This window comes from Pelobates fuscus, chromosome 3 (assembly GCF_036172605.1).
Source record: "Pelobates fuscus isolate aPelFus1 chromosome 3, aPelFus1.pri, whole genome shotgun sequence".
NCBI lineage: Eukaryota > Metazoa > Chordata > Amphibia > Anura > Pelobatidae > Pelobates > Pelobates fuscus.
In genome coordinates this window covers 259482470-259549344 of record NC_086319.1, presented here as the reverse complement: position 1 = coordinate 259549344, position 66875 = coordinate 259482470, and the positions used below count along the sequence as shown (strand labels likewise).

At 41.0% G+C, this 66875-nt stretch overlaps 2 protein-coding genes across 2 annotated transcripts; one reads left to right on the top strand and one right to left on the bottom strand.

The window, feature by feature from the left end:
* Positions 1 to 6688: 6688 nt before the first annotated feature.
* On the bottom strand, positions 6689 to 22769 carry LSM1 (LSM1 homolog, mRNA degradation associated). Its single transcript, XM_063445495.1, has 4 exons — positions 22521 to 22769; positions 20719 to 20787; positions 15223 to 15338; positions 6689 to 7754 (listed from the first exon to the last, which is right to left on the bottom strand). The coding sequence occupies exons 1-4, from the start codon at positions 22564 to 22566 to the stop codon at positions 7584 to 7586; spliced, it is 402 nt and encodes a 133-aa protein (XP_063301565.1). The 5' UTR covers positions 22567 to 22769; the 3' UTR covers positions 6689 to 7583.
* Positions 22770 to 23087: 318 nt separating this feature from the next.
* On the top strand, positions 23088 to 45670 carry BAG4 (BAG cochaperone 4). Its single transcript, XM_063448403.1, has 5 exons — positions 23088 to 23384; positions 36263 to 36355; positions 38859 to 39107; positions 42838 to 43068; positions 43489 to 45670. The coding sequence occupies exons 1-5, from the start codon at positions 23199 to 23201 to the stop codon at positions 43936 to 43938; spliced, it is 1209 nt and encodes a 402-aa protein (XP_063304473.1). The 5' UTR covers positions 23088 to 23198; the 3' UTR covers positions 43939 to 45670.
* Positions 45671 to 66875: the final 21205 nt, after the last annotated feature.

The following is a 66875-nucleotide window of genomic DNA, read 5'->3' as shown; positions in this document are numbered from 1 at the left end:
TGACTCGAGTATATACGGTAAATGGTGGGATTTGCACTATAGGGTCAGGAACACATGTTAGTGTTCCTGACCCTACAGTGTTCCTTTAAACAATCATGTTGAAAGACACATCCCGTGGTCGTTGAAAAGATGTTAGTCTGTTTGAGAACGGTCAAATCATTGGCATGCACCAAGCAGAGAAAAGATCGAAGGAGATTGCAGAAACTACTAAAATTGGGTTAAGAACTGTCCAAGGCATTATTAAAAACTGGAAGGATAGTGGGGACCCATTGTCTTCGAGGAAGAAATGTGGTCGGAAAAAAATCCTGATTGATCGTGATCGGCGATCACTTAAAGGGACTCTCCAGTGGCTCCCTCTCTCCCAATATCTTGAAAAAGGCCCTATAGGGGTTGAAATGTTGGTTGGAATTATTTGATTTTGCACATGTAATTTGCACAACTAAATAAAAGAAAGATTGGAACAAGACCTAAGACTGCACCTATTACCTTTTTGGATATATATATACATACACACTGAACAAAATGCAACACTTTTGTTTTTGCCCCCCTTTTTCATGAGCTGAACTCAAAGATCTAAGACTTTTTCTATGTACACAAAAGGCCTATTTCTCTCAAATATTGTTCACAAATCTGCCTAAGTCTGTGTTAGTGAGCACTTCTCCTTTGCCGAGATAATCCATCCACCTCACAGGTGTGGCATATCAAGATGCTGGCTAGGCAGCATGATTATTGCACAGGTGTGCCTTAGGCTGGCCACAATAAAAGGCCACTCGTATATGTACAGTTTTATCACACAACACAATGCCACAGATGTCGCAAGTTTTGAGGGAGCGTGCATTTGGCATGCTGACTGCAGGGATGTCCACCAGAGCTGTTGCCCATGAATTGAATGTTCCATAAGCTGTCTCCAAAGGCGTTTCAGAGAATTTGGCAGCATATCCAACCGGCTCAAAACTGAAGATCACATGTAACCACACCCGCCCAGGACCTCCATATCCAGCATCGTCACCTCCAAGATCATCTGAGACCAGTCACTTTCTACAGTTGCTACAACAATCAGTTTGCATAACCAAAGAATTTCTGCACAAACTGTCTCAGGAAAGCTCATCTGCATGTTTGTCGTCCTCATCAGGGTATCGACCTGACTGAAGTTCGTCGTAACCGACTTAAGTGGGCTAATGCTAACATTCAATGGCATCTGGCACTTTGGAGAGGTGTTCTCTTCACAGATGAATCCCGGTTTTCACTGTACAGGTGTCAGGATTATATTGACCCAGCAGGCAGAATAGTATCATACCCTAGAACTAAGGGTAACGTGTTACCGGGCCCTATAATGGCCGGACTTAACGTATCCAAGAATAGTCAGAAAAGTAGCCGAGGTCAGGGACACAGAACGAGACACAGCGATAAGGAAAAGCCAAAAGTCAAGGGTACCAGAAATCAGGGAAGTCAAAACTAAGCCAAAGTAAAAAAAAAAAAAACATAAAAAAACACGATCAGGAACACACTCACGGATAACCATCTAAGGGAAACAACCTGATCAACTCTATGTGAAGGAGATGTGTTGCACTGCGTGAGGCAAATGGTGGTCACAACAGACACTGACTGGTTTTCGGACCCCCCCCCCCAGTCCCCACAATACAATAAAACTGCACATTTTCGAGTGGCTTTTTATTGTGGCCAGCTTTTGGCACACCTGTGCAATAATCACGTCTAATCAGCATCTTGAAATGACAACTGTGAGGTGGATGGATTATCTCGGCAAAGGAGAAGTACTCACTAACACAGATTTAGACAGAATTGTAAACAATATTTGAGAGAAATAGGCCTTTTGTGTACATAGAAAAAGTCTTAGATCTTTGAGTACAAAAGTGTTGCGTTTATAATTTTGTTCAGTGTATATATATATATATATATATATATATATATACACACACACACACACACACACAAACAAACTCTACATATATATTTAACTATTAACTACAGTAATACCCCGTAATTCGCGGGGGATACGTTCCAAGACGTATACGTTCCAAGACGGTAATATTACTGTCCAGGAGAGAAAATAAATTTAATAGGTGGGTGAAATCGTTATCATGGAATTACTAGTAGTGAGTCCATGATAAAGATTTCACCTCCCTCTCTCATTGCATGCACTTACCTGGTCCTGGGAGCTCCTCTCTCTTTTCTCCTGTGCGGCCATCTGCAAAGAGCACTGGGAGGAAGCAATGTCATCAAGTGTGACCTCACTTCCTTGCAGTGGTCACAAAAATATCTACGGATTACATCTGCTGGACCCGAGGAAAAAGATACGCAAACTCGTGAAGCCGCAGATTCAGATGCACAGATTTTCAAGGCATTACTGTACATAATTATTTGATTTTATTAATTATAATTTGTGGGACCTGCCTGACAACTCAGGCAGATAATCCAGAGAATAAATTGGCAAGCCCTATATTTAAAGGGACACTGTAGTCACCTGAACAACTTTAGGTTAATTAAGCAGTTTTGGTGTATAGAACATGCCCCTGCAGCCTCACTGCTCAATCCTCTGCCATTTAGGAGTTAAATCCCTTGGTTTATGAACCCTAGTCACACCTCCCTGCATGTGACTTGCACAGCATTCCATAAACACTTCCTGTAAAGAGAGCCCTATTTAGGCTTTCTTTATTGCAAGTTCTGTTTAATTAGGATTTTCTTATCCCCTGCTATGTTAATAGTTTGCTAGACCCTGCAAGAGCCTCCCGTATGTGATTAAAGTTCAATTTAGAGATTGAGATACAATTATTTAAGGTAAATTACATCTGTTTGAAAGTGAAACCAGTTTTTTTTTCATGCAGGCTCTGTCAATCATAGCCAGAGGAGGTGTGGCTAGGGCTGCATAAACAGAAACAAAGTGATTTAACTCTTAAATGATAGTGAATTGAGCAGTGAAATTGCAGGGGAATGATCTATACACTAAAACTGCTTTATTTAGCTAAAGTAATTTAGGTGACTATAGTGTTCCTTTAACCCCGTAATTTTCAAAACACCAAAAAATCTTTACATGGGGAGTATTGTCATACTCGGGAGACTTCGCTGAACAGAAATAGGAGTGTTTAAAACAGTAAAACCTATCACGACGATTAAATCACCAGTAAAAGTTAAGTTTTTGTTTAAAAAAAAAAAATGCAAAAAACCAAATATGAACTTTGGCAAGCGTTTGTGGCTACTACAAAAGATTGGACATACCCCATTTTGAATATCCTGGGTTGTCTAATATTTCAAATGGTATGTCATGGTGGGGTTAATTTTCATTTCCTGGTTGCCATACGGTATCAAAGGAAACATAGGCCCAGCAAACCAATCTGACACACTTCAATGTGCAAACATGGAAAATGGGAAAGCCCTACATTTGACCCCTGTAAGTTAGCAAAAACCCATAAAACCTGTACATTGGGGGCAATGTTGTACTTAGGAAATGTTGCTGAACACATATTAGGGTTAAAAAAAAAAAACCATGGCAAACCAGGCAACCTATGTAGCAAACTGCAATGCATTGTGTGTTCGGACACTTTTCTATCATGTCCTGCATTGTTATGTAGCAATTTGAACTACTGTACCTCTTCTGTGTGTTTCACTCCCCACATGCATTAGTGAACCTTGGGCACCCAAAGACCCTGACACTGGCGGTCGTTTCTTGCACCACGTTTGGAAGTACTAACCACTGCAAAATGGGAACACTCCACAAGACTTACCGTTGGAGGTGCTCTGTCCCAGTCATTGTTGTGAAGTTACAGTGCTGTGAAAGAGACGTGACAAGTTCAAGTTTTTAAGTGTGAATATACATGGATAGTTTTAATGGGTCCGTATTCTATTTTTAAATATGTAAGCAAGCTGCTTTTTCCAACTACCCCAAAAAAGGCATACTATTTCTTAAAGACGCCCGAGGGTATTTCAAAAGGCAAATTTTGAACCTTAGCGTGGGATAATTTTTCCGTTAGCTTGTATCAAATTGTAGTGGTAATAAGCATTTTTTTTCTGCCTTTTTGACACACAGTGAGTTTGTACTGTATATTTTGCAAACCTTATGTGTGCTACAGCTATATAATACTTCCCATCTTGCTCAGCTATATTGTCTGAGCACAGCAATACCCCCAAAATTACCTTTGCCAGTTATATGCAGACATTGAAGGGGCACATTTGAGACACAGCCATTTAAGTTTTTTCAAACTTTACATTTTTACGCTGTCCATAACCCACTTTGGAGGTTTTTTTTGTAGGTTAATTATTCCAGCTACCCCATAAAGGCATACCATTTCTTAAAGAAGACACCCTAGGGTATTTAAAAATACATGTTTTGAACCTTAGCATGAAATATTTTTTCCGCTAGCTTATACCAAGTGTAGTGGTAATACGCATTTTTTTATGGCTTTTTGACATACTCAATGAGTTTGTAATATATATTTTGCAAACCTTATATGTGCTACAGCAGTATAATACATCATATGTTGCTCCGCTATGTCATCTGAGTAGAGCAATATCCCCGTATGTACTTTTACCAGGTAAATGACAAAGTTGAAGGGGCACATTTGAGACACAGCCATTTAAGTTAGAATTTTTACACTGGGTCCATGCCCCACTTTGGAATTTTTTTCAATAGGTTGTGTATTCCAATTACTTCACAAAGGCATACTATTTCCTAAAGAAGACACCCCAGGGTGTTTCAAAAGGCATATTTGAAACCTTAGCGTGGTATCATTTTTTCGCTAACCTGTACCAAGTGTAGAGGTAATACGCATTTTCCCCCTTTTGTAAATTTTTTTTTACTTTTTTTAAAGTTTTTTTTAAACTTTTAAAAAGTTTAGCTTAACAACTTATTTTAATATTTTAAAACTTTGTGTAAACTTTTCATATTTTTTTAACCCCCTAACTAGCCTAACCGTAAATCCCCCAATTTACCCACTTCTACCCACCCTAGCTAAATAAATATTTTAAAATTAAATACATTTAACCCGAGTATATAAAAAGTTAACCCTCAGGGGTTAAAAAAGAAAATCAGATCCCAGTGAAATACTGTGATCTGTATTTTGATCACTGCAGGCAGTGATCAAAGGGCAGGGAAGGGGTTCAATTTTATTTGAAAGAGGTGAGAGGGGGTGGGATTTTGTAACCCCCCCAAAAATTTTTTACAGCCAGAGACAGATCAGCACCGACCGCTCACACGGAGCTGCAGGGAAACAGATCAGGTTTCACTGCAGCACGTGTGATCGTTCTGACTCCTGGTCGGAGCGATCACATGGGCTGAATCAGTGAAACTGCCCATGGTAGTGTGCTTCCGATATGGAGACACTACAGGAAGATTAACCCCCACGATTGCGGCAATCAGGGGTTCATTTTCATTTTGGACGGAAATTTGCCGTCCAGCGTCCTTAAGGGGAGTGCTGCAATGACGGAAAATTTCCGTCCAACGTCCTTAAGGGGTTAATGTTGTGGTTAACTAGGGTGTACAAACATTGTGTTCCAGTGGGTCTGGCTGCAGTAGGTGCTAGCTGTGGCTGATTGAAATCTCAGGGAGCAATTTTTTTTTTTTTTAACCCCAATTAATCTCACAATTCTATGTCTATGGCAAACTTGCACAAAAACCTCCTTTGTTTAGCTTTGAACTTAGAACCAGTTGAACTCTAATTTCCAACAGATAAAAACAAGTAACTATAGAATTAGAAATGTGATCAACTGGCCTCCGATTGAGGGATTCAGGGATGCTACACTTACAGATAAGTAAGTTGTCACCATACCAAGTTTATACATCAGTATTTCTCAACCCTAGAGACTCTATAGTGGTCGAGGATTTATCAATTATGCAGTTCATTAAGGGACCACGATAGGCACCCAGACCACTTCAGCTTAATGAAGTGGTCTGGGTGCTTGGTCCAGCTAGGAATAACCTTTTTTCTATAAACATAGTTTCAGAATAACTGCTATATTTATATTAATTAGGGTTAATCCACCCTCTAGTGGCAGTCTCATTGACAGCCGCTAGAGGCGCTTGCGTGCTTCTCACTGAAAGTCACAGTGAGAAAACTCCAGCGTCCATAGAAAAGCATTGTAAATGCTTTCCTTTGAGACTGGCTGAATGTGCGCGTGGCTCATGCGCATTCAGCTGAGGAGGAGGAGGAGGAGGAGGAGGAGAGCTCCCTGCCCAGCCCTGGAGAAAGGCAAGTTTAACCCCTTCCTCCCCCTAGAGCCCGGCAGGAGGGGGACCCTGAGGGTGGGGGCACCATCAGGGCACTATGGTGCCAGGAAAAATAGTATTTTCCTGGCACTATAGTGATCCTTTAAGGTTAGAGATCGCAATAGGCCCATTGGGGGTAATTGAAGCCCAATTACATAAATACTAATCACCAATTGTGCTACATGTTTTTCTACAGTAACCTAGTAAAACAGTCAATAACACTGCATGTAAATATGGTACTGGACATAAAATTTCTTTAAAAAAATTAAACCGTTTTAAACACGTGTGCATATGCTGATGTCAACAATATAAAACTATTTTTCAGTAATTGACAACTCTTGAATTCAGTTTCCCCACAAATAAATGTGTGCCTGAGTTTTATTCAAGTTTCTTACTTTATACACGACCCTACAAAGATTTGTAAATCTTACCTTCATATAAAAGATCAACCAACGAAAGACCAAGCCAATCTTACCATGCCATTTCACCATTTATTTTTTATATATTGGATTATCTTTACAATTTAGGTTTTGGCTAGATTTCTCTTCCCTCTTTAGATGTGAATATCTTTAAACTGCAATTAAAAAACTGAATTCTAACACGGATTGTAATTTTAGGCATTTGGGAAACTAAAATTGTTTATAAACATGCAGAGAGTGTCAATTTAGTCAACAGGCAGCTATACCGAGTTGCAAAGTATAGGCCAGATATTAACAAGTTGGAAAATTTCTACTACACAGTATAAACCATCAGATCTGTAATTGTGACTGGTAACAAAAAGTGTAAAAGAAGCCTTTACCCAAAACCCCAATTTAAGTAACAGAAGCCTCAGATACCACAAAACACACGCTGTGAGACCAAATACAAAAGGCAACTAAACAGATTTACGGCTTTTAAGATGAAATGTGGGAGGGAAAAAAAAAATTATGTATAAAATAAAATGTTCACATACATTCATATACTTCCTGAAGTGATAATTAATTCTATAGGAATTGAGCAAATGGTTAACAGATGTATTTACATGTACCAGGACAAAGCCGATTGTCTTCATAATTCTCAACTTGTCCATTTACTTAAGAGTCATTTACAGATTCAAAAAGGTTAAAAAAAAAAAAAAAAAAGGCAGTGGTTTAATAGGCTTTTCCACTCCTCAAAACAGGTTTGTTCTGCAATAGAATTGCTAGTAGGCCGGCATGTTTTCTATAAAAAAAAAAAAATCACTGCATTTTACGAACACAAACTATTTCATAGTAGGTCTGCAAAAAACGGAACGTCCCAAAAAACAAACAAACAAAAAAAACGAATTATCCCACACTGGGACATTTCTATTGTAATTACAGAAATGGTCACAGTGTCCACCAATAGTTTAATATTCATCCAGAGTGTCTGCACGTGGGATGGACAGACCCCGTTCTTTCAGAGCCTGGACTTTGATCTTGTCAGCTTCCTGTTTGCTTTGCTGCTCGACGCGTTGCTTCTCCAATATTTCCTCAATGGACACTTGAATTAAAGGGGTGTCATTCTCCTTCTCCAGGTCCTACAGAGAAAAACAAAGAACTTAGGCCTTGATTTAATATGGTTTGATAAGCTTTCTATTCTAATATTTAGTATTCCCCCCCCCATCTTAAAAAATTTAACCAAAATAATTCTATAGATAATAGTACATCATTTGGAAAGCTTGCCCAAAAATATTAAAACGGAGGTTGCATCTTCATTTTACTTGTTGCTGTTATAAATAAAAGAAAATAAAACGTGTATCTTACATTAGAAAATTAGGGGAAAAGAGAAGGGACAAAATTAAAAACCAAAAATTTTTTAGCAGGAAGATTTTACACTAGTGCTGTCCAACCTTTCTTTTTAATTTTTTTTTTTAATTCTTTATTTTTGTTGAGGCAAGTGATTATAGGGGTACAGAAAAAAAGAGGGGGACTTTCAAGAGTTGTACAGGATAGGGTCGTCACAACAGATTGTCAAAGTCTCCTATGATGATCAACCTCATTTTATATATAATAACATGCTATGGTTAAATACTGTAATCTCTCGCTTTAATACTGTAATCTCTCGCTTTAATACTGTAATCTCTCGCTTTAATACTGTAATCTCTCGCTTTAATACTGTAATCTCTCGCTTTAATACTGTAATCTCTCGCTTTAATACTGTAATCTCTCGCTTTAATACTGTAATCTCTCGCTTTAATACTGTAATCTCTCGCTTTAATACTGTAATCTCTCGCTTTAATACTGTAATCTCTCGCTTTAATACTGTAATCTCTCGCTTTAATACTGTAATCTCTCGCTTTAATACTGTAATCTCTCGCTTTAATACTGTAATCTCTCGCTTTAATACTGTAATCTCTCGCTTTAATACTGTAATCTCTCGCTTTAATACTGTAATCTCTCGCTTTAATACTGTAATCTCTCGCTTTAATACTGTAATCTCTCGCTTTAATACTGTAATCTCTCGCTTTAATACTGTAATCTCTCGCTTTAATACTGTAATCTCTCGCTTTAATACTGTAATCTCTCGCTTTAATACTGTAATCTCTCGCTTTAATACTGTAATCTCTCGCTTTAATACTGTAATCTCTCGCTTTAATACTGTGATTTCTCGCTTTAATACTGTGATTTCTCGCTTTAATACTGTGATTTCTCGCTTCAATACTGTGATTTCTCGCTTTAATACTGTGATTTCTCGCTTCAATACAGTTATAATGCTGGTAAAAACAAAATAAACATTTGTGAGTATCATCGTGTTGGAGCATATTTTCACTCTTATTACGCTAGTACAAGCATGTATATTGCAAATTCTGCAGTTGTTGTGCAGTTAGTAAGTTACAAGCGCTTCCCTGGGTCCAGATCAGCTAGCAATGCCTCCCACTACCCAAGAAAAAGACACTACAGTGCTATCTAGTGAAGTACAGATCCCCACCTTCCCGTCTAGTAGCTGGTAAATAACGAGGTACAGAGCACCCCCTTTATGCTGGCAGTCTTTTATGTGGACAGTGTTATATGCTTGCCGTTGTCCTTGCTGCAGTCACAATCATATTCCACCGTTTGCTCTGGTAGGAGTAGCAGTAGTGGGGCGCTGGGTTATCCAGTGGGTTGTGGATCTTTGATGTGCCCATTCGCTTGCAGCCTTGTGGATGTTGTCCGCCCGTTCCGCTTTGCAGCTTGGTGGGTATTGGCGCTGTGGGTCTCAGTGCCGATAAAAGGGTAAGGCATCTTTGCCGCTTGTGGATCACATGGGTCTCTGCATTTTCGGGTGCCCCCTGTGGGTGTATTGCAGCCCAGTTGTAGGTAAGACGTTAGTTGGCGATGCATTCCCATCAGGGGTGGCTGTGAGTGATGAGCCTTCCTGTGCTTGGTAGCTGTAGTGGAGGCTTGTTGCTTGCCACAGCAGATTGCAGACCAGCTGGTTCCCGGAGGTCGCATGGCTCCCTTCTGGCTCGGAGAGAAAGCATGCCCGCCCTCTGGCCTCTGTTCTTCTGTCAGTCGCCATTTTAGGTGAGGCGTTTGGGCCACGAGGCTGGGTGGCAATGTAGCGGTGGTTTGCCATATGGACCGGGATTACCCCCACCGGTCCAAGGGGGGGGGGGACGGGGCAGCGGAGCACCGACCGGAGAACTGGGAGAGCGGCCGTCTCACCCCAGCTCAAGCCTTCCTAGGCCGCAGACCTCAATCAGGTTACTTTGAATCCGGATCGGAACTTGAGGGGTATCCCCGTGTTCAGCTTCAGCTAGTGAGTACTGTGGGTCCAAAGTTAGGGCTGTAGCTGTGATCGGATCGCCGTTAGCACCGATATTTCGGTTCTGGTGCAGGAGCTCAGACGACAGGCGTCAGGCCCCGCCCCCCCAACCTTTTAATGTTAGATGTGCATCTGTCAACATAAAGAGGTGCAATACAGATATAGCTTTGTAGTTAATCCAAGTAGAATGAGCTGCCAGTTTGCGAGCCTCCGCCAATCATTTGTAATCGCATACTACCGCCAACATGTGGAGCTGCAGTGTCCAAGTAAAAACCCATCAGAACCAACTTGGCAGTGAATCATTACACAAGTTAGAGAAATTGTTGGTTCATTTACCCATGGACTGAGTGACACCACTCAGATTATCACTAAATATGCATTTAGTATTGTTGATGCCCTTGATCTCCTAAGAGACTTCAAGAAAGAGATTATAAGAATTGGTATCCCTCCCTCCACCTACCCCTCAATGGTTGCAAGAGAGATGCTAACTTTGCAAGTTGTTAATTTGTCGCTGATAAACATTTTTGTAAAAACAAATTGTTATGATAAGTATATCTATAAAAAAAAACAAAAAACATAAAACTAAGCCTGAGTGCACATTTTATGAAGACCCATTTGAATCCAGCACCAACTGTTATTTTTTCTGTGGCGAGGCAGTGCGATGGTTTCCTCCCACCTCCCCCATCCAAAACCGCACGACAAAACCCCCAAACACAAATAAAACCTGTATTCAAACTTCAACGAATCGTAGGTGGCAGTAATGGCACTAGTATTCCTCCCTCCCCCCCCCCCACAAAGCTTCTCCAGTTTGGCTTTATTTTTGTTAAATAAACCATGACACTAATGTCATGCATGGTTTATCTGAGGTTGTGTATACCCAATATTAAAACCTGCTAAAGAACAAATAGTTGTGTTACAAATATGTAAAACCATAGAATTTTAAAGTGTGTGCACTTTCCTTTTGTCCCTCCGGGAGGCATAACCACCTAGCAGAGCTAGTGGTTAAGGGGCAGCCTCCCAGAGAAGGATTTTGCAGCGCTAAAAAACGCTAGTGCTGTGCTCCTGCACAGCAACAGCATTTTAGCCAATCAGGATAGCCGTGTAGCTCGCGGCAGCCCTGATCACCTCAGATTTTAAAATGGCAACGTTGGAGGACTCCATTTCTGTGTCTGCCACAGATATGGTGGATGTCTCTCCTAGAGACAGCCCCATCAATGTTAGAAGGCTCCATAAGAGAGCCTTCCTTGCCAGGGACATATCCTCTTCATCTTCTGAGGATAAAGTCCCAGTTAGTGTAAATGTAAAAAAAATTACAAAAATTTGTCCCTCTTCTCCTCATTCTCGTTTTCTTAGTCAACATTTTAAAGGGACGGTACCTCCAAAAGCAAAACATGCTTTTCCCTTGAGGTTTCAAAGCAGTTTTCACACAAAAGGGACAAGACTCGTTTGAGTGCTGTCAGTCCCTCACCGTCCACCTCAAGAGCGTTTGCTCATTCATCCTCCCTAAATCGGACCTGTTCCAGACAACGATCACCGGAGATTGATTGGGAGTCCGAGGAGGTGGTTCACTCTGCAGCTTCCAGTGAACGAGGGAAGTTGAGCAACATTCAGATGGACAGAGTGAGCCTTTTAGGTCAAGTGCTCCCTTCAAAATTATTCTATTCAAGATGGGCCATTGAACAAGAATCAAAAGTAAGGGATTCCGCCGAACCAGCTTTCAGATCACTGCTAGTTGAAGAGGATGATCTCCTCCTTAGAAATCAATCATATTGGTTTCCCTGACATTCAGGCACTAATGGCCCCTGAAATTGATCCACCTCTGTTATCCATTACAGGAAGCAGAGTTTCTGTGGATCCCATGGAAGTTACGCAGTTACTCAGCAAGCCCACTTTAGTCACTGTGGGGAAAGTCAAGACCCCCAAGCAGGAGCAGAGGAGCCCATGCCAGACGTGGCTCATCAGGAAACCTCACATTCCTCAAAATAGGTCAGATATAACCTTGGACAAATGGGTGCTTCAGATTTTCAAAAGGGGCTTACAACTCCCACTCAGTTTCTTTTCCAGAGTCAAGCTGTGGGCAGAGCGGTAAATCCAGTTCTAGATTTCTCTTTCCAGGGCATTAGCTCAGGGAAAAATAGAATTGGCAGATTTGTCAATTTCAGGTTGGATCAGTCCCTTGTTCCCTATTACAAAAGTCAGAAGGCACGTGGAGGCCAGTACTAAATGTCAAGGCTTTGAATGCTTTCCTAAAGAGGAAAAGATTCAGGATGGAAGGTTTAACGGACCTCCCAGGCCTAGTGCAGAAAAAGGTCTACTGCATAAAATAAGAACTGCATGGAAAGCATCTTTGAGGTCTAATCTTATTCAGTTCGTATGAAACCAGTGCTCTCAGATTCCACTGGAAAGAACAGATATATCACTAGACTGTAATGGTGTTTGGCCTATCCAACGCACCTTACACATTTTCCAGGATAATGAAAGCTATTATATCCCACATCAGGCAAAGAGGATTTCCATGCCTTTATTACTTAGACTACATCCTGTTGAATCCAGAGGTAGATGCTCTCGTTCAGCAGAGAGATTACCAATTTCCTTATTACAGGATCTGAGGTTTATCGTAAATCATCAAAAATCCATCATAGTCCCTACTCAAAATAGCCTTTCTTTGGGTTTCATGCTGAACACTATGGATATGACATTGGGTGTTCAGAGACAAATGGGAAAAAAGTCCTAGCTCAATTAACTTCAGCTCTTTTAAAACACAGAGAAATAGAAAACTAAGAGAAATAGCAAAGACTATTGGGAGGCTGATCGCTTTAACACCGGGTTACGATGCTTCCCCCTTGCTGTGCAGACAAAGTCAGCTGTTTTTAGGAAAGCAACTGAGACTAGGTAGCCCTTCCCATGAGTGTCAGAAAAAAGCTAAACAAGATATTGGAAGGGGCAAGTCCACTTCCTCGCCTCCTTCTGGAAGGGTCTTTCAAGTTAACCGTGACCACATATGCTTCTTCCAAGGCATGGGGTGCTTTCTCTGCCCAAGGCACGATAAGAGGAGTTTGGTCAGTTCAAGAAAGGCTTCACATAAGTTCACTAGAGTGGAGAGCAACCAGATTAGCCCTTCAAGGCCTCGTTTCGTTGAACCCCTAGGTGTGTCGGTAATAGTTCAATCTGACAACAGGACAGCGGTAGCTTATGTCAACCACAAAGGGGGCAAAAGGTCAAAAGGTCTTTGCCTAGAGGCTTTGGATCTGTGGTCCTGGTTCAAAAAGTTCAAATTTTGGCAGTCCACGCACCAGGAGAGGCAAATGAACTGGCGGATTCCCTGTCCCGCCAGTGTTTGTCCCTGGCTACAGTCCAGTTAAAGACTGCCTTATTTCAACTGATAGAGATCAAATTTATTTTTTTATTGTTACTTTATTAAATTGCCTTTCCACTGTTGACATAACCCTTTCATGGGAGTAAGTTCTTGTTTTGGTTCTTATATAGACAGTTGTGTTCTTTTCCTTTATTACATTTAGCACAGTGTACATTGATCTCTATCCTACATTAGGGTTTTTTTTGTCTCTGGGTGAATTAACCATCTGCAGTATCCAGATTTTAAAATCTGAGGTAAACCAGGCTGCCGCGAGCTACACGTCTGTCCTGATCACCTGATTGGCTAAAACACTGTTGCTGTGCAGGAAAAATCAATCAATCATTCGCCAGGAGGCTGCCACATACCCACTATAGCTTTGCTAGGTGGTTATGCTTATCCCAAGGACAAAGAAAGTTTGCAGGTCGATTCCCTCAAACAGTTTTCCCCATGACTGTACTTACGAATAGGCTTAGATAATCCACCCAGACCTGGAACAGTGTTTGTTGTAAAACCCCTTGTAAAAGATTGCATTTTCTCCACCTGTATTGATCCAAATGATTTGAACTTCATGGCTTTATCTTGTAAAACATCTACACCCACATGCATAGAATGTCTAAATGTAGTCCATAACTTCACCATGAATACTTACAAGAAAAAGTAACATTTTAAATGCTGAATATTGACCCTAAAACTCAAGCTTGGTGCGATTTACAGTGCAAACTTAAATATATCTCCTAGTAACACCAACACACATGAACAGTATACAAAAACTATAAGCAGGTAGTTTAATAGTCTTATAGATGTGCATAGCTTTATGAGTAGGCCACAGATTGAAATCTCTTCCTGTCTAGCAGAGCTATATGGCATAAGTAGTTTACAACCAAAGATGTTCAAATCATCTCAACTACTCACTCTGACAGCAGCCATTACATGACTTCTATCAGTTTATAAACAGGCCTGCAGTTTATTGAACCAGGCTATGTTTTAACATCGGTTTAGATGCATATTACACATGTGCAGTCTGTGGCATGGCTCCACTGGAAGTGAAAAAACCTTCCCTATGGTGCAAGCACAATATGGGCAAAATGTACACTTTACACTGCCAGCCTAACAGCCTGTTTGGTTGCCCTGTAGTTGAAGAGGTACGTCCACATTGCTGGTTCAGCCCACTGTCAAACATACTATGCACTTTGCAATTATACAGAGTGGTTATGAGGCTTAGATTGACCCGCTATTTCCTTAAAGACTGGAGGAATAAAAAATAAAGAAATAAAAACTTTCGATTTGCATCCATGATTGGTATTCTTATAGTCTATTACTATAAAAGCATCCAAGGTAAGTCAATAGCATGCAGCAGTTGCTGCCAGGATTTGGTCTTGCAAGCAGACTACGTGCAGAAGCGGATACACCACTGCTAAAGTGTCTATATGGCTCGTCAAGCTCAAATGATTCAAATTCCAGGAGCAGAGAGGTATCATGGAGGCAGAGTTGAGGAAGGACTTTGTACATAGTCATCATGCTATGCGCGCTGACCGATTCCTTTTATGCCTACAATTGCTTCTATCCTCCAGCAGCAAAGTGGTTTCTCTGTATGAGCAGTGTCTTAATGAAATGCTACACTACAGACTTTAAGCACCACGATCATTTGAAAGCACTGAAGTACTCCTGGTGCTTGGAATAACCTTTCAATGAAGCTTGAACACTCATGAAAAGATAGTGTGGCTTAAAGAAAGTTTATTATAAAGGGTACAACGTCCTCTCTTCCAACAATGTTCAGTCAACCTCTGCAGTCATCAAATGAGATCTTCATGCAATTAAGTACAGAAGACAACAAAGTTTGCACTTCTCATTAGGTCAGCAAGAAGCGCAAAATAAAGAATTCAAAAGTCAAAGACAGTTTACTTACAATCTCTCCAAGTAGGACTACATTCTCTCCTCTGACAACAAAAATTCCTCTAGGGATGTCCCCATATTTCTTCCCAACGTGAATCCGTTCCACAGTCTGGTGCAACACAAGGTTAGCTGTGATTAAAATAAAATTAAAGTTTGTTTTTCCCCCTCTAAATTCAATTCTCTTTGGTGGACTACTATATCTTATACATGCTTGAAAAAGAAAAAAAAACATAACTGTCACATCGGCCATTTTATTTAAATATATTCTTTGCTAAATGAAGGCATTTATATAAAAAAAAAAAAAAAAAAGCAAACAACTAACCTTTAGATTAGGACAGAATCTGAAGGATAATGTCATGTCAAATCTGCACAACTTGGCAGTAGGTAGGGCCAAAATTATATAGGCTAAACTTCTTTGGACTACAAATTTTTAGCTTCTCACTTTCCAAGTAAAGGTATAAAATTACATATAAAAATACAGATAGGCAGGCGGGCACAAGGACAAACAGACACACGCTGTATGTGTGTCAGACAGACACTCACATGCAGGTCAAAATATACACTTTTACAGCCACTCTTCAGTTTTCTACCCTTTGGGTGCTGAAGGTTTACTTACCCTTGTGTCAAGTCAGCAGGCTGAGGATGTTGGAGGTTGGCTCCTGCCTTTTCTCTGCTCCCTTTGAGTGGCTCCAGTCTTTCCCGGCTTGGCCCCCTCCTCACAGATTCCCCCCTGTGCGCGGCTATGGTCGGAAGTTACTTGCAGCTCTCACTTCCTCCCATGCTGCCGATTAACATGGGATCCGGCCATGCTGTTAAGCTCCACAGCGCCCAACTAGGCCACTGCAGATATGCCCACTGGGTGGCCCCAAAAGCATGGGCCACCTAAATGTGCAGGTCTGTTGAGGATGAGCATTACTAATTTTTTACATATACTTGAAGAGATTATTAAAAAAAAAATAAAAAAATTAGTGTTTAGGTGACAATTGTCCTTTGACATACGACGAACTGGAATGTACATACATTACCAGTGGGTCTTGTATTCACTTTGACATCTTAAGTGCTAGCCTGGGAGAAGGAATCTTTGTTTAGCATGCAACAGATGCATGCACAAGAACTTGAGGATCCAATGGACATTTACATACAAAAGATTTTCTTTGTCGTCCTGGCTTGCTGGGTCAATGACAGAGGACAGGGAAAGATGGTAGTACAGTAGAGAAAGTAGCAGAAGTCAAGTAAGTCTTCCCTCTTGTGTTATACTACCAAGCCCCAAAATCCAGCAGATTAACTGGTGGGTCTTTGCAAAATAAATAAATAGCAGATAATCATTAAAGGAAAACTATAGTGTCTGGAATAGAAACATGTATTCTGACACTATAGGTCTAAATAGCCGTTTAGATTCAAACAAATGGATACCGCACTCACAGCGAAAACCAGGTGCATAAAAAAAAACAGGTTGGCAAAACCCACTTTAGCAGATATTCCTAGAAAGTAGGTTCAAGCACTCAAGGTTTCTTCAGAGGCAGATTTATAGAAAACTGAATTTGCAACATTTTGACGTTCAGAGGCTTAACAAAGGCCTCTAAAGGCTGAAACATTAAAAATAAAAAAATGCTGTAGGGTCAGGCATACATGTTTGTGTTCCTGACCCTATAGTGTTCACTACTCAAAACACAAAATACTTAAAAGTGCAATAGAGACTTGAAATGTCCATCTAAATTGTTTTATATTCTGGTAGAGCGAAATATACCACGGTAGAGGACCTTCTGTTTTCTCTATCTGGTCTCTAAGGACATACTCACTTAGAGCGCCAAACTTTTTCCTGTCAGACCGGGGAGAGTGAACAAGAGCAGTCTGCGGCTCAGCCATGCTACAATGAGGGAGATGAGCAGACAGGGGAGAAGAGAAACCACGGAAGAAGCAAAACGTAAAGACACAGAATGGCTGGTAGGAGTAAAAGACAATGCACTGGGGGGGAAAACACACACTAAAGGGGCTGGACTGAACAGATGTACAGAGTGCTTGGTAAGGGGAGAAAGGGACACCCAAAGTAGTTCTGGTTTCTACTTCCTCTTCCTGCAGTGTTTACATTACTGCCTAGGGATACCTCCAATAGCAGTCATTCAAACAGCCACTAAAAGTGCTTTCTGTGTCAGGCTGATGTTCAGCATCGCCACGGTGTGCATGGAGGCGTTGAACTTCCCCCTAGAGATGCATTGTGTATGCATCTCTAAAGATTTGCTAATTGGCGCAAAGCTGTGTTTTGCTGTGCATATGCGATGGCTTCACAATGCTTTCGTATGGGAAAGCATTGGATATACTGAGATTATAAAGTTTGATGCAAGCCAAGAGGACTTAGTGTAAGTGGGGCCAGCTGCTTCCAGATCTGTGTGGCACTGGAATAAGGTGATCGATGATAAGTGGGGCCCGGAGACCTAAACGGCTATTTAGTAGATATTATTAGAAAGTAGGATCAAGCACTCAATGTTTCTTCAAAGGCAGATTTATAGAAAACTGAAATATATACACACACACACACATACTAAATTCCCCCCTTTCATTCGCTAAAATGCAATTAAACTTGCCTTATTTCCAGCACAACACAGGTCTGCCATTGCTGGCTCCACCCACAATCAGCCTCCTTGCTGACAGAATTTATGATTTTTAGAAAATCCAATGCTTTCCCATATGAAAATCATTGGATTAACTTAAAAATCGGCAAAGAACAGGGCCACATGCCGGCTTGGCCAATCAGCACCCCCTCAGAGAGATATATTGAATCTATGAGGCAAATTCAGCATCTCCAAGCAAAGTGTGGAGACGCTGAACAGCAATGCTGCAGCCCCTAGACACCTCCAGTGGCCACTGGAGATGTCCCTAGGGGGACATGTAAACACTGCCTTTTTTCTGAAAAGGTACGGTTTACATGAAAAATGCCTTCAGGGAATGGTTATACTCACCATAACAACTACATTAAGCTGTAGTTGTTCTGGTGAGTATAGTGTGCCTTTAACCTTGTTCCACTCCCTTGGATGTCAGACAACCAATGTTACTTCCTAGTTTAGCTCAGTGAAGCTAAAAAATTGAAATGTCAGCAACTGCCCAGAGCACCTGCCTTGGGAAGATTTCTCATTGAGCTACATTGGGAAGTCTAATGGGACAGCCAAAGAAAGTTTTGCCTGGGTTAGAAGGAGAGGGCTTGCAACAGATGCAGACAAGAAATCTGCAGCTTTAGCAAGCGTTTTTTATATGTACCTACAATGAAAGAAGGGGGGAAAAAATGCAGTGATGCTGCTCTCAGCCAATGGGCTGGCCACGCATGGGAGGGTTTAGCCAACAACAACTTCTGTATGGTACTTCTAGCTCTCAAGGAAATGGCTCTCAGTTGTCACACCTTTAGCAAAGTGGACTAATTACACTGGACGGAAACCAGGGCACTCATTGCATCACAACCACTACAGGATGCTGTAATCACTATGGTGACTGTCTTGTTCCTTAAATCATACAAATCAAAAGACAAATCTCTACAGATTATAGCTATACAATTAAAAGTACTGGTAACATATGGTAGCTATTCAACATGACAAAATATGGCAGGAGTATTTAAACCCTGTTGGGTACCATAACTTCAACATAATAAAGGTATGATGCAGATCCCTCATGCTGGCTTACCTTCAGGGATTAAAGCGTTCAACTGTCTTCAGTCCAGCGCCAGAACTGTCTTCTGTTTAAGTATGAGGAGTCACTCAGGAAATATTGGACACAAGATGCCAGACTAAAGACTCTGCAACATCAGTGACCTGCTGGCACCATAAAACCTTCATTCTGATGAAGTTGTTATGGTGCCCACAGTATCCCTTAAATAGCAATGAGGAAACAAGAGACTGCCTAGTTCAGGTTACAATGATTAAAGTGTCACTAAGCACTAGAACTTATCTCATGTAAGGAATTTTAGTGCAAAGACATGTTCCTGCAGGCTCTAGTTTTGTAGTCCAGTTTTTTATTAAACATATTTCATGACCCTACAGCATTTCACTATTTTAATGAACATATAAAAAAAATACAATACAGGCCTATGGAATGATGATAATAATAATAATAATATTATACAAATGCCTAAAATCGTTAGCCTTTTGACTGGAGTGCTCCTCTACGAGTATGGATGATGCTCACTGTTTCCCTGGCTGATAAGCACTGCATACGTGAAGAAGAGAAGTGAAATATTAGAATAGAAAGCTGTTGGCATATGAATTTAACTGCTCAGACCATTTTTTTTGCCAAGTCTTGCAGAAACAAAACTAAAATTACTTTATTATAGGTCCTGAGCATGATGTGGTCATAAGCAGTGTTATTCCCTCAAGTGGAATTCAAATTTTAGGCCAAGGTAGCCTATCTACAAGGACAGCCGACAGAATTTTGCCAGTTTTACTATGTTGCCTTGAAATTTACTGATGTGGCGGAACTTACCACCAATTTCATGTCCCCCCCCCCCACATTCAGTCTGTTTTACCAGTTTCCCCATTCAGGAGTACTTCAAACAAACGATATCCATTCATCTCCCCTGGACGTCCACCATTTCGTATAACCGAACGCACGTGGTTGACAAAAGAATGGTGGCTGTCTTGTCTGCCGAACGTGGGCAGCAGTACTTGGTCATCGAGTGCCTGGAACTCTTTTCGATAAGGCACTCGCACAAACCCCGGTAAAGATTAGACCGTTGTACTTTCTATTTCACGACCACCTATACGAACAACGTTCAGAGCATATGAACTACCGAACAGGGGAACTACCTGAAACGAAGAGATTCCCTTGCATTGTGTTCGCACAGAAACCCCTAAACAAAGGCCGGTCAGGACAAATTTCCCTGGAACGGTTTTGGGCTACCGCCTCGTGTCTGGTTGGTCAAAACTTTACATCAATGGCATTCCCGTTTCACCAAACCGATCTGAGTGATCTTTGATATGTTATACACTCAGCCGGGGATATACTTTTTTGTGGGATTCCTGAGTATTGCAGGGGCACTTTTGGGGTACTGTATATTTTATATGGATTTTCTGTACCTGAGAGATAATTAGATTAGTTCCCCCCTCCCCCCCCAAACTTATCTCTCAGGCACAGAGGACCAGGAATTGAGAACTCTGTATTGGAGACCCCATGTATGAGACGGGGCATAAAAGCCACGTGTAGCCTGAATAAAAATCAGTTGACTCCAAGAACTAGGTTTCGTCTGGCTACTGGGAGAATGGATGTCTGCAGGTTTTAATGGTTCCAGAGTGGCTGAGTGAAGGAATTAGCGGAGGTAACTGGTCAGGTTAACCGTGGTCTGCTACAACTGAATTCTTACTTTAGTGAATAAGCCATTCTGTTTTCTCAATGGAATCCATATAACCACAGTATTTAGTGTTAAACCAACAGGGGACCAAGCCTAACATTGAAGATCTCTGACATTGAAAAGATGCCATGCCTATGTTTGTCCTGAAGACACTGCATAATACAATTGCTATGAACTCACCAAATTGGTCAATGCTTCTCAGATACCCAATAAGAGTTCTCCCATCTCGAAGGAGCACCAAGTGTTTTTCTGTAAAAAACAAGATTTAAGGAAAACAAACATTAGCTGAATTTTAAATTAAACTTAATGCAGCCCTCCTCACAATGGAAAAAAAATAATTCATAAAAATAGAAGGTTTATAAAATGCCCATAAAAGACTGTTGAAAAAGATGAAGACTCAAAAATGTAGAGATTACTTTATCTTACAAATGTGGATTCCCAATGCTGCATTACAGTTGGCTGTTTTCTCTGCGCTGCCATCCTGCCTCTATGTCTATCTTATGACTGATTAGCTCAGCCAATCCAATACTTTCCCATAGGAAAGCATTGTGAAGCCAACACGAATAAGAGACAAAAAAAAACTACATCAATAAGATGGTTTCTACTAGACCATCTGATGGAAACAGCCAAGTATTTATTTCGGAGGAAGCGCCTCTAATGGCTGCCAAAAAAAAAAAGGGCTACATTTTAGATAAATGCTTAAAGGACCACTATAGAGCCAGGAAAACAAACGTGTTTTCCTGGCACTATAGTGTTAATAGGTCCCCCCCACTCGTCGGGCTCTAGGGAGAGGAAGGGGTTAACCGCTTACCTTTCTCCAGCACCGGGCTCCCTCGGCGCTGAGGACTCTCCTCCCTCTTCCGCCGAATGCGCATCAAGAGCCACGTGCACAGTCAGTCCATAGGAAAGCATTCTCAATGCTTTCCTATGGACGCTGGAGTCTTCTCACTGAAAATCACAGCGAGAAGCACGGAAGAGTCTCTAGCGGCTGTCAATGAGACAGCCAGTAGAGGCTGGATTAAACCCAATGTAAACATAGCAGTTTCTCTGAAACTGCTATGTTTACAGCAGGCAGGGTTAACCCTAGATGGACTTGGCACTTCATTAAGCTGAAGTGGTCTGGGTGCCTATAGTGCTCCTTTAAATAACTCCAAACATAACCACTACAACACATTGTAGAAGTTTTGGTGCCAGGATTGCTCCAGCACCTCCACCACTGTAAGAAGTCAAACTATTTTAGAACAGTTTGACGTCTTACCTGGGGGTCTGCTGGGTGCCACTCCCTACCTCTCTAACACCCAGAAGCTACTGATTAGGAGCACTGTAGAAAACACTTTCACCCAGTTGCACACCTGAAAGCACTATGTAGCCCAATTAACCATGTATTTCTCATTTGGACATATCTTAACAGTTTAGAAAAGCAGCTTTGCATTCCTAACACTAAAGTGTCCCTTTAATGCAGCTCAATAAAGTCAAATTACATTCTGGAGTTTCGTCTGATTACAAAGTTGCTGTGAGGCCAACATATACAGTATATCAAACATACACAGCACACAAGGCTCGTAGACTGTGCCCTCAGAACGTTACAGGCAGTCAAATTCTATTCTAGAATAAAGTGACATGGCAAACGTTTTAGATTAATGCTGTTACTACATAAACAAACTAAACTGCAGCAGGACCAATAACCCACCACACGAGGCTCGCTTGCTGGGTATGGATTACTCAGACCTTATTCTCTGTGTAACCAGGTGTAGAGACACGGCAATAGGCTCACTGTATCCCTGCCAACTCTCACCAACCTAAGGCAGCCACGACACAAGTAATATCCCACAAAATGCAACAGAGGGAGCAAGTTTGACATGCTGCACAGTTCTAGAACACCGAGCATTAACAGGGCACCTAGCAGTGTGGCTGGAAGAGCATCATGGGAGTTGTAGTTTGCTAGCTGTTGTGAGCCCGCCTCCCTGGGTGCCAATACTAACTGTCTATATCCTCTATGAGGCTGGCGGTCCCAGGCATGTAATTCATTTTCACTCCCGCCACTCCCCGGGGCAACACCTCACACCGGACACCACTCTGCCCCGGCAACCGGAACAACCGCCATTCCTGATGGAAATACTTCCGGCGGCACGGGGCACTTCAGGCGCGTGTGATATAGGGTGTGAATGACGTAAGCACGGCGCTCCGATTGCTCCCAGAGAGGAGGTGTGACACGAGTGACGGTTCATTGATTGGAAAAGGCGTTCCACGGTGGGCGTGGCTAGACTGTCTGCAAACCCCGCCCATTTTGTGAAATAGGCGTAAGGGATACCTGACAAGTTCGTCCTGGGCGTGACCCGCCTGCCTTGCCTCGTTCTCCGCATGCGCACTTTCTAGCTATTGGTTAAACCACGGGAAAGTGGGCGTGGCCACGCCAGCGTCTCCCGTTACTCATTGGCGAATGGACATGTAACCACGTGACAGGTCAATTTCTACTTACTTCCCATTGGCTTCCGAAAGCTACCGTAGGCGGGGTCTCTGCTGTATCCTAGCCTGCTATTGGCTAGCGTGTCACCGTCCTGTCTCTGATTGGTCAAAGAGGGTATTGCCATGCTATCTTTCGCTCCTCTTCTGCGCATTTGGGTCGTAGCTGGTGCGGCCGTTTGAATAGCGCTGCTTCCATGTCGGCTGCGCAGAGAGCCGGGAATGGCGGCAGCGGGTATTATACCCCGGCGGGCGGGGACGTGGTGGCTCGCCAGAGGCAGGAGGAAGCAGCGGCGGCGGCCTGGAGGTCGGGGTTTTACACACAGGGGGCGGGAGCTAGCTGGCCCGGAGGAGGAGCGGGGGGAGGAGCCGCAGGACCCCAGGTAATCTCTGTTATAATAATAATAATAATAATATAGCAATACAGCCATAGGACAGGGGCACACTGGGTGCTTGGCTAGAGCAGCACATCCCATGTGCATCCAGCCAGGAGTGAGTGTCTGCTAATGATATAATGTGTGCTCAGAGACTGCCAATAAACCAATCCCCTGCCAGGGCTGCTAATAGACCAAACCAGAGTGTGGCATGAATGCATCCAGCAAAGGCACCGGCTGGGCATTTTATTATAATATATGCAAATTCTACACATTTCCTATGAGTTCCTGAAGCGCGAACAAGTTCCTAGTTTTTGCTAGCAGCGCATGATGTCTAATCTTGAATATTAGTGGGGCCAGATAGGCTGACACTTTTTTTTTTTTTTTCTTCTCTCCAATATCTTTTTATTGAAATGTTTTGTTGTCGTCTTATCAATGCAAGGTTGGTTAGAGAAATAAAGAAGTAGGTTTGCACATAAGGTTTTATACATGCGTTATCATTTGTCAGGAGATGGGTATGTATCGCAAAATTGAAAGCCTTACATTGGTATTTAATCATGAAGGTATATAATGCGTATGGAGATCAGCCATGTAGTGCCTGTGTACATAAGTGTAGCCCGTTCTGGGTGATATTATCTGTCCTTTTTCCAATTGTACCCTGTAACGGACCGCCTGGCACCCCCACCGGGTACCTCCGTCAATCGCTGCTTCCTAGTACTTTTGAACACCATAAGCACTGCACTTGAATACCATAACCACCGTAAACCCCACAAACCGCAGCAGCTTGTTTGGGGTCTTGCTGTCCTCCCCCCACCCAGGATCCAGCTTCCATTGGGTAGACCTCTGCTAGTCCAGAGAGCATACTGCTCTTTCAAGAGTAAGTGTAGTGATCCAAGGGAGTATAGTGAATATAGCTCTCCAATCCCCCAAACATAAGCCTAGATTTCATGAAGGCTAAAACTGATCTCAGTTTAATGGTAGATACAACTGGCCTTTTATGACAGTCCCCATGCAAGGCGCACTCCCCTCTGGACCTGAGTGTAAACCACAGTAGAAACAAATACACGTTTACAGGTCCAGAACACTCCCATACGAAATAGGTCAATCTCTCCCCTCTGCCTGGGAGATAATTGAGCCAAGCACTATACTAAACTCAATTATCTCCAAACACAAAAAACACATTTTTACAAACCCCCCAAAATACCTTAAAACACACAAAACCCCCACAAAAGTTACATCCCCTGATCTGGGTGACCAACGTGTCCAAAAATAACCCACATCAGTTCGGGAATTTTCTGGAAGTCTTATTCTTGACCGACGACAAGCCTGGTTCCATGCCCAAAAGAATCCAGAGAATCAGGGCTTGGGATTTGGTCTAGTTCGGTAGTTTGGAAACCGAATAAACTAGCCAACATAGTCAATGTTCTTACCCTGGAGCTTGTGTCCCTCATCCAGATGAACGATTTCACCGAACAGTGCCCTTTTACATTTTATAGAACCGAACGTAGGCGATGATGGAAGTCCAGCGGTGTTAGGGAGTTTCTGTGTCCGATTTTTAGTTCCATGAGATTCATGCCCAAACAACGCTGCCTGCCTTCATGCGAACAAGATGGCAGCCACCTCGTGGTTGTCCATAGGAATTGTGGCCACCCAGACGAACAATTAGAACACTGCGGTGAGAACCGTTCCAAGGTGTTAATAGGTGTTAACAAGCTCCCGGATGGTCCTTGGTTCGTGCGGTTGTTCGGTAGTCGAACGGGACAATGTTAAAATAGGAGGGCAATGCAATCTACCGAACAGAATAGCAAAGAGGCATGAACAAGGTCTTTTATGAGCATTTTTGCATGGCCTATATTCCTGAGGCTGGAGGCTGGCAAACCGGTCCCTCCAACAACATGTGACAAGGCTAAGTTTGTCACATACCCCTAACCAGAGGGGTGGCGAGTGGGGGTGTGTGAGCTGCGATAGGTGTGGTGTAGCGCACCATCGTGTAGGGGCAAAGCCCATGTCCTCTGAATGCCGGAGCATGTTATTACAGGTAAACATACTCCGTTACGGAGCCAACAAGTAAAACGTATTAGGATTCATGTTAAGAAATGAACTAAACAAAACATAAGAGTTTGAGACGCAGATAGGTATTCGGACTCTCAATGTAGCCAGGCTTCTGGTTATAGTATCAGGTGATCTGTAGATGTAGAGCCAGTCCAGATTCTTATCCGCGTGTACAGCATGTCGGTCTGGTGGGGTCTTTGGGGCAGGAATGCTCAGAGCCTTGAAGAAGGTAGGTGCTTCAGCTAGGGATGAAATTTTATGTAAAGTCCCATTGTGTGTGGCCACTAGGAACCTGGAAGATTTCCAGTGGTATTCTATTCCTGCTGTTCTCAGGTGGCTGGTTACAGGATTTTGGGATCTTCACCATTGTAGCGTTGACCTAGTGAGGGCCTTAAAGAAGGCGAGACTTGATCTTGATCCTTCAAATGACAGTGGCGTCTTAACTTGGAGTGCCGACATTAGGAGTCTTTTATCCTGTGAGGCGGAACCCCTGACGATCACATCATTATTATTATTTATATAGCGCCAGCAAATTCCGTAGCGCTGTACAATGGGTGGACGAACAGACACGTAATTGTAACCAGACAAATGGATGCGCAGGAACAGAGGGGTTAAGGGTTATGCTAGAGGGAGTGGGGTATAGTGACACAAAAGGTATAAGTAGGGGGGTAATGAAATGGGTTGCTAGAAAAGTATTCACTGAGAACTTATTGTTTTTTATTTTTGACACTTGCAGGAGAGGATTCATGACGGGGGGGGGAAGCAGTGGATTTTTTTTGAAGCAGTGGAGACTGTGTGAAAGTCTAACGGAGAAGGGAAGGGAGTTCCACAGAAATGGTGCAGCCCTGGATAAGTCTTGGAGGCAAGCACAGATGTGGGAGTACGGACAGAGGATAGATGTAGGTCTTCGGCAGAGGATAGGTAGGTTGGAGCAGCATTATGTAGGGACTTGTAAGCAAGCACCAGAATCTTAAATTGAGCCCTATATCTAACTGGAAGCCAATATAGGGACTGACAGAGGTGGGAGGTGTGGGCGGACAGGATAATGAGCCTCGCCATGTACTGTAGTAGAGGTGGCTCTGTCTGATGATGGTAGACAGTAGATCCAGTCTATGGTGAATTTCTTGGCTTGATTTGGGGGTTGTATTGATGCTACAAGTCGCCTCATATAGTGTGGGAGCTCATCAGGTGTGATTGTGTCCGGTATTCCTATGATCTTTAGGTGATTGTGCTGTGATCTGTCACCCAGCGCTATATAGTGAAGTGAAAGAGCCTGTTGGTGAGCCTGAATTGTTAGGACGGAGTCCTGAAGGGCTGAGATTCCATGTTTAAAATCAGCTATATCATTTTCTGAGGCCTTCACCCGATTATTGACTGCCTGTATGCCTGCTTTAATAACTGCCACGTCAGCTGCCAGGAGATTCTTGATTTCCAGGACCAAGTTGCGAAAGACCCGTCTGGGTCATCTGCAGTAATAGGTACCTGCTCAGTAGTCAGGTTGTATGGGTTCTGCTGGTGCCATTGCAATTTTGAGCGGCTGTTGTCGCTGCAGTAATGCTTCTATGTCTCTGGACTCTGGACTCTGAAGGTGTATCCAGGTGAGGCTTCTGTGACCATCTGCCCATCTTGGAGAGCGCCCGGGTAATATTCCGCCTCTGGGTCCCAGTGAGCTGTCTAGCAGTTTTGACCAGTTCAGGCTCTGAGTGGACTTGTAGGCCCCAGACCTGGGCTTGTGCCGTTTTACCCTTGCGGGTTGTATGAACGGCATAGGTCACCTCTGCAGTGCTTACTCCATGGAGTGTTAGCCAAAAGTAGGGTGAATGAGGAGTTTAGCCCTAACAAAAACAAGCTTTTTTTCAGCTTTGCAGACGGAGCACTGGGAAATGTCTGCTCCGGCTTGTGGTTAAGCTCCGCCTTCCCCCTCCCCCGGCTTCCACTTTATAGTCTATAATTGCTGGCAAAGGCATGCTTAACCTGATCGATCACTGAGGCGACTGGAGTCCGTACAGACGGGCACCCTGGGTCAAACCGTTAAAGGGTTGAAACCCCACAAGATAGGACTGTGCCCAGGTACCCCAGTTCCACTTCACTGTGTTAAGATAAATTATATGTTAAATTGTTTTAAGAAATGTTAGCACTTGTGCACCAACACAACTTTTATGATACCAGGTTTGTTGGCATCATCCTAATGCAATACCAACTCCTGCTTATGTCCCACACCCTCCTATATAATTGGCCTTGCTTGGGAACACTTCAGCAACACCTACAAAGCTGTCATCCTGGCACTGACTGAAACGTGAAGAGAACATACCTACAGAAAATCAATACGTTCATTGCTTATTCTGCTAGCACAACCAATAGATTACATTTTTGGCACTTTAATTTAAATTCGAAGTGTGTTAAAAAGTAACTCTCACTGCACACCACTTTTAAAGGGCAGCGCCAAGCATCATGATGCCTGGAGTCTTTATGTGCAGTGTTTCTCTGCACATGCCAAGTTTAATCCCTTTGCTGCTGGAGATGTAACTCCACCTGTCTGTCTACGTGCAAAGAGTGAAGATTTCCTGCGTCGTTTCACATAGTCAAACTACGCGAAAGGCCAGAAAGCGCCTCTAGTGCCACTAGAGGCAGGCTTAACTCTGCAATGTAAGCATTGTAGTTTATCTGACACTGCAGGGCTAAAGTGACATGGACATTGCACCCAGACCACTCCAAAAAGATGAGTTGTCTGGGTACCTATATTGTCCCTTTTAATGTACTAGAAGTACTTACCATTTACTGAAGTGTTTTAAGTAGTACTGAACATATTTTTAAAATTAAAAGAGCAATCCCTAATATTTGGATATCTATATCAAAGGGTTACTACAACTCTTGTAACTAAAATGCATTATTACACTATAAATGCCATATGGGGCATGACTATTTAGACCACCCTCCCCAGTTAAACCTGAAAGAATAGGAGTGTTTTTAGTTTTAACATTCTTTATTTATGTCTTGCGCCAACATGACAAGAGATACATCAGTTATGTTAGCATGCATGAGATAAACAAAGTTTTTTTAAATATATATTGTAACCTATGTCGAGCTAAGCTAAATTACAAATCTTCACCTGCTAGAGAGATGGATGTAAAACAAAAAAAAGAGTAGAAGAGGTGTGAATCTTATGTGGGTTGAGGTTGAGCAATGTACACGGCTTATAACCGCTAAACATTAAAGCTGGAAAGAACTGCTGAGATGCCAAACGTAACTGTGTAGTGGTGTCCTGTGTATGCAAAATGGGTCAAAATTTGTAATGGCTGACAAGGGGGGCGGGGGGGGGGGGATACAACCCAGGTAAGGGCATCTCACGTAAGAAAAAACAGGATATTAAAACAACAATAAAATAAACATTATTTTAGTGTATATGACTCCTTCAACTATGCCTTTGACCTGTCATGGGCCTAAATGAAGCCTGGTAAAGTCCTGGATACTTCATCTGTTGTCAGTAGCGGGGCTGGTTAGTTGCATTCCTTCAAACTGGAACAGACTTTTGGATTTATGGGCCTCAACTACTTCCATTTCATCCCAGAATGACACAAATCGGAGCAGAGCGTCGCTACTGCCGGAGCCCTGCTGGAGTTGTTTTTTTTTTTTTTAAGGTAAGTCAGGATAGCCAAGAGAAGACGTCTAATAAGATGCGGAGATTCACTGTCGGGTATGGACTCTGCTACACCCGGTACTTTGAGGTTGTTGCGTTGTCAATGACATCCAGCTTAATCTGCATGGGAATCTGCAATGGAAGAGACAGTGTCTTCTGTGACTCTCATCTGGTTTGTGACTACAGTAAGCTCCTCTCTATATCTGTACAGAAGAAGGTGTGGACGTTGCTTGGGAAATTCACGATGTTTCCCTTGGTAGCTTGTGCCCTTTAGATCTCCAGACAGCACCGGTAAGTCGACAAGGTCCTGGCGCTGATCTTCCATGCCCTGTCATGATGTCACTTGGCATTTGCACAGAATAATCATAGGTTTCTTATAGAGAAACCTGTTAATGGACATTTGTGTCGGCCAGTGACAGCTTAATGTAGTTGTTCTGGTGAGTATAATAGCTCCCTTCAGGCATTTTTATGCAAACACTGCCTTTTCAGAGAAAAGGCAGTGTTTACATTGTCCCTAGGGACACCTCCAAGTGGCCACTCCTCAGATGGCCACAGGAGGAGCTTCCTGGCTCAGGGCTGCACAGTAAGCAGCCCTGCCATTCAGCGTCCCCACGCTCTGCATGGGGATGCTGAATTTTCCTCATAGAGATGCATTGATTCAATACATCTCTATGAGGAGGTGCTGATTGGCGAATACAGCGTTTGGCCCCGCCCCTTGCCGATTTTAGCCAGTTCAATGCTTTCCCCATGGGAACATATTGGATTGGCTAAAAATCTGCAATTTTGATGATGTCACCAAGGGGATGGGTCCAGTGCTGGCGGACCCGTGGAGAGCTGGAAATAAGGTGAGTTTTAACCCATTCTGAGGGGGCGAGCCACCTAAATGGTGGGTTTTCACTATAGGGTCAGGAATACATGTTTGTATTCCTAACCCTATAGTGATCCTTTAATTTAAAAAATAAATAAATAATAATAAAAAAAAGACCACTTACAATTTGCAGAAGGAGCACACCTTGGGAGGAAGGGGGATGCAATCTTCCTCTGCTGTAAGGAGAAAATTATACCGTATTTCGGCAACGTGTGCAATGAACACTGACAACAGATATTTTTATATGCACAGAATTGACATTGGCCTGGGCTGATAATATCACCCAATTAAAGGGACACTATAATAGTCACCAAAACAACTACAGCTTATTGCATATTTTCTGGTGAGTAGAATCATTCACTTCAGGCTTTTTGCAGTAAACACTGTCTTTTCAGATAAAATGCAGTATTTACATTATAGCCTATTGATAACTTCAATCGCCACTCCTCAGATGGCCACTAGAGGTGCTTCCTTGGGTAGTCCTGCCTAGTATGCATCACAACATTCAGTATGTCCACCCTCTGCATGCAGACACAGAACTTTTCTCATAGAGATGCATTGATTCAATTCATTTCTATGAGGAGATGCTGATTGGCCAGGGCTGTGTTTGAATCATGCTGGCTCTGCCCCTGATCTGTCTCCTTGACAGTCTCAGCCAATCCTATGGGGAAGCATTGTGATTGGATCAGGCTACTATTTCTGATGATGTCAGAGTTTAGAGGCAGACAGAGGCAGAGCTAGCCGCTGAAGACTTGAATACAAATGAGATTTTACTATATTTAGGGACGCAAGAAGGGGCCAAGGGGACTAGATGATGGTTTTAACACTATAGGGTCAGGAAAACATGTTTGTGTTCCTGACCCTATAGTGTTCTATTTAAAAACTACTCTGGATGTGCAGTGCTTCAAGCAGAAACTATGCACATACAGACTCCTACCACCACAACCACTTAAATCACTGAGTGCAAAATGTGATATATGACAAACACATATTTGTTAAATATAGGGGTTAAGTAAGCACAATGATCCTGAAAGGTTGGGCAGCGAGCATCTTGACTACAGGATATACTTCCTTGCTTAGTAAAGAAGGTTCATTGAATCATTCTTTGGCGAATAAGTAACCCCTTAAGGACGGCAGGTGTGCTATAGCACGTCCACGCTGTCCTGGCCACTTACCTGCTCGCCGGCGTCGCAATTGGGGTACTTACCTGGCATTCCAGGGAGTCCCCCTGCTGCCGATCCGGCCTTCCTGGGCCATGTGATCGCGAGGTCCTTGCGAGTTCCTCACGATCACATGGACGTAATGGCAGTCCATAGCAGTGCCAGCAGGGGGGGAAACATTTTTCTGTTTTTTAACATTGAAATTTGCCGGATTGGTTACGTTGCCTTTGAGACCGTATGGTGCCCCCATGATGGAATACAATTTGCAAAAGTAGACAACCCAAGGTATTGCAAATGGGGTATGTCCAGTCTTTTTTAGTAGCCACTTAGTCACAAACACTGGCTAAATTTGGCGTTCAAATTAGTTGTTTGCATTTTTCACACACACACACACACACAAACAAATATTAACGCTAACTTTGGCCAGTGTTTGTGACCAAGTGGCTACTAAAAAAGACTGGACATACCCCGTTTGCAATACCTTGGGATGTCTACTATTGCAAACGGTATGCAATCATGTGGGTAATTTTCATTCCTGGGCCACCATACGGTCTCAAAGGCAACGTAACCAATCTGGCGAATTTCAATGTGAAAAATTTAAAATACTATATTTGACCATGTAACTTCCCAAAACACCATAAAACCTGTACATAGGGGGTACTGTTTTACACGTGAGACATCGCTGAATACAAACGTGTATTTTATTGCAGTAAAAGCAAACAGTATTATGACATTCACAGTTAAAATATCATGCAGAACTAAAAAAATAAAATGTCTTAATTTTTCAATTTTTTTTTTTTTATATTTTATTCATATTAAATTATGTTTCATAGCTAAATGTTTGATGTTAAATAAATGCCCTATTTCTCCTGAATAAAATGATATATAATAAGTGTGGATGTACTTAATATGAAAGAGGTGAATTACGGTTGAACAGACATATAGCGCAAATTCCAAAGTTTGTTTACGTTTTATTTTAATCAAAACGTGTACATTTGGCTCAGTTCTTAAGGGGTTAAAATGCCTGCACAAAATTATTATACTCACCAGAACCACTAAATTAAGCTGTATTTGTTCTTGTGACTATACTGTCCCTTTAAGGGGTTAAAAAAAAAAGTGGTGTATCTACACATGTGAACATGCATACAGATTATCCAATTAGCCCTCCTATTATTATATAACGCTTTTATAAAGTGACTGGCTGCAGGAATGATGTCATGGGAACATCAGTAATTCTGGCACATGCTTTTCCTAATTTCATACCTCTGGCTGTTTGTAATCTACTTCCTTATGACTCATCTTTCTAATTAACCATGCGGTATTAAAAAGGCAACCTTTTAGTATCAAGTGAAACTTTCTGCTGAACGCTCCTCTCAGAAGAGATTCTTCTCATTGTTCTAAGATCTGAATTTCAAAGGTAGGGTTCTCTTTGCAATTACTGATGCTGAATTCAGAAAGTAATAGATTTGATTACCTATACTGTGTAGTTAAGAATACATTTGCCCTTTTGATTAAAAATATATTGTTCTTTGTATAAAAAAACAAACTTTTTTTGTATTGATTTTAAGTATACACATACCGTCTCCACATACATAATATTTTGTTCTGTTTCTTATCTCTATCTCATTCCGTTTTTTCCTATATTATATCTTATATGAATGATTAAGGATTTGATAGTTTATCGATAGTTTTCCATAGGTGTGGAGCTTGAACAGAATGTGTGTGGAAGTGTCTTTTGAATTGGTAACTGCAAAAAAGAAGGTCGGCAGCATCTGCTGCAAACTTATGCTCTATTGATTGGGACATCAAACTATGGGCATTGAACATTCTAAAGGCAGGAAAGTGGCGGGCAGCTAAATGAAAAATCAAAAACTTTTCCGTGAGTGTCAAGTCCACTTGAACGGATTTACCTGTTTTCATGTGAGGTGATTTTGATAAAATTTGGGGGATTATTTGATAAAACAATCCACTATAATGTACATTTTATTTGTCCCTTTACTCCTTAATAAAATGTCATTGTCCTGAAATGTCTAATCTATTCACTCCAAGCTATTATAAGTGTGTAATTATGTGTCATACTTGTAAGCAGATCTAGACAGGTAAGGTTTTTCCACGTGACCTGTAAATCAACCTTTTATGGGTTTGTCCTTCATTGAAGAAGAAGAAGCAGGGTTACCATGACTCATTGCATATTACATTTATATTTTCAATACCATAAGGACAAATTTTAAAAGCCAGTTAGCCATTTTCCCCAGGGTTTTTTGTTGTTTTTGTTTTCATAAGGACATACAGTGCTTCTTTAAACAAAGTCACTGTAGATGCACTGATTTCTGGCTCCTGAAAAAAAACAAAACCGTCTGAAGTCTGTGATTGGACAGCCACAGAATATCTGGACGGGGTGTGAAGAGGAGGGTTTGCAAAGGAAGCAGACAAGAGAACTGCAGGTTTTGCCAGCAGTCTTTAGATAAACCTACAATTAAAAAATGCACGATTAAATGCATTCACGTTTTCATTTGGGCTGTATCTGCTAAACAATGTTTACCACTTCGAAACTCTGGAGTGCTGTTAGGGGTAACCCTTTAATAATTGTTCCAAAAAGGGAGGTGCGGGAGGCCTGTGACACGTGCATACCAAACTTGAATACTTTATTGGCAAAGCTGTTGTATACAGCAAACACAGGCTCAAAGGAATCCATGTTTGCAATTAGTTTAACAAAGAATCACATTTTTGCCTCATTTTATTTTAAACATGGATCCCTTTTGAGTCTGTGTTTGCTGTATACAACAGCTTTGAAACACAACTTAGGAAAAGATGCAAAGCCAGTGAACCACTCATGGACAGCTGTTTCATTGTTAATGGAAATCATCAGCATGAGGTTGGTTACTGGTTTGCTTATTGAGGCTTGGTAGCGCATGGGAAGCAAAAACCCAAAAGGTTGTGTTTCAAAGCTGTTGGATACAGCAAACACAGACTCAAAGGAATCCATGTTTAAAATGGAATGAGGCAAAAAAGTGATTATTTGTTAAAGGGACACTGTAGTCACCAGAACAACTGCAGCTTATTGAATTTGTTCTGGTGAGTAGAATCATTACCTTCAGGATTTTCAGAGAAAATGCAGTGTTTACATTACAGCCTAGTGATAACTTCACTGGCCACTCTTTAGATGTCTGTTAGAGATCCTTCCTGTGTCATGGCTGCCTAAAATGCATCCAAACATTCAGTGTCTCCTCCCTCTGCATGCAGACACTGAACTTTCCTCATAGAGATTTATTGATTCAATTCATCTCTATGAGGAGATGCTGGTTAGCCAGGGCTGTGTTTGAATCATGCTAGCTCTGCACCAATCTGCCTCTTTGTCAGTCTCAGCCAATCCTATGGGGGAGCACTGTGATTGGATCAGGCTACCACTTCTGCTGATGACAGTGGGCAGGTCAAGAGGAAACCGGGACAAAGCCAGCAGCTTCACGCTTGAATACAAGTAAGATATACTATATTTAGGGAGGCATGACGGACCAGGGTTGCTAGATGGCGGTTTTAACCCTATAGGGTCAGGAATACATGTTTGTGTTCCTGACCATATAGTGTTCCTTTTAAACTAATTTGCATATGCCCACACAGAATACTTTGCGGTATTAACATCACTGCAGATTTGTGATTTCTGTGGGAATATATTTTGAAGTGTACAATTTAACATTGTATTATATATATATATATATATATATATATATAGTGTGTGTGTGTTGTTGTAATAAGGTTTTTGTTTCTGGTGTTTTTTCCTCTTAATTAGCTCCGCTGAAAAAAAAATGTTTTTATCATGTTAAACATCAGCAGTAAATTTCTTAAAATGCGAAGTTATCAGCATATCTAAGCATCATCTAGCTAATACATTGGTATTTTTTACTGAATGTTATGAAGTATGTCTTGGCTGTCAAATTGCAGCTATTTGTCATTGAGTTGATCCATAAATTAGCCAACATAATTATTTATAATATGTCTGAGGCATTTATCATCATGTCTAAACAATGTCAGCAATGTTTCATTGATCAGAGATAACAAAAACAAATATTGTGTTATTGCAGTATATTATTATTATTTTTGGCATTTATATAGTGCCAACATACTCCACAGCACTTTATAATATTATAAAGAGGGGACAATTTTTACACTAAATGAGACAATTACAAAATGTTACAGGAACAGTAGGTTGATGAGGATACTGCTCAAACGAGCTTACAGTCTATATAGTATACATATGTTTAAGGCCACTGTTATAAATGCTGTCTTATTTTGAAAAGAACGGGTAAGGGGTATTTAAGTCGTACTGCTACTTTTCCATTCAGGCGTATAGGCCTAGCAGTTGAAGGGGCAGAAGCGGGCTTTACAGCATTATCAAATCAGTGAGAGAGCAAGTAAGATAATGGTGTTGAGAGAAGGAAGAGATATGCATGTACGTCAAACGCTATGGGGTAGATGAAGGCATAATGGGAAACGAACCCATGAGACTGTATACTTGGCACTGCTGTCACACAGAACTGTAGGTTCTAACTTTGCTACAGAATTAACCCTGCCCTCTCTATAGTTTAAAGGGACACTATAGTCACCCAGACCACTTCAGCTCAATGAAGTGGTCTGGGTTCCAGGTCCCTCAGGTTTTAACCCTTCACATGTAAACAGCAGTTTCAGAGAAACTGCTATATTTACATAGCAGGGTTAATCCAGCCTCTAGTGGCTGTCTTCCTGACAGCATCCAGTGTGCAGAACGTCCGTAGGAAAGCATTGAGAAATTCTGCTCCACTCGGGAGCTGACGTCGGCGGGGGAGGAGAGATCACCAACGCCGAGGGACCCCAGCGCTGGATTAAGGTAAGCTGCTGAAGGTGTTTTAACCCATTCAGCGCCACGGGAGGGGAACCCTGAGGGTGAGGGTCCCCCAAGGATGACATAGTGTCAGGAAAACGGGTTTTCCTGACACTATAGTGATCCTTTAACAGGAAGAATATGTATGTTTGTGGATCGCTTACCACAGAGTGGATATTTTAAAACCTATTCTTTTTTTTTTTTAATGGTGACTTCATTTTCAACTGTGATGTTCATATGAAATATATAAGCATTGTTCTTGATCTATGTTGTAGAAAGTATTATTGTAATGCTTTTCTTGCCTCTCTTTGGCAGAATTCCCCATGTCCTAATTACAATCCCAGTTCTTGGTCCTGCTCAAGCCATCCACGTCCTCCCTATCACCCAAATTATCAAGGTGGATCTGAGGTACACATGTACAAAACATTGGAGTTCTTGGAGGGGATTGGGTTGTTTTGTTTTGGTTTTATTCCTGATGTGTTTTTTCATTGTTCCAGTTTTCCTCAGTTGCTTTAGCTTTTCATTTCCATTGATCCTCTTCAATGTACTTTGTCCTCTGCTGTCCCTTCTTAACACCGTTCATTTAACCTCTTAAGAACATGGACATTCTCTTTTATTTTAAATAAATAAAAATGAATTAATCAAAAGATTTAGTCCCCCCAAACCTCCCACAGTTTTGCCAACAAATAATATGCACAATTAGTGCAGCTTAAAGGGACACTATAGTCACCTGAACAAATTTAGCTTAATGAAGCAGTTTTGGTGTATAGAACATGCCCCTGCAGCCTCACTGCTCAATCCTCTGCCATTTAGGAATTAAATCCCTTTGTTTATGAACCCTAGTCACACCTCCCTGCATGTGACTTGCACAGCCTTCCATAAACACTTCCTGTAAAGAGCCCTATTTAGGCTTTCTTTATTGCAAGTTCTGTTTAATTAAGATTTTCTTATCCCCTGCTATGTTAATAGCTTGCTAGACCCCGCAAGAGCCTCCTGTATGTGATTAAAGTTCAATTTAGAGATTGAGATACAATTATTTAAGGTAAATTACATCTGTTTGAAAGTGAAACCAGTTTTTTTTTTCATGCAGGCTCTGTCAATCATAGCCAGGGGAGGTGTGGCTAGGGCTGCATAAACAGAAACAAAGTGATTTAACTCCTAAATGACAGTGAATTGAGCAGTGAAATTGCAGGGGAATGATCTATACACTAAAACTGCTTTATTTAGCTTAAGTAATTTAGGTGACTAGTGTTCCTTTAAGAAAAGTAATTCAGAATAAACTAATTTGTCATTATTTACAGAATGCATAATATGTCTAGATTTCGGTTTATTTTTGGTAGTTACAGGTCATAAAATAAAAAGCTTAAAATCAAATGTCAAGGTAGAGTGATTTTATAATTTTGCAGGTTTGTCTTGTAAGACGTGTGGTGTTTGTCTTGTAAGCTTATTAGTCGTCACAGAAAAAAAAATTGCCCCACAAATGCACATATTTATATAAAGCAGATATCACAGGCTATTTACATAGGAGTATTTTGACATTCTTTTACATATACATTTAACAGCCAAAATATAGTAGTAATTTAAAAAAAAAAAAAAAATGTATAAAGATTTTTAACATACACACATAGAACAAGGTTGCTTAATGTGTATTTGGTAACCCTTATGTGTACTACTCCTGTAGAAACCCTATTTGTGTTCAGCTACATCTTCTAAGTACAATACCCCCAATGTACGTCTTTGCCACTATCCTGTGAAGTTATAGTGCCATAAATGAGACATGACCATTTCAGTTTTTACAGTTCAAATTTTTATAGATATACTTGATGGGTTTAAGTCTCATTTTGGGGCATTGTAGCAGTTTGGCTTAACATTACCCCATGAATGCATACCACCCTGGGTGAAAGTAGACACCACAGATAATGTCATATGGTATATTTTAAGCCTTATTATGTAGCCATTTTAGCACCAATGTCTTTCAGATTTTATTTTTGCAGTTTTGTATACACACATTGCACTTTAGCTGTTTATTTTGTAAACTTGATATATGCTATTTAGTAAAAAATCACTAAATTATGCTCGGCTCTATTTCCGGGGTACAGAATGACTCCCATGTGTATACTTTTGCAAGGTGTTTGTAAATTATACAGGGAAATTTATATACTGCCTAGTACAGATTTTGGGAAAAAGTGAAAAAAGTGAAGATGTGTATTTGGTACATCTTGGGTCATTTTTAGTAGCTCATATATTTAAATTATGCAATTTGCATAAGTGTTCACAATGGGAACTCTCACATAATGTTTTGAGCTTTATTGAGGTCATTTTTAAAAATTTTTTTTTTTAGAAGTTTGTGGTATTTAAATTTTTTCATTTTTACATACACTTAGTATTCATGATGCTTATTTTTTAAATCTTATGTGTCCCACTGTAATAAAATTATCCTAGCTGTACTCGGCAACATTTCCTGTGTACAACAATACCCCAAATGTGTTTCTTTGGAAAGTAATCTTAATCCTAAATCTAATCCCAAATTTCACCCAAATCGTAACCTATGCCGTAATCCCATGTCTAAGCTAAAAATTGCTTCAGTGGATACAAGGGAGTCTCAGGTATTGGTCAGTTTGGAGCCACTAATTCAAATTATACCTGGGGTTCCCAGTTACCAGCAGGAACATTGTCCCTGCTAGAAAAATACTGCTTTATGGAAATTTTCCGTCATGTGTGCTTAAGTGAAAGACATGCATGACAGAAAATTTCCATCATGCGTCCTTAAGTGGTTAAAGGAAGAGGGAATGTGCATTTCCACAGGGTGATTTCCTTAATATATACTGCTGTTGAATGCTTAGAATGGGGTATCTAACATGTCAATTATAAAATCTATACATGGAATAATCCTGATTACTTATCTTTGCAGAGGATGGAACCTTATGCAAATGGTTCATATGGACCCCATTATACCCAAGCTTCAATGAATGCCCAATACCCTGGATGTCCCCCACCAAATCCATACTACCCTCCTCCTTCACAGCCTCCTTATCCAGTGGATCCATATAAGCAGGCAAGTGGGACCCACCAAGCTCCTCCTCACTGGGGATACACACAACATGGTGGGCACAATATATCTCCTCAGGCTCCAAGTTATCCTCAATACCCAAGTCATCAGGTGAGTAGTAATTCTGTTTGTATATTCTATTTTTATGCATTGAACTGGTGTTAATGTTTTTTGGTATAGTCAATCTACTTGAGACTGAAAGGTATACAATTTATATAAAAGGCTCTCACCCCTGTGGGGGTTATTTTGCATATCCCTCATTTTTGGGTCCACTATCCACTACCTGGGAGGTTTCTGTGCAAGATCTTAGCTGTTCCTAGGCCTGCAAATATATGACATGTCCCACCTGGACGCTGCTGAAACTACTCTCCCAAAGTAGATGGTGCAGCCATCAGTAAGTCGATGCCCGCTCACTCTTGGCATAAAGCTTTATGTTGTCCATGTAGAGGAAGTGACTGAAGGTAGCTCCACTCTTGAACCTGTATCCATATCCACTCGTCATGTTGATCAGATTAAAAGGATTGAAACTTACGCAGAACAGCACCAGGGATAGCACATTCCTTGGTACATGCCACATTTGATCTTTGATTGTGTAAATGTCCTGAAATTGGTTTCTAAGTTTGTTCTTGATGAAGGCTCTTATTGTCTTGTTGAACTTGTATAGAGCCAAACATTCCTGTATCTGTGTGTGTGTGTGTGTGTGTAGCACTGTGCCATAGTCTCTCTTGTAGTCTGTCTGGTTTTGAAATTGAGTGTGACTGCTTGGTCTACCAGCAGCTTGTATTTTGAAACTCTGGTGTTTCGAATCCCCTTCTGAGTATTGTTCATGTATTGTCTTCTATACCCTCCTATACAGTTTGGTCTCACCTCTGGGTAGGTCTAGGGTGATTCTTTGATTAAAAATGGCATTTATTCTCTTAGTTATTCACTGAAGTCCAAATAACCCTATACTGAACAAGACAAAACCATATGGCTGCATATGGTCCATTCGAACTGCAATATCCGGACATTGCTCCCTCTTAATTAGGCTGAAATTGATGGACGCAAGTCGTCTATATATTCAACAATGCATTGGGGCTGGAATTTGGTCTGGATTTTAGCTGTGACACTAGTTTCCTCTTGACTATGCTGAACCCTTGTGTAACTATCTGTGTTGGTTTTAGTGTACATGATTGTTCTTATTAATCCATAATTCCCAGATATGTTTCATGTAGCCCCTGTGTCTGCACTGTTGTAGTAATAGTCAAGCAGGCTCTTACTTTGTGTACATGAATTGTTTGTTCCAGTAGCCCACTTGTAGTCAGATTGGCCTGTTTCCCTAGTATCTGATGCAGATCTTGTTAGTTCGGGCTACATCTGAGCCATGACTCTCTAAAGACACCTATATCATTTTTCTTGTGTGTACTGTTGTAGATCATCTGTATATTTTAAGTAGGACTTTGAAAAGCCCCCTTGGGCATAGAAATTTGGGAAGTCGTGTCTTAATAAATATCCGGTAGTTCCCAACTTGACATGCAAATGAGCGCAGACAGTCTTTTGTGTTTTAGACTTTATCTAGAAATTTCTGCAGATACAATTTGCAATGGACCATTTTAAACCATAGCAGGGGCTGTGATCCAAAAGGATCAGAAATAAGCCATGGACTATACAGTTTTGATCTTTTTGTCAACATGACGTTGGTTCTAGTCTGCAAGTTAAAGTGTCTCTGAGAGCAAATAGCTAGATGACAAAAAGATTGTGGTGAGACCAAACACAATACAATTCTCCACTGTGCAAATAGAAACATGACTGCTGTGCATCAGTTGCATATCTGATGTTGGTCTCTGGAATTTTTCCCTTGGGCACAGAGACTCAAGAAATCCTGTTTCCATGACTATCTCAGAATTTCCAGTTTAACATAAAAAGGAACTCTGGGATATTGCGGAAACACAATTTCTTGAGGTTCTGTGTCCAAGGGGGACTTTCCAAAGTCCAATTTGAGATATGATTGCAAAGTTTGGAGATAAATCATATAAAATACACATTTCAGTTTAGATGCATACAGATATTTGTGTATTTTGCCAGGTTATTACATGCCCAAGTGCCACTGCAATAATCCAGTCCCACAGATCCAAATTGAGTAGGGCTTTCAAGGTTCAGGGCAATTGGAAGGAATGTATTCTTATTGTAGTTCTAATGCATCAATTAAGGTCTATGTTGAGCTGCAACATGTTAACTTTATAAATATTTGTATTTCTTTTTTTTTTTTTTTTTTTTTTTTTTAGCACTCGCATTTGTAAAGTCCTGATACGACCTGAAATTTAGCAAAAACAAATTTAATATCAACAATCTCTCAACAGTTAGTGCTCCTGCTTTATTAACTCTAGTACCGTGTTTCTACGAAAATAAGACCGGGTCTTATATTAATTTTAGTCACACAAAACACACTAGGGCTTATTTTCAGGGTAGGGCTTATTTACGGTACCGGTATGTACATTGAACCCCCCCTTTAATTAATCCACCCCCCCTTTAATTAATCCACCCCCTCTAATTAATCCACCCCCCCTTTAACCCCTTAAGGACACATGACGTGTGTGACACGTCATGATTCCCTTTTATTCCAGAAGTTTGGTCCTTAAGGGGTTAATAAATCCACCCCCTCTAATTAATCCACCCCCCTCTTTAATAAATCCACCCCCTCTAATTAATCCACCCCCTTTAATTAATCCACCCCCTTTAATTAATCCACACCCCCTCTAATTAATCCACCACCCCTTTAATTAATCCACCCCCCTTTAATTAATCCACCCCCTCTTTAATAAATCCACACCCCCCTCTAATTAATCCACACCCCCCTCTAATTAATCCACACCCCCTCTAATTAATCCACACCCCTCTAATTAATCCACACCCCTCTAATTAATCCACACCCCCTCTAATTAATCCACACCCCCCTCTAATTAATCCACACCCCCCTCTAATTAATCCACACCCCCCTCTAATTAATCCACACCCCCCTCTAATTAATCCACACACCCTTTAATTAATCCACCCTCCCTTTAATTAATTCACCCCCCCCTTTAATTAATTCACCCCCCCTTTAATTAATTCACCCCCCCCCCCCCCCCTTTAATTAATTAAGTCCCAGACATAAAATACCGGTATCTACTCACAGTTCAAAGAGTCCGACCACTGGGTGCCTCACCGCTCGGAATGGATCCTTCCGCTGAAGATCCGTGAAGGCAGACTGACGGCGCTGCGCACGTCGTCATCACGCTGCGCACGTCATCACGCTGCGCGATGCCGCGGCCCGCAACGCTCCTCCCCCTCCTCATAGAAGAAGGAAGTCCCGCCAAAGGTAAAATGCCTAGGTCTTATTTTCGGGGTAGGGCTTATATTGCAGCCCACCCCGAAAATTCGGCTAGGGCTATTTTCGGGGTAGGTCCTATTTTCGGGGAAACACGGTACGTGTTCAAACTGTTTTAAAGTAGGATTTAACAAGGAGTATCATTTAGTTGGATATTAATACAAATATTACTCGAAGATCTACAGGAAAATAGAAAATACATTCATCCTGCTATATCATCACTATTCTTGTTTAAGCACCAAAGGCACATTTTCATTCATGACCCAATCTCTTTGAGCTCTTACCTCCCTGTTTCTTTCTGATGTCACAAGATTATGGAAAAATCAGGGTGAGGGTTCATGAATTGCCAGTGGATTCAGTACTAAACCCAAGCAACACTCCATTTATGCCAACCGAAAAATAATTCTCCTAGAAACCACATATAGTAAATCTAAATCTATAGAACAAACTGACTAGCTTTCATGTGTTTATATATGTTTCATATGTCCTCTGCAGGATGCTATGCCTCCATATCCATATTGTGAAACTACTCCTGGCCTCCCGCAGCAGGCAATGCCTCAGCAAAACCCTCAAGGTGAAGGTTGGGGTGTTTATGGTGCTCACAACCATTACCAATGGCCAACAGCTCCTCCTGTGCCTCCCAGCCAATCTGGAAATCATTATGTAAGTGGCAGTAGACCAGCTTGGCAAGGAGCAGACGTGCAGCCAGGAACCTATGATACAAAGGTATGTTATCCTAGGGGGTCAGAGTAAGTATCATGGTTTATTATTTACACTGGAAAAATAAATGGAATAGCAAGATCAAATTACTCTGATCCTAAGCCTACCGTTAAAAGCACATAATTGGCAGGAGTCACATTTTTTAAATTTTTTAAAGTTGCTAAATCTGATGCACTTGCACAAACAAGTGTGAAATGCAAGTAGGCACCTTCCGGCACAGTCAGTCAGAGTCCTATTCCCATCTGTGGTTTCTGAAATTCTCACATAGAGAAAACTGAATTGAATGCTGGGCCAGTGGTAAATCACTACATATGGGAAATGGGTGTGGTTGTTATGACCATTATGCACTAGAAAATGTTATCACTAAAATTGAATGATTTTATTAATATGATTGACTTGAGTTTTTATCTTTATTTTTCTCCTAAGGATGATTCTCAGGCATCCAGTTATAACCGACAAAGACCATATCAGAATTATCCTGACAACCCACAAGCAAACCCAACTGAACACAAGCCCAATCCACCAAACCCACATTATAGTGCTTCACCACAAATGTACAACAGAAAGGACCCTGCAAGCCAGGAATCTAGGGCCACTGAAGTGAACCCATCCCATGATAATTCAAGCATCCACCCAGGTATTCTTAAAATCAACCAGGTGTTGGAGAGGATTGTAGACTTGGAAAGAGAAGTGGATGAATTTGTAGGAAAGAAAACTGACATGAGTTATCGATGTTTAGAAGAACTTTTAACCAAGGAACTACTGGAATTGGATTCAGTAGAAACCAGTGGACTGGATAATGTACGCCAAGCACGGCGAGAAGCTGTGAAAAAACTGCAGTCAATCATAGAAAACTTAGAAAGAAAGGGATTGTGATTATGAGATAAAATGGCTTGGCCCTTGCAAATAAAGAAAGGTTTATTGGGATTCCAAGAAGATTGCTCCAGACCATTAATGTCAAAGTAACGTGTTTTATAATAATTGGAGAAAAGTCCTTTTATTGGAAATATATAATTACATTGGAAAATAAACATGTGATGACTGAGGAAATCTTTGGGGAAAATAATAATAAAAAAATGTTGATTAATGTATAGCTGGATATCCCACGGTTTAATAATCCACAATTAAAAAAAAAAAAAAAAAGAAGAAAAAAAAAGTGTACTTCTTAAATTGCCATTTAGGATGAATCTTGCTTGAGTTGCATAGAAAACCTTTGCTGATTATTATTGGTAAATGTAAATTAATGTTTGGGAAGTATTCAGTGTGTTTTGAGACCATTGTAAAATAATTAATTGGGCTGATTCATTCCTGACACATTTAAAATCAAAGAATTTGATTGCACATTTTAGTTTTGTATGTTTTTTTTTTTTTTTTATCACTAGCACAGCATGTCTGCTATTGTTCAGACTTTCACAAAAAAATAATGTTATCAGATAAAACAACCAAGTATGGGGTTTTAAATCCTTTTTTTAAGCCGTAAATGATTAGTCACAAAATACACGTGTGGCAAAAAGTTCCCTTGAAAAAGATGTTGGCACTAAATGAGAATTCTGTAGCTTGTGTTATCTGCTGTAATTTTCTGTCTGAAATAATTCTTCTTTTCTGAAACTTAAAGTGGCACTGTAGGAAATACAATAATTTCATCAGTGTAAAATGGTTATAGTGCTTAGTCACCTGTCTCCTTCCATTCAGTGTTAAACCATTTTCAAACTGTTTAACACTGAATGTGAGGGCTGTAGCTGCCCACATCCTGGCGTCTTTTGCAGGTATGTCTTCTTCTAGCCATGACCACTTCTACTAGCAAAGGGAGCTATTATATACTGAAAGAGGTCAACTGACACTCCCAGCTATTAACAGATGCCCATTTCTGTTAATACCAAGCGGCATAGAGGAAATGGGCTGCTGGAGACTGTAGTTTAGAATTACACTGTAACGCTAAATGAAAGGACTGCGCCAGGGTACTCAAGACACTATAACCACTTTAATGAGATCAAGCAGTTACAGTGTACCTTTAAGTAATACCACAGCCATTTTAAGTAAGACAAATATTTAGCATTACAAGCTTCTACCATCTGGCTCTCAAGTTGCAAAATTTCAAACCTAGTATTGTCAACTTCATCAACGGAACAATAGAAGACAATCATAATCGTCAGGAAAATGTTATATTTAGCCATTTTTGTGATTATAAAAGTGTTTTATCTCAGGGAAAAAATATTTCACACCTAAAATATGACAAAAAATTTAACAGATTTTCACTACAAAACTGCTTATGGGGAGAGATTAAGAATAAATCTTGTGACAAAGCTTCACACCACCTTGGTAGAAATTATCTGAAATGTACAAGCCATCCTGCTCTGTTGAGGATATCCTCACTGTTTTTCTTGCACTGGGAGATATACAGAATATTGTGAAGATATATATCTTTATATATAGATAAGAGAATGTTGAATTTGATAAATAAAAGCCATACTGGGATTATCTAAAACATAATGTCATTAATTTATTTTTTTGCAAGGCCATCTTATAACATAGTCCTTCAATTCTGCTACATGGTGCTTGTTCAGCATTTGTTACAGATAAGATGCTAATAAATTTACATTTAGCTTTGGTTATTTGTAGTTTTATTTCTTACATATAATTTTAATATTTATGAAAAGGCAGGGCAGTCTTGATTCTATGGTGTCCCCTTTTAGAGGCTGTACAAGCTCTGAAATGTGCTTGAGAACAGGGATTTACTGTACATATAGAGTGTCAACAGTGCTCTGCACATGGACAACCTTCAAGAAATGCAAAATGTATTTTTAATGCTGTGAAAGTTACAAGTATCTCTTGTGTCACAGCAATACCAATAACTGAACAAAGGACACGTTATCTCACATGCAGACACAGGGTACCAGGCTCTTTCTATAGCGTAACTCTCAGTACTCTATTTTACTGAAGAATAGACTGTCTTGCAGATGGAAATGTGTTCCCTGAAGGCAGCATCATTCACATTATTAAAAAATTACATTAGCAAAGAAACACTACACATCAATACTTAACACCTATATGTTTCAGTACAGCTACTGCACTGCCTTTATTCCAAGCCAGTGTGTCGACTGCAGTAGAAATGAAATAAAATAAATAAATAAATCAAGTCAGGTTCTAAGGCTTAATATAAAAGTAATAGCACCTCATCTCCAACTTGCTGGTCAGAATAGGTTTGTTAAATTGAGCACCTAATCGGCTACTTACCCTTAAAGACTATACCTCACTACATGTATCTCAGTTGGTGAGGGAACACTCAGATGTATATTTCCTATATTTATCTTCAAATTGTTTTTATAGAACAATACAATATTACAATTGAACATTTAGAATGTGAGGTAAAAAGAAGGTCACTGCAATCCCTTCAGCATCTATATGAAAGATATTTATTCATTTTGTGTAGCCTTGAAGGGGCATGGTGCCAACAGTAGAAGATCTTGTAATGGTTCTCCATATGGCCAAAGTAGTGTGTTCCACCTTTAAGGGATGTAGATATCCTAAACCATTCTTCCAGTTCCCACTGAAAGCCCAGATCATTTTCCCATGCCGACATTAGGTCTAATTTGCCTGCATTGGTTGAAAACAAATAACAATAGCATTAAAAAATTGTGTGCTTCTTATTTTGTTAAATAATTTTCTTCCAAATTTGAAATGTTCAGTTTTTCCAATTTTTGATCTAATTGTGGAATATAATTTTTTTTTTTTTTTTGCAAGGCCTTAGAAATTACAGAATATTGGGGTGCCAGATCATACTCCAAATCATATTTTTTTGTTTTTAATTTGTCAAATGTCATCAATTGTTTTTTTTTTTAAATTCTCAATACTAGAAATTGATTTCACATCCTATTCATTAATCCAATTTTGGAGGATAATGTTTAAAAATGGAAAGCGGCATAGCCCAAGACCAATTTAAATTGGGTTTTATAGTTTTAAAAAGAATATCCCATGCTTTTATTGAAATTTTTGTTGATGGAAACCGGTCATATAATTTAGGTCTTTTTGAACAGGGAAGAAAAATTAAAGGGACACTATAGTCACCTGAACAACTTTAGCTTAATGAAGCAGTTTTGGTTTATAGAACATGCCCCTGCAACCTCACTGCTCAATCCTCTGCCACTTAGGAGTTAAATCCCTTTGTTTATGAACCCTAGTTACACCTCCCTGCATGTGACTTGCACAGCCTTCCATAAACACTTCCTGTAAAGAGAGCCCTATTTAGGCTTTCCTTATTGCAAGTTCTGTTTAATTAAGATTTTCTTATCCCCTGCTATGTTAATAGCTTGCTACACCCTGCAAGAGCCTCCTGTATGTGATTAAAGTTTAATTTAGAGATTGAGATACAATTATTTAAGGTAAATTACATCTGTTTGAAAGTGAAACCAGTTTTTTTTTTTCATGCAGGCTCTGTCAATCATAGCCAGGGGAGGTGTGGCTAGGGCTGCATAAACAGAAACAAAGTGATTTAACTCCTAAATGACAGTGACTTGAGCAGTGAAATTGCAAGGGAATGATCTATACACTAAAACTGCTTTATTTAGCTAAAGTAATTTAGGTGACTATAGTGTTCCTTTAAATCTTTGATCGAATGTGAATATAAGTTATCAGTTTCCATTTCTAACCACTTGGGTTTATTAAAGTCCAGGTTGAATTTGAATTTTAGCTGTAGCCGCGTTGGTAGCATGGTAATATTTTCTAAAATCTTGCATCCCCAGGCTTCCATAATCCCTTAATGCATGCAAAACTGTCAATTTAACTCAACTTACCGTAGTTTATTCTTCCAAATGAATATAAGTAAATCAGAATGCACTCTTTTGAAAATGGACATTGGAACCATCAGGGAATGGTTCTAATAAAATACAAAATCTTAGGGAGGACAGTAATTTTAATTAAAGTTACCCTGCCCAACCATGATATTTCAAGTTCAGACCATCTTTCTAGCTCAACTTTGAGTTCAGACTATAGCCTGGTCAAAAAAAAAAAGCTACTTTAAAACATTCTTAGTTACACGATTGGAGTCCCTCCACTTAAACTGGCATCTTGCCTTCAAATCTGCCAACACAGGTCTTGGAGTATTAAATGGTAGCACGTGCGTCTTGTGAGAATTTATTTTATAATATGATATTTCGTCCAATTGCTGTAAAATATAATCTAGTGGGCCCATGGAGGATTCAGGGTTTCTGAGAGACAGAATCACGTAGTCTGTTAACAGACCTATTTTGCACACAATCTCTAATTCTGATTCCCTCAATCTCATTTTATGGTTTCTTATATACCTCTTATGGTCTCAGACAGAGGATCCATAGCTAGGATAAACAATAATGGTGAAAAGGACACCTCTGTCTGGTACCATTCGACAGTTGAAGCCTATCTGGGGCAAAACCTGAAGCAAAAACCTTTGCAGTGGGTTTGCAATACAATGTGAAAATTGCATGATAAGAGAGTAAGGCAAGTTCATTTTGATCATCATCTCCTTCAGATAGCTCCAGGGTATTCTATCAAATGCCTTATCTGCATCCAAAGATAGGAGCAGAGAAGGCGTATCAAGTTAATAAACCTGGTTGGGATTTTTGGCAATGTTATTTCGTCTAAAATGCATTTATTTAAATTTTTTATATATAATTGTTTATTTTTGAGGTGCAATTTAAATACACAAGATATCAATGATACAGTATTGACTGGATAAGAGTGGAGAAACAAGAGATTGTAACATAACATGTCAGGATAAGTTGCACCAAATTTTTTTTCTTTTTTTTTTTTAAGAAAAAATATTCAACAAGAAATACAGGAATCAGGTTAAACATGCACAGGTTGACACCTATAAAGTAGACAAGCTTGATATGCAAACCCAATCCCAAACTAAGACCATTCATAAAGAAGGGTTCCTGTTTATATATACCTCGGCACTGTGATGAATCACAAGTGCCTACCTGTAACCCTCTTCCTTCCTGTCTAGATAGCTAGAAAACAAATTAAATTAAATTAAATTTGGGGCATTTATGACCCATTAAATAACCATAGGGGTAATTTATATTATTACCTATTATTTGGAACTAATAAATGTATGTCTATACTAACAGTAGGTTCTATACACTGTAGTATTATTGTTTTAACATCAGGGTTTATTTATCGTTTATTTCTGTCGCAGTTCAACATTTGGTAAACGCCTATGGTTCGTGTAACATTTGGGGGGAATTTCTGATGTATGAACTACATGATTTAGTAGTTCTTTGTTCCCCTCCCACCCCCCCCCCCTTACCTCATCATCATCCCCATGTTATTACAGAGGATGATGAGAGGGGGAGTACCAATTTCGCCGTATGGGATGTGGGAGGTCTTTAGGTAGTGCAGTTTCGTCACTAAGTGACGCGATCATACCATGCCATACCATCCCCCTCCATGCAGCCAGCTTCCCCACGTTGGCACTGTCCAATTAGCGGATCCTGCTGTCACGCCCCCTGCTCACATGTTTTGAGCTAGACGCCAAATCAAAATAGGGTCGGCGCTTTTCGACTAGTGACCAATCAGCAGGCAGAAAATACGGCAGCGTAAGCACACGTGGGTGTACACAGCGGACAACACTTACAAGTTGATTGCTACAATGTATATATAAACGAACACAAAATCATGCCAAAGTTCATTGCTCCTGACGACGGTGTGTTTTATTTTTATTTTATTTTCTTTTACTTTGTTCACTTTGGTAGCACTTTATGGATTATTTAAGTTAATTTGTTTTCTAGCTATCTAGACAGGAAGGGAGAGGGTTACAGGTAGGCACTTGTGATTCATCACAGTGCCGAGGTATATAGAAACAGGACCCCGTCTTTATGAGTGTTCTTAGTTTGGGATTGGGTTTTTGGGAGTATTTATCCCCCCTGTTTAGGAGGTTATCCCTCTATTAGCCCACTTACTCCTCTATCTATCTGTTCTTTCTACTCCACAGCTTTGATTCTAGGTTACCCAGGCTTCAATAGTTAGGTTTGGTATAATTCCTTAGCTGAGCAGTTATTTGGGTCTGTATGTGCCTTGACACATCTGTCCCACTACCCTGGACTCCCTATTTTTTCCTGTTTATTTTAAACTGTTTATATCCTTAGGATTATTAAAGGTAGGGACTCCTTCCCATTTATAACTCTTACGCTTGGGACCTCATGGTTCCACATTTTTTTCTTGTTTGTATATTGTGGGTTATTCCCCGTCTTTAAACACTGATTCATGGGCCAAATGAGTGACCCCTGAGTCAGTGTCCTTTTTTATTATTTTCTTTGCTCATTAGACCTAGTTCTCTGCAGTATCCCAGGCAGTATGTCGGGTGTCGTGGGGCTTATGAGTAGTGGTACATAAATACATATTCAGGAGCGAAGACAGTTAAGAGAAAGTATAAAACATAACAGTGAGCAGACGTCTGCACGGTGATGATCGTCGGGAATCCAAGAGTAGTCAGGTGGCCCGTGAGGTTTCTTCTCCAGTTCTCGGTACAAAGGGTACCACGTTGGCAGGGTCCCAGACACCCGGTGTCATCTGGTAGATTGAAGAGGGTGTAGGTATGGAAAGTCCAAAGGCCTTCAGGAAACTCAGTGCCTCTGTTGCTGAGTTAAACTTCAGTACTTTCCCATTATATGTCACCAGCAGAGATCTTCGTGTCCCGCATCTGTAGACAAGGCCTGCAGATCGGAGCTGGAGCATGATGGTGAGAGACTTATGCCATTGTAGGGTATCTCTTGTCAGGTCTTGGTAAAAAGATAAGTGTGAGTTCTTGAATGGGAATGGTGTTTTGCCTTTCAGTGCAGCCAAAAGCTGTCCTTTATCTTGGGAGGATGTACAGCAGAGAATGACATCCCGTGGTGTAACATTGGGCAACTTTATTGCGCCAGGGAGTCTGTATAACCCATCCATAACAAATCTTCTAGCTACCTGAGGGGGTAGTACAGTAGAGTTAAGGCGTCTTAAGTAGTGGGGTATTTCCTCTGTTGTGAATTCAGCCTGGATGCCTCTGATTTTAATATGATTGCGTCTAAGACGGCCTTCTAGGGCCAACAGTTGTGAGGTAAATATATGATGAGTGGAGTGCTTATGGAGTGAGTCCTTCATGTTGAAAACCTCCGTGGGGATATCCATCACATCCTCCTCTGTGGCCTTCACTCGATCCGTGACATGCTGAACGTTCGTTTTGATCTCTGCTTTGTGTGTTGTAAGCAGCTTTTTAATGTCTTGCAGGAATGCCTGAATGTCTTATTTAGTGTCAAGGTTTTAAGCCAGTGAGTCTATATATGAAGTGGCTGTTAGGCCCTGCTCCTGGGAGGAACTAGTCCCACCATGATCTGGTGGGTCCGAGGTGGCTAGTGCATCTACACTCTCTCCGGTCGCCATGTTGGGCTGAGCCTGCCTCTTGAGCATGGAGCTAATATCTCGCCTGTCAGGCACTGTTCCGGGCGAGAGTTTGTGCGATTTGCACCTCATGTTAGAAGTGGAGGCTGTGAGTGCTGGCTGGAGACTGTTCTGCAGCAAAGGCAGGGTCTGGTCTGCATGGATGGTCCCTGAATCAGAAGATAATCCACAGATTTAATGTGAGCTGTCAGGAGCTAAGAGAGATGGCGTCCGCTCTGTCTGCACTGGAAAGCTCCGCCCCCCCATATTTAAAATGCTTTTCTATTAGTAATTGAAGGTTGTACCACATTACTATCATTTTTCTAATTATATAAGGATTTAGAATAGCAAACATCTTGCAGATTTTTGTTGGGTAAGATATTTTATTCTTCTGATCATCTAATAAATATTCAGTTCTGGACTGATATGTAATTTTTGTGAGTTTATTAGCTAGCAGAGACAAGGCCGTGTTGGCCTTAGAATAAAATGTTTGTTTCAATCGCCTCAATGTTAAATCCATATGTTGGTATGTTGTAATTGTATAATATTAATTTTGTTCTTAATACCTATAATCATTGCCTAAACGGATTGTGAAAGGACCAATTATTTGCCTGAGGTTATACAATTCTTTTTCTAAGGTTTTAAAATTATGTGATTTAGTTTTTTTGATAAAACACGCTCTCTGAAGAAAATAGCATCTCAGAACCGCTTGCATTGTAACTGCGTTCTAACTCACACATCAAGACTAGTGTTTTCATTAAAATAATATTTTCAATAATTTTCTGCCAATAATTTGTTCTCGCCTTCTGCGAGTAATATTTGTTATATTTAAAATGTCCTCAGTGCAAGAAAGAAAAGACATGGTAAACCAAGCTGGATGGTACTCAATTTAATAAATTACTTCCTCTAAACTGTCAGAATTCACAATGGTACCCACACACCCTCCAGATGACCTGGAGCAAAATGATGTGAGGCCCCGTTAATGTGTATTTTAATGTATACTTTTCTTTAGATGTTGGTTTTACAGTATGAGTATTGAGTTTTAGAAGTCATGTTCTCTGGGCATACTAATGTGAACTTGAGCATTACTTTCACGGTCCGTACTTTTACATGGAACCATGGGGGTTACATTAATTTGCATAGTATGCTCTGGCAGTGCCAGGACACCCAGGCATTAATTGTAAATGTAAAAATAAATCTGAGGGTTTTAGAAAAAAAAAGATAGCACAACCATAACTAACTTTCAATTAGCCATGGAGGCATGGGGGGTGCACAAATATCTCATATGCAAGAGTTTGGCTGTAATTACTTTCAGCTCCTCAAATCACCATATTTTCCTACTCAAATGATTACTCCAAGCACCATGACCAAACCAGCGATTTAAAGTGGTCATGGTGCTTCTTGGAGTCTGTATGTGCAGTGTTTCACATGCAGAGTTAAAGCCCTTTGCTCCTGGAGCTGTAACTCCACCTCTGGCAGCGTGGTTAGGGCGTCTTTATCTGGGCTGGTTTTGTGCGTACTGGAAGTCTATTGTCAGCACACAAAGCATGCAGGTGATAGATGACCAATGCCTGCATGGCCCCCCTCTTTACTGCCCAAGTTCACTCTCAGCCAGTCTGCCTGGAGGTCCTTTCCCTCCAGCGAGGGATAAGACTTGCAGGAGAACTGGGCCTTTTTTCTTTGGAGTAATTATTTTATCAAATTGAATGCTGTTATGCATGCTCATAGTCATAGCAGTATTTTATTTGGTACAGTAACAGTTCACTAATTACAAGGACAATATAGATAATCTACAGTGCATTTTTTGAAGCATACGGTTTGTCAATTTAGACCCTTAGTTAACCTGTGTGATTTTGAGTCTTAGCTTTGTGTTATAAGCATTGAGTTATGATTGTCCTTAAAAAAATATTTTCTCTTCTTTTACATGTTTAAACAAAGACCATTAATTGCCAAATATTGTACGGTCGGGCGTTGCCTTTCCTTTACTGAATGAGTCACATAGACTTTGCAGTGCCGCTTCCTCCCCCTTAGTGTACTGTGTGCGACTCAGAGAGCCTTTTCATGGTATTAATTGACAAAGTATAGATAAACATAGACATTGTATGACACAATATAGCTGCATTGAATATATGCAGGTACACTGCACTCCAAAAAAAATCACAGCAAAGCAGTTAAATCATTCTGACACATGCTAGCAGATACGCACACTCACAGACACACTCTGATAGACTCAAACACTCACTGACAGACACACTCATTCACTGACAGGCACACACATTCACTGACAGAAACACGCACTCACTCACACACACTGACAGACACTCACTCACTCACAGACACACACACACACACACGTTCTCTGACAGACACACACACACTCACATATAGACACACACTTACAGACATACACACACATTCACTGATAGACACACACACACACACACACACTGACAGACAGACACTGACAGACACACACACAAATTTACCATCTTGAAAAAAGAACTGTACATATAGTAAAGGACTCCTCTATGTCCTCAAATGAACAAAATACACTGGAATATATCTACAAAAACACAAAACTAAAGAATACAACTCATAGGGTAGTACAGTAAAAATCCCTTAAAATCGTGTAAATTCAGTTACACTCACAGGATGAGTTTAGGTCCATCAATTATAGTGCAAACTTTATTGTTCATTTATTTGTTTCTCTCCAGATGTTCAGCGGTACATGTAAAAAAGGATAAAAGAACCATAGTGCAACTCTGTAGGACAATTAATAAAATAAATGTAGTTAAAATGCGCATTGATACAATGTAGAATTCACTGGTCCAGATCACAAAGTGCAGAACAATAAGCAGTCACTAATCTAGTGCAGAAAACGATGTGGCAAACACAAAATAAATAAACTTGAATAATAAACAAATCAATCAAAAAAATTGTTAAAAATAGCCCTATACATTTCGTCTTGATAAGAATATTTCCTCAGGCACAACAGAATAGATGTGTCCACCGTCTTGCAGCATAGTTCAAATGGCCATCACGTGCCTTTTTATATACTGTACCTCTTTGAGCCTCTGTGGATCGTCTTTAGTCAATCCACTCTTGAGCCGTTCACCTGAAGTCATTCGTCTGATCTTGTTGTAGGTAAGCACCTCTATGTGTAGATCCAGTATAATCCAATTAGTGGAACGCATATGCTTTCCACCGGCAAACCTCAATTCCTGTTAGCATACCTTGCTAAGTGAAACGCACAAGTAAATCTCTCGATATTTTAATTGACCTTGGCTTATATTTAACTTTGTGAAAATTCCTGGCATTTTGACCTGGCTTGTTATTTTATTTATCCTTATTTTTCTAATCCTGACCTTGGCTTTTACTGACTTTGTCTTTGTTTCTTACATTAAATATGGCCACTTTAAGGTCCAGTAATACGTCTATTTTGAACCTCTGTTTGTGGGAATCAGCATTTCCTGTAAGTTGGGGTACGACTTCCTGTGTATTTATGGGTGAGTTCCCTGTTTCATTCAAGGACATTATGCATTGATAAAGGTGAGACTCAAAATGTTTGTGAATTTATTTGTCCTTCCAATAAAGATTGGTAGCACTGTTTGCGCACTTTGCAACTGATAGTGCTGCACTCATTCTTTATTTTGTGTGTGTATATCCCTGTTGAGAAGCAGCAGTGGGACGTGCATGCAGCACAGAGTTAACCTGAGTTACCTAATCATTTTTCTTGATACTGCAGTATGTGAGGAAAAACAGTCTGTTTCATATTGAGTAATAATATTTATCTGCAAGTCTGTTTTCCTATCTGTAACCCCATTAATTGGTAAGTGTTTTTTTTTTTGTTTTTTTTAAGTGTTTCTGTCCCAACAACATTTTTGTTTTTGTTTCCATTAAAAAATGTGCTATCTGGTCATACTGAAATGAAAAATACATTTTAACATTACTTCACAGGACACCCAAAATACTTGGTTGTGATTCTTGGTTGTGAAGTGGTTTAAACCAAGTACTCCATCCATGATCCACCTAGACGTCATGCCCTGTTTAACATCATAAGCCTACAGGAAAACAAATGTGGGAATTCAAAAGCAGTTGAAAAAAATAAATAAATAATGTTTTTGGAAGGAAATCAAGTGATTAATCAACAAGGAGCCCTGCAACATAATTTCTACATATGGCAAGTTAAAACTTTTCATGTGCAGCGTATCAACAAGAAGTAGTGATGTGTGTTGAGACAAATATGGTGGATAAAGCAAAGAGTAGGAGGCTGTCCGGCAGGCCCTGTCACAATTTTCTTCATCCATCATTACTGCCAGATAAGAACTTGTTAATGAACTAATTACATGAAAGCTCTTCACTCTTCTCTGCCCATTCACTTGTAAATCCTAGACACTTTTGTAATCAAAATCATGGTTGCAGCTGAGGCACTAAGATGTAGACTGATCAGTCACAACATTAAAACCACCTGTCTAATATCAGCTCTAATGCATCAAGGAATGGGCTCCACAATAACTCTGAATGTGTCCTGTGGTATCTGGCACCAAGACATTAGCTGCAGATCCTTTAAGTCCTGCAAGTTCTGAGGTGGGTCCTCCATGGACCAGATTTGTTGTACCAGCACGTCCCACAGATGCTCAATCGGATTAATATCTGGGAAATTTGGAGGCCAAGGCAAACCCTTGAACTCTTTGTTATGTCCCTCAAACCATTCCTGAACAATTTTTGTAGTGTGACAGGATGTGTTATCCTGCTGAAAGAGGACACTGCGATCAGGGAACAACTTTGCATACAGGGGTGTATGTGACCTGCAACAATCTCTACGTAGGTGATACGTGTCAAAGTAACATCCACACGAATTCCAGAACCCAATGTTTCCCAGCAGAATATTGTCCAGAGCATAACACTGCCTCTACCGGCCTGCCTTGGTGCCATCTCTTCACCACGTAAACATCACACAGCACCCAGCCAGCCACCTGATCTAAAACAAAACGTGATTCATCAGACCAGGCAACCTTCTACGCAGAAAACTGCAATGCATTGTATGTTCTGACACCTTTCTATCATGGCCCACTTAAGTATTTCAGCAATTTGAGCTACTGTACCTCTTCTGTGTGATCGGACCAGAATCTCTTCTGTGAGATTGGACTAGCCTTTCACTCCCAATATGCATTGCAGAACCTTTGGCACCCAAAGACCCTGGCACTGATATATCTTGACAGGGTCAATATTATTCACTTCACACATCATTGACTTTAATGTTGTGGTTGATTAGTGAATATTATGACCATCTGTCTCACATAAACTTACACCTACAATGTTGTTTACTAAAGTGAGAACTCAAAGTGAATTCAAAGTAAATTTCAAATTTAAGGCCAGAGTAGCTAAACTGAAAGGATAGCTGACTTAGAGAATTCTTCCAGTTTGGTTATTTTGACCTTAAATTTGAAATTCACTTTGAATTCTTACATTAGGTAATAACCCTGTTAGAGTTACCTTACCCGCCATATTTTCCTGGACACATATCACTTTTATATATTGATGGCCAGAAAATGAAAAGTCATATGTTATGGTAATTGCAGAAATCTTGGGTTGGAGAGGTTATGAGTGCAACCAGGCCCTGGGTGTTTTGTGTATCATAGAAGGCCCAAAATTTGTAAAAAATATTATTAAATTCTCCCCCCAAAGTGATTCTCCCATCTGGGAGTGTAGTGTGGTCAGGTGTGGTAGGAAATTAAAAACAAAATGAAGGTATAGTATGGAAATCGGTTCTAGTTCCTCATGTGATAGTCTACAATTGAATTCAGAAAAGGTGGTAGTCTCAAAAAAGATCATACAAAGTGGAGAAGCTGATTTTCCCCCCAAATAATATTATTGCAGTTATACTTCTACTTACATTGCAACACTCTTCAATGTCTTTACCCTTCCATTTGTTTAATGACCTTGCGGTCACTTCCCACAGCTTAGTTTGGGTATTTCATACTTCATGGACCTAGTTGGCAATAGGCATTGTTAAGATTAGCTTGTCATCTAAAAATCACTACACACTTGGGGATTAAAAGGTTGTGTGTTATCTCCTTCACATACATTCTGTGATTAGATAGAATTCATGGAATTCTGTTTCCTGGACTCTGAAAATTTGCCAACCTGAGTGTGGCTATATACATTTCTTTAATATATAATATATGCAGGGTTACTCAGTTAAACAAGAATTCAAGGTCAATTCAAGTGAAATTCAAATTTTAAATTTAAAGGGACAATATAGTCACCAATACACCTGTAGTTTGATGAAGCAGTTTTGGCGTGTAGATCATGTACCTGCAGTCTCACTGCTCAATTATCTGCCATTTAGGAGTGAAATAATTTTGTTTATGCGGCCCTAGTCACATTTCCCTGCAAAGCCTTCCTTAACACTTCCTGTAAAGAGTCATCTAATGTTTAACTTCCTTTATTGCAAAATTCTGTTTAATTTATAATTAAATATCGCCTGCTCTGTTAATAGCTTGCTAGACCCTACAGGAGTCTCCTGTATGTAATTAAAGTTCAATTTACAAAGCAAGACTTTTACAGTAAATAACATCTGATTGAAAATGAAACCATTTTGTGTTAATTCAGGCTGTGCCAGTCAGGGGAGGTGTGGCAAGGGCTGTATAAACAGAAACAAAAGTGATTTAACTCCTAAATGGCAGAGAATAGAGCAGTGAAGCATTAAATGCATGATCTATACACCAAAACTGCTTCATTAAGCTAAAGCTGTTTTGGTGACTATAGTGTCCTTTAAAGCCGGAGTAGCTGGTTGAAAGCATAGTTGACTTAGAGAATGTTTCCAGTTCTGCTATTTTGACCATAAATTTGAAATGCACCTTAAATTCACCTTTAATTCTCACTTTATTGAATATCCCTGATGGTGTTGCCTGTTTTTCTTGTTTACTCTTTATACAGCAAAGATTTTTAATGTGTTATCATATCCTATGAGTGTTAGGGTTCTCAAATCCCCCATCATCTAGTGACACTAGACTTATGCATTTGGTTTTAAACAAATGGAGAGTTGTCTTAATTTTTTAGAATTTTACAATGCAAGAACGCCATAGAAGACGAATCATAAATCATTTAGCCATTTTGTAATTCTAAGTTCTGTTTGTGACGCCAGAAAAAGGAAGAGAACGAAGAAGCAGATTTTTTATTTTTTTTTACCACAGTACACTAATAGGTGCATTTTCATAGCATTTCAGTTCTTTTTTCAAAGATTATTCTTGAAACAATTGAATGGGTAAAATTCCTCATAACCAAAAAAGGCCACATGGATGAAATTCAGTCTGACCAAACTTATTTTTTTATTGAAAAAAACAAAAAATATTTTTTCTGCCATGCACATGTCCACTGGCTCTTAAAGATGACTCATTGGAATGCCGATAAAATGTTCACTACAATCAGTTGATATGCTGTTGTTGTAGTTGGCAAGTACACAGATGTATCATGGATTAGTATATACATATTTTTTTATTTTAAATGTTTTTATTATTTTTTTACAAGTTTACAATCTCTGACGATACAATGCACGTTTTTTATTTATTCATAAGATTTTACACTTTCATTTCATCATTATACTCGTAAATGATAATAATCTTATTCATATGGATTAGTATATATGATAAATGTAATTGTTACATTTCTCTTGCAAATAGTTATATACCACCAGAGAAGACAAAGTAAAATGTGGAACATTCTGTAAAAATATAAATGTTCAACTTCCTTCTAACTCTGATAAACTGGCAATTTGCTATAAGAAAAATAATAGATAAACCTTTAGCAGCAGTTCCACTTGCAGTAGCACAAAATACATTTATTAAAGCAGCTTTGTCACCCAATAAAATGTTTTGAGCATATCGTAAAGATTAAATAATGTCAATGCCTTCAAAAGATATCATAAGACAAAGTAGACATTACTTTGTCTTATGTTAAATGTCTAAGTTGACAAAAAAGGAGAATATATCGCTGTCAAGTTTTGTCAACACCCTTAGAGAAAATAAAATAGTGGTTGCATTGTGTGTGTATAAATAGCTGTAGTTATACTGAAGTGTGTGCTTGCAGCACTGGATACAGAGAGCTAGTCTCTGTATTCATTGTTCAGTGGCTTGCAGTGTCGCGGCTCCCTGTGCTGCTACGTTGTGAGCTCTCTGACTATAGTTTTGGCATAAATTGCCACCGTGAATGCATAAGTACCAGTATGAAGGGGTTATTGGAAATATTACGCTTGCTCACATATACTTGGTGACACACAAGCACACAGCCACTGGCTCATATACACACTCATTTGCTCATATACCTACACACAGTTTCTGGCTCTTACACACGCACACTGAATTTATGTTTCCTGTACCTGGCTGGACTGAAAGAAGCTCAGCCATGCTACACTGAGGGACTGGCAAGTCCCTCATGTCACATCATGCCATGTTCTGCAGAGATGTCTGGCCTTGGCTTCTGGTATCCAGTACTCTTTTTACAATTCTTGTTTAGCTTTCTATCCTTCTCTGGTTCTGGGTTCTATTAGTTCTGTCTTGTTTTCATGTTGGTGACTATCCTAGCCTTGCCTTGTTTCTGTACTGGATACATTCCTGCTGCAGAGCCTCCCTATTCAGCTTCTGGGAGGTCTGCTTATATCCAAGCTCCTGGTTCCTGCTGCAGAGCCTCCCTATTCAGCTCCTGGGAGGTCTGCATATCTCCTAGCTCTTGGGATCCGCTGTAGCTGCATCAGGGTTCTGGTATGTGGCCGCACAAACGCTGGTGCTCAACACCAGAGGGCGTGTGGTTACCCTGCACCAGGCCCTGATAATCCACTTCCACGCTGAAGACTCCCAACTTCTCATCAGGCACTCAGGGGTCCCGGATTCCGTACCGCCACCCGTGACACCTCATATCTTGCGCCCCCGGGCAAGAGAATTCCCTGAGGAGAACATGGTTATCTGCAAAAATCAGCATGGTTTTATGAAGCACAGGTCATGTCAAACGAACTTGATTGCGTTCCACGAAGAAGTAAGTTCTACGAAGAAGTAAGTAGAAGTATAGATCAGGGTGTTGCAGTGGATGTGATCTATTTGGATTTTGTCAGGACATTTGATACAGTTCCACACAATAGATTAGTGTTCAAACTCAAGGAAATTGGTCTAGATGAAAATGCTTGTTCTTGGGTAGAACATTGGCTTAAAATAGAGTACAAAGAGTTGTCATTAATGGTAAATTTTCAAGCTGGACAGAGGTGGCAAGTGGTGTCCCTCAGGGTTCTGTTCTGGGACCCCTTCTATTTAACATCTTTATAAATGATCATGAAAAAAACATTGAAAGTCATGTTTCAGTGTTTGCAGATGACACAAAACTCTGTAAAGTAATACAATGCAAGCAAGATATTACTTTGCTGCAGAGGGATTTAGATAGACTAGGGGACTGGGCAGTCAAATGACAGATGAAATTCAATGTTGAAAAATGCAAAGTTATGCACTTTGGTGTAAAGAATGCACAAGCAACGTATACCCTTAATGGAAGCGGATTAAGGATAACAACACATGAAAAGGACTTGGGGATTGTTATAAACAACAAACTATGCAACAATGTGCAATGTCAATCAGCAGTGGCTAAGGCCAGTAAGGAAAAGCGCAGAGGCGGGCTACAAAATTAACAAAAGGAATGGAATATATCAGCTATGAAGAAAGGTTAACAAAGTTAAACCTCTTTAGTTTAGAAAAATGTCGCCTGAGAGGGGATATGATAACATTATACAAATTCATTCGGGGCCAATACAAACCATTGTGTGGTAATCTATTCACAAACCAGACTTTACATGGGACACAAGGTCATGCGTTTAGACTGGAAGAAAGAAGATTTTGTCTAAGGCAAAGGAAAGGATGTGGAATTCTCTGCCTGAAGAAGTGGTTTTTATCAGAGTCCATAGAGATGTTCAAACAGCAACTAGATGCATACTTGCAAAAACAGAATATTCAAGGATATAATTTTCAGATGTAGAGTAATAGCTGCTTGATCCAAGGATAAATCTGACTGCCATTCTGGGGTCAAGACGGATTTATTTTTCCTAGTTTATTGCAAAATTGGAAGTGCTTTTTTTTGCCTTCTTTTGGATCAACAGCAAAATACAAATGTGAGGAAGGCTGAACTTGATGGACGCAAGTCTCTTTTGAGCTATGTAACTATGTAACTATGAGTGTGACAGTGTTAGAGAAGGTGACAGAATTAGGGGGCGTAAATGTGATAGTGTGAGTGTATGAGCAACGGGAGGTGAGTGTGACATTGTTGGTGGGGGGTTTATCTGACAGGATTAGGAAGGGTTAATGTGAGTGTGGCAGAGTAGTGGGGGCAGCAGTGTGTGTAAGGGTGACAGTATATGGGGGAGTGACAGTGTATGGGGATGACTGTGAGTAGGAGGTGACAGTGTGTGGCATTGGCGGATCCAGGGGGGGGGCAACGGGGCAATTGCCCCCCCCGAGATTCCCCCCTGCCGGCTAGTGCAGGGCTGGCATTGCCCAAGCGCCAGCCCTGCAATGTGCCTGCGGATCGGGGAGAGTGATCAGAGATCTCCCTCCCCGGTCCGCAGGCACTGTGCTGACAGCCGGCAGGGGAGGGAGGGAGAGAGGACCCGGGAGCTGTTACCAGCAGCTCCTCCGGGTCCTCCTCTCGCGAGATTTGGAGCGTTGCCGCGATTACCACGGCAACGCTCCAAATCTCGCGAGAGTGAACTCTAGCCCTGGAGCGCGGGCTAGAGTTCACTGGAACCACTGGACCACCAGGGATTCCCCACTGGGACCACCAGGGATCCAGAAATGTCCCCCCTCCTCCTCAATAAAGGTAAGAAGGGAGGGGGGGCATAAATATATTTCATTAAATAATTTTTTTTTTTTTCATTAAAAAGCCTCCCTTCCCTCCTCCCCTCCCCCCCATGAGGGGGGCATGAATATATTTTATTAAATACATTTTTGTTTTGTTTTTTATTAAAAAAGCCCCCCTTCCCTCCTCCCCTCCCCCCATACACACTGCCCCACATACACACACTATACACACACACTACACACACTGCCCCCATACACACACTGACCCCATACACACACTGACCCCATACACACACTGATCCCATACACACACTGCCCCCATACAAACACGGCCCCCATACAAACACGGCCCCCATACAAACACGGCCCCCATACACACACTGCCCCCATACACACTACAAACACTACACACACTGCCCCACATACACACACTGACCCCATACAGACACTACACACACTGACCCCATACACACACTGACCCCATACACACACTGACCCCATACACACACTGTCCCCATACACACACTGTCCCCATACACACACTGTCCCCATATACACACTGTCCCCATACACACACTGCCCCACAAACACTGCCCCATACACACTACACACACTTCCCCCTTACACACACTGACCCCATACACACACTGACCCACAAACACTGCCCCACATACAAACACTACACACACTGACCCCATACACACACTGTCCACATACAAACACTGCCCCCATACACACACTGCCCCCACATACACTGCCCCCATACACACACTGCCCCACAAACACTGTCCCCATACAACACTGTCCCACAAACACTGTCCCCATACAACACTGTCCCACAAACACTGTCCCCATACAACACTGTCCCACAAACACTGTCCCCATGCACACACTGCCCCACAAGCACTGCCCCATACACATACTGCCCCGCACACTGCACACCCATACACACACAGTGCCCTACACAAACTGCTGCCCCCATACACACATTGCCCCAAACACACACACACGACCCCCCCATACACACAGTGCCCCCCCATACACACACTGCCCCACACATACATACAGTGCCCCCATACACACACTGTCACCCTTACGCACTCACACTCACTTCACCGCTCACACACACACTGCACCTTTCACACACACTTCACCCCTAACACACACCACTTCTCCTATGCCCTATATCCCAGCAGACCCCAGGTAAGTTGTCAAACTGTTCTTAAACGGTATGACTACTTACTCTGGGGTGGGATCCTGGCACTACTGGCACCATAACTACTACACTGAGCTGTAGTGGTTATTGTGCCAGGATTATTTTTTTTAAATAATCTACAAGTGCCCCTCCCGAGATCAGGCTCTGGATCCGCCACTGGTGTGTGGGGAGTGGCAGTGTGTGTGGGGGAATGAAAGTGTGTATGGGAAGAGGTGTGTGTGTGTGTGGGGGGGAGGGGGGATGGCAGGGGGTGAGGAGGCTGTGTTTTACTGATTAGCCTCCCCACACAGATACCTTTTGAATACAATCTACTCCCTGGTGGTTCGGTGGGTCTCCCTCCATGGTGGCCCGGTGGGCTAGCCATCCAGTCTGCAATTCTGCTGGGGGCAGAGTTGCAGACCAGGTGGTAATTGTCTTGCAAGCTCAGGACCTTGAAGTGTCAGAGCATTGCCATGATAACCATGATTAGCCGAAGTGTGCTAAGTTGGGCTCTCTCTCCCATGTGCACTGAGTGGAGGGGCAAGGAATAAAATACTGTATGCTCTTAATAGGTTAAATATCAACAAACGTTAAGTTGTAAACTGCTTTGGTCACATTACATACATGTTAACATATGGATCTTCAGAGAAGTGTGTTTTGACTTTGGCTACTTTATAAACCCTATAATATTTAACTAAAAACATTTTGTTGCAGGAAACTCAACACCTTTGAATGGAAAAGGCACCATCTAGTGCATTTTTTATATATTGCACAACCCAGTGAATTGATTTCTCTGTTTGTGTTTGTGAACATTGTCTCAATAGAGATACTGATTTTCTATAGAGGCATGATGGTTCATAATTACATTCACATATTTAATAGGATTGGATTTTTCAGATTGATTCCATGATACAGGAGATTATGCAAATGTGTATCAGCCCCATTAATGGGTTTCACTATCCCTCAGCAGTCAAGATATTTAGCCCCTGAATAGTTGCTAATGAGTAGACCACATTTGGATGGGAAATCTGAATGTTGATTTTTATGAAAATATTGTTCCCCTCACTTATATTATGCTTATTGCATGCAGTAAATGTCCATGCTCTACCTTCCTATAAGTGCCGAAATGCGTAATTTGAGGTTTTCATCTCACCACTTAGTTTGCACTAAGGACTCTTGATGTGCATAGCCTGTTTAGCTTTGGCATCCTTGAGTGCCATGTAAAAGCACCTCTATACCCTTGGTATAGTATATACAAACACTGTAGACTGATAAAATCATTTGGAACATTTACAAACATAGAGCCAATATAAATCAGCTCTAAACTATGCAGACATTTCATCAATCTTAAGTTGATGCAGGGTAAAGTGATTCTATATCAGGTTCCCCAGAGAGCAGCAATTCCTCTGATAATCAGGAACCAAAATAAAATACATTTAAAAATACTTCATTGTCACACAAAAACAGAGTAAAATAACAAGCCAAATAATAAACGTGTTTCAAACTAAATACAATAGTGCATATAGCTGTACGTGTGTAAATACCTCTATTTATGCAACCTTAATGTCCTTACTAGGACCAGGTGATATCGTGGTCCCAACATCCACCCATATCCTTATATGTTCCAACTGGAGAAAACTTTCGCCCCTTCCATTATGGTTATTGTGTCCATCATCATTTCCTTTAAGACGTGTTCAACCTTCCCAAGATGGCTGTGAGTCTATTAAGACTTCCTTTAAGATTGCCGGCATGTCGGTGACCTCTGACGCACTACCAGTGTGTCTCTGTTTCAGCAATTACTCCACTCATACGATGATGGCACATCCACTACCTGTATGGCCCATTCGCAATAAAACATCCTGAGCTGCCTAACCAGTGAAACGAGCATCGGGGCTCTAATATACCTTAGACACTACAGACCACAGCAGATTTCTGCAACATAATATTGATACAACCCGATAATTTTGCGAAGGATTGTTTTCCTTTCACTCCTGATTCTTGTGCCTCCACCTTCTGTGCTTGCTGTGCCGGGGTCGGAACGCCAGGCTTCAACTGGTAAGTACGCTGTTCCCCCCTCGGTTAGTCGTTTAGGTCCCGCGTTGGGGGGGGCTGCTCTCAGGTCTTCGTGGGTTTCTAGATCAGTGGGAACAGGGGGCGGCAGTTCATGGGGAGTCTATTAAGGATAGTCAACTCAAATCTGTTTGGTCCCCAGCCCAACAAACACCCTCTGTTGGGCCCCTCTGAATCTTAGTCCTTAGTTGGTAGTGGTACATTGCCTTTGGTTCCCCCTTTGTCTGTGGCATCTTGCTCTGTTGCTGGTACAGGCGAGGCTTCCCACGAGCATTTCGGACGTGGCGCGGGCGGTGCTTACATGTGCTGGTCTGACCCGCTGGGCTTGCACTTGAAGCAGGAAACTAGGGAGAAGATTTGGAAAGGGGAGTTCGTAGAAATATTTTCCCTTCTGCCATTGGAGGAAGCTCCCCCCTTTGTCGAAAAGGACAGTAGGGAGTCCGAGAAAGACATGGAGAAATACCGCTATCGGAAAATTCCCAAGATGTTTGGGAATTGGATATGGGCGTTTTCTATCCTGGCTAGTGTCGTTGGGGAGAAGTCTCCCCAGAAATGCTCGGCATTGTTCTGCTATCAGGACACTTGGAATGCTTGTCGGACCTATGGTGGTCTGGCTGCTCTGGTTGCGGTGGTGCCCATCCTATCTCCCGCTGTTTCAAGCAGGGCAAGACTGTCGAGAAAGGGGACATGGGGGTTAACGGCGACGACTTCGATGGTCGTAAACATGATGCACCGTCGCACGTCTGCGCTCTGCTGCTGCGGGTTCTTGGGGAAGTGTTTCAGCATTTCGGTGTTCCCTGGCTCATGACAAAACCGTGGGTCCGGTTACGTGCTTTAGTTTCCTGGATATCGAGATTGATTCCGTGGCTGGGGAGTGCTTTAGCACTTTCCTGGAGTGGGTAGTGCGAAGGTAAGCGGGGGTCGACTCCCTTTTGCACTGTCTGGATGACTTCTTGTGTGTGGGGCTGACAGAGTCGCACGTCTGCGCTCTGCTGTGGGATCTTGGGGAAGTGTTTCAGCGTTTCGGTGTTCCGTGGCCCATGACAAAACCTTTGGTCTGGTTACATGCCTTAGTTTCCTGGATATCGAGATCGATTCTGTGGTGGGGAATGTCGGTTGCCACTGTCTATGGTTCAAGACCTCCGGTAGGAGGTGTCGCTGGCTTTGGGGCAACGTGAGATTCAGCTGCACTGCCTGCAATCTCTCCTGGGTAAGCTGGACTTCGCTTGTTGGATTTTGCCCATGGGGTTGTCTGGAATTCCTTCTTGGCCTCCTATAATGGTAGAATGTACTGTTTGGCTCCGGAGGTCTCTAACACTGAC

Coding starts and splice junctions, on each gene's coding strand:
- LSM1 (XM_063445495.1), bottom strand. CDS start 22,566: ATGAATTACATGCCTGGGACCGCCAGCCTCATAGAGGATATAGACA. Junction 20,788..22,520: donor CCTCATAGAGGATATAGACA/GTTAGTATTGGC, acceptor TGTTTTTTACAG/AAAAACACTTGGTGCTCCTT. Junction 15,339..20,718: donor GAGAAGCATTGACCAATTTG/GTGAGTTCATAG, acceptor TTTTAATCACAG/CTAACCTTGTGTTGCACCAG.
- BAG4 (XM_063448403.1), top strand. CDS start 23,199: ATGTCGGCTGCGCAGAGAGCCGGGAATGGCGGCAGCGGGTATTATACC. Junction 23,385..36,262: donor GAGGAGCCGCAGGACCCCAG/GTAATCTCTGTT, acceptor TCTCTTTGGCAG/AATTCCCCATGTCCTAATTA. Junction 36,356..38,858: donor ATTATCAAGGTGGATCTGAG/GTACACATGTAC, acceptor TTATCTTTGCAG/AGGATGGAACCTTATGCAAA.